The 60,948-nt window shown below is 42.5% G+C and overlaps 1 protein-coding gene and 1 long non-coding RNA gene across 3 annotated transcripts; one reads left to right on the forward strand and one right to left on the reverse strand.

Annotated features, from left to right (window-relative positions):
• The first annotated feature begins 27,669 nt into the window (after positions 1 to 27,669).
• On the forward strand, positions 27,670 to 34,574 carry LOC122114887 (procathepsin L-like). Of its 2 annotated transcripts, none has more exons than XM_042688149.1 (8): positions 27,670 to 27,776; positions 29,087 to 29,223; positions 29,469 to 29,591; positions 29,692 to 29,838; positions 31,208 to 31,432; positions 32,682 to 32,844; positions 33,346 to 33,460; positions 34,158 to 34,574. In XM_042688149.1, the coding sequence occupies exons 2-8, from the start codon at positions 29,098 to 29,100 to the stop codon at positions 34,255 to 34,257; spliced, it is 999 nt and encodes a 332-aa protein (XP_042544083.1). In that variant the 5' UTR covers positions 27,670 to 27,776; positions 29,087 to 29,097; the 3' UTR covers positions 34,258 to 34,574. The 2 variants fall into 2 exon arrangements, with proteins under 2 accessions (XP_042544083.1, XP_042544084.1); XM_042688150.1 differs by having other exon boundaries at positions 27,711 to 27,814.
• A 15,421-nt stretch (positions 34,575 to 49,995) lies between these two features.
• On the reverse strand, positions 49,996 to 58,734 carry LOC122114813. The gene is made up of 3 exons (XR_006148652.1): positions 58,724 to 58,734; positions 53,890 to 53,899; positions 49,996 to 50,079 (listed from the first exon to the last, which is right to left on the reverse strand). It is a non-coding gene; the product is annotated as an uncharacterized LOC122114813 (long non-coding RNA).
• Positions 58,735 to 60,948: the final 2,214 nt, after the last annotated feature.

The raw sequence follows: 60,948 nt of genomic DNA on the forward strand, positions 1-60,948 counted from the left end.
AGCTGAAGAGCTGAGGGACAGTTCCCAGGCCCAGAGTTCAGGCCCCACGACCAGATCCCCCCCCCCAAAAAAGTTCTTGGACTTGTCTGCCAGGATTGGCTTCAAACCTTGACCCTCAGATCTCAATCTCCTGAGTAGCTAGGACTGTGTACACAAGCCACCAGCATACATCTTTGTTTTTTTTCTGTTATTACGAAAATCAATGTGTCTTCAAAAGTATAACTTAAAATTTAAAAAAAGCCAGTTGCTAATGGCTCATGCCTGTAACCCTGGTTACTCAGGAGGCTAATATCTGATCATCACAGTTTGAAGCCAGCATAGCCAGGAAAGTCCACGAGACTCTTTTCTTCCATTAACCAAACAAAAAGGCAGAAGTATAGCTGTGGCTCAAGTGGTAGAGCACAAGCCTTGAGCTCAAAAGCTCAGGGACAACACCCAGGCCTTGAGTTCAAGCCTCAGGACCAACACACACACATACACACACACACTCATTCCTCTATACTTATCTGCATATTCCATCAGGAAGGGTCTGCTACAAGAACACTGAAAACATTGTTGTGGGAAAACATTTTTTTTCTTTTTCAACACAACTGAACTGAAAAAAGACACACTATATTCAGAAACTGTTCAAACAAAAGCCCAAGTTTTATAAATTGCAAAAAAAAAAAAAAAAGCCCTTTTACAAAATGTCCTTATATAACCTTCCACTCTTTCACCTCATTGATTCACCCAATAAGCAGACTACAAAAGCTTAATTCATTTCATAGACTTTAATAGTAACCAACTTGCTTTTCACTAAAGTATGTGTCGCCAGAGAAAAAGAGGAGGAAAGTTTCATTTAACAATCCGTTGTTGCAAATGAAACAATCCAGAAATCTCAAGGTAATAAACAACAGACGATAAGTGAGACAATCCCTTCCCCCCACCCCAAATAAGGTCAAGAGTCCAAACTACCCAGGAATGGGCAGGAAGCTCACAATCCTGTGACTTGCCTGCCTGAACTTGTACATTTGGGCCAAAATCACAAGGCTATGCAATTAGCGTTCCTTCTGCCAGAAGCCCTGAGGTGAATCAGAAGACTGAAGATGGCTGCATTAGAGAGCAAGCCCTTTCTTGTGGACGTCTCTGTGTAATCCTTACCAGCAAGCCACGCTGTTCTTTTACATCTGTCTGCCCTGAGAGATGTCTGAGTTCTGTTTGCAAAAGCACTCACTGCCTGCTTTAAGCCCCATACTGTTTTGTGCTGATGTTGAAATAGCCAGCCATCTGTCCACGGTGTCCGATTCCAAGGGTGGATTCAAAGCAGGTCTAAGGTCTAAGTGAGGAGTCCCCAGCCAAGCCAAAGGCCAGCATACACCAAGCAGCTGCGTTGAACAATCAAGTGACAGGCAAGACTTGCCCAAGCTCTGGTTAGCTTGCTTTTCCTAGAATTCAAATGAACCAAGTGAAAATATGCCCAGAGGCCAGGAAAATGATTAGATTTGACACCTGATTTTTCTTCAGCTCATTAACAACTAAAAACTTTTCCAAATCCTCAAAGTTCAACTCCAAGTAGATAGGGCCTCTCTTTGTGTGTGCACTTGATGCTTCCATTTTTTCCCCTCCCGGGGCTCCAAGAAACAAATAGCATACCAAGAAAGTGATTTTTGTTGTTGTTTTTCTGTGTGTGTGTGTGTGTGTGTGTGTGTGTGTGTGTGTGTGTGTGTGTGTGTGTGTGTGTGTGTGTGTGTGTGTGTGTGTGTGTGTGTGTGTGTGTGTGTACGTTTGCCAGTCCTGGAGCTTGAACTCAGAGCCTGATGTTGTTTCTGACCTTCTTTGGCTCAAAGCTAGCATTCTACCTCTTGAGCCACAGTGCCACTTCCACTCATTTTCTGAATAGTTTATTGCAAGATAAGAGTCTCAAGAACTTTCCTGCCAGGGCTAGCTTCAAAATGCGATCCTTAGATCTCAGCCTTCTGAGTAGCTAGAATTACTGGCATGAGCCACCAGTGCTCAGCTTCTGTTGTTATTTTGAACACTCAAAGTCTTTAAACTTTTTGTTCTTCTGAATTTTTTTTTATTTGCTTGCCAACAGCAAAACACAAAGGAGCTATGTGCCATTTGGCATTTTGTGTTACTCTGTTCTGCTTGTTTGGCTGCTTACTTAATAGAGATGATACCTCTGACAGTATGAAATTATAAAAAGAATATTTTAGTTTTAAATTATTTATCTAGAGGAATAACCACTAAATACAAAGCTACTTTTTAATTCCTTTCCATTGCAATTTTTATTATTATTTTTTGTGTGTATACATATACGTGCATGAATCTTGATTTCAGGGTCTAGGTGCTGTCCCTAAGCTTTTTCACTCAAGGTTGTTACTCTATATCACTTGAGCCACAACTCTACCACTTCTGGCTTTTTTGATGATTAACTGGAGATAAGAGTCTCCTGGACTTTTCCTGCCTGGGCTGGCTTTGAACATCGATCCTCCGATCCCAGCTTTCTGAGTAGCTTAGATTAGATGCATAAGCCGCCTGTGCCCAACTGATTTTAATTTGGGAGGAGGGGAGGGAAAGCTGCTAGTGGGTCTTCAACTTAGCTTTTTTGTTCAAGGCTGACAGACGACCACTTACTTGAGGCCAAGCCTCCACTCCTAGCTTTTGGCTGGTTGACATTAGAAGTATCTTGGATTTTTGCTAGTTGGCTTAACCTGGTTCTGGATTTTTTTTTTTTTTTTTTTTGGTCAGTCATGGGGCCTGAACTCTGGGCCTGGGCACTATCTCTCAGTTCTTCAACTCAAGGCTAGTACTTTACCATTTGAGCTACAGTACCATTTCTGGCTTTTTCTGCTTATGTGGTACTGAGGAATGGAACCCAGGCCCTCACGCATGCAAGGCAAGCACTCTACCACTGAGCCACCTTCCCAGCCCTGGTTCTGGAAATTTAACCCAGGGCCTTACACATGCTAGTTAAGTGCTCTACTACTGAGCTACAACCCTACCCACTACCCTGTATCTAACTATACTGTAATATATAACAGTAGGTAATATACATGTATGTATAAAATAAAATTTGGCATCATAACTTTTTCCTTTTGGAGACAGGCCTTGTTATTTACCTCAGTCTTCCCTTGAATTCTCAATCTTCCTGTCTTGGCCTCCCGAGAGCTGGGAATATAGATGTGTGCCACCACGTCGAGTCATGCCATTGCTAATAAGCTTTATTTTTCAGTACCAGGGATTAAACTCAGGGCCTCGTGCTTGCTGTGATCAGCCACTGTAACTTTTTTGAAGCGGAGGGGTAGTACTTCTTAAACGCAGGGCATTTTGTGTTGCTAAGTAGATGCTCTACCACTTCAGCTAGACCCTCAGCCTTTTCAATTTTAGTTATTTTTGAGGTAAGGTCTTGCATATATGTGCCTACCGGCTTAAACCATGATCCTCCTGCTCATGAATCCTGAGTAGCTGGGAAGACAGAAGTAAATCACCACATCAAACTTGTTTTTTGATTGAAATAGGACAATCTTGCCTGCTCTGGCTTCAAATTGCAATCTTCCCAAGCTCCACTGTAAGATTACACTGCATTCTGTTTTTTATAACTATTTTTAAATAAGCATTCAATTCAAGGATGTTAATTAACTACACCCACATTCATAATTTCTTCATCACCCTGTACGACATCTATTGAGTAATAATTTTTATTCATTCTCTCCTCCAAGCCCCTAATAATTTCTATTTTAACTTCCTACATCTCTAAAAAAATTTCTATCGTGCATATGTTATGTCTCGCTTATTTCACTTACCATAATACTTTCAGGTTTATCTGTATTGTCATCTTTGAGAACTTCATTCCTTTTCCTGGCTGAAAATATTCCATTGTGTGACTGTACCCCATTATGTTTATTCATTCATCTGGCAATGGGATACTCAGATTATTTCCACCTTTTAGCCATTGTGACTAATGCTGCCATGAAAATTTGTGTAAAAGTATCTGAGTCAGTGCTTTCAATTCTTCAGGGTATATATCTCAGAGTGGAATTTCTGGCTCTTCAAGACTGCTCTCAGCCTCTCTGATTCACTTAGAAGGGTTCACTGGACATAGAAATTGTTACAATCTCATTTACATGGGTGGCTTTTTGTGGGGGAGAGGGACTGAGTATACGCTCACATGATGTTATTTTTTGCTATTTATTGCTATTTGTTGCGATTTATCATTTGCTAGTTGTTCGTTTGCGATTTATTATAGCAGAGAAAAATCAGCAGCAAAGGGAAGCTGTACCAACAAGAAGAGGATGGAGTTAGGTTAGAAGAGTCTCAAGAAAATAAGTCGCCTATTTCTAAGAGTCCTGTCCTGTTGTGATGAGATATAGCCAATTCTGAATTCCCCAAACATTTTGTTGATTTCACTTAGATGGGTTTTATTGGTGGTGGTGGTGATGGGTTTTTTTTATTGTTACTGCTGCTATTTTTTGAGTTTTTGTTTTGTTTTTATTTTATTTATTTTTTGTGTTGGTACTGAGTCTTGAACTCAGAAAATCATTCACTCACTTGCCTTTTGATACTCTACCACTTGAGCCACAGCTCCATATTTGCTTTCTTTCTGGTTAATGGGAGATAAGAATCTCACAGAGTTTTCCACCTGGCCTGGCTTTGAACCATAAACCTCAGATTTCAGCCTGAGTAGCTAGGATTATAGGCATGAACCGCCAGTATTGCCAATGACTTGAGAGTGTTTATTCTTTGTTACTCTTCTATGGGACCAAGTCACATCTTAGGCCTGGCCCCAGTTCTCTCCTCTGTAAAATGCTAATAATTATTATTAGCCATAGTCCTTTGAAAGGATGTTTTTAAAGACGTTTATGTTGGTCACTTCACACAATGCCTGGCACAGAGTAAGCAACCATAACCTTAAACAATGATCACCACTAGCTATCTTATTTTCACTATTAAATATCAACAAGGGTTCCTTAAAAAGAGCTTGGAGCCAGGTCATTATCCTGGAAGGGAGAATAAATAAATCAAAGCTAAAGGAAACTTACCTGGGGTGTGAGGAACACGTGGAGGGCCTCTCACCATCTTTGTCTGATGGTGACACTGAAGGGTTTTGTGTGCGTGCATGTGCTTCTATCAACTGACTCAAATGACTCACCTCAAATTACTTACAAAATACCCAATTCCAGGAAACTGATTATTTTTTTCTGCAGAGTTAGTAGAAGCATAGCGCTTCCATGTCAGTGAGGAAGCTTGGGGAACGCAAAGCAATCCCAGCGACTTCAGCCTGCGTCCTCGATTACGGGTCAGGAGAATGGCTATGATCTCAGAGTGTTTAGAAAGAAAACAGATGGAAGGATGTCACATTGTGTCACAGACATACAGCACACAGCCTGAAGGCCCCAGCTCATACTGGAAGTGATTTTTATTTGTTTCCTGTAGTTTTAATACGTTTTATTTGATTCCTTAACCCAGAAATGATGTTCCAGGTTCTCCTGGTCAGTGGAATGTCATGATAGTACCTTCCAGCACAAGGACTAGTCAATGACTCAGCAGCTGCTTCGGTTCTGAGTCACACTGTCAAATGCTGCTGTTACATTTCACAACTGTATTAGTTTTCTACTGCTGTAAAAAAAAAAAATAATAAAGCAGACCACAAACTTAGTAGCTCTCAACAACAACACACATTTCCTATCTCATGGTTTTATGGGAAAGGCGTGCAGAGCACTATCCGGCAAGTCCGCTGCTCAAGGCCATCAGGAGGGAGTAATCTTGGCATCTCCTGGACTGGGCCAGAAGGGAAGAAATTACCGTCAAGCTCACGTGTTGGTTGGCAGCATTCCAGTCCCACAAAGGCTGAGGGACGGAAGACCAGACAGACACATGAGCAGATAACAATGCAGTGATTTATAGAGACCTTCACAGATAAAGACACATTGACGTCTAAGATATTGAAAGATCTTTCTAAATACAGCAAAAGAGGGTGCATTCCACTGGATGATAAAAGATAAAACAATATGCTAGGACATGATCAATTATAGAGGACTCTAGACATTCACACAGTGAGACCAAAGGAAGATATGCTCAGGAGAGGATTACAAAGCTTCAATAGCTATGGGCAAATTTTATGTTATTTTGCTTCCCCCGCCCCTTTTCTTTTCTCCTTTGTTGCTGTTTTTGATTTCTGTACCTTTTGTCTGGTATGTAAGTTTATCTGTTTGGGGGAGGGGAAGGGGAAGCTCAGAAATGGTGGGACAAAGGGTGAACAAACCTAGCAGAGATACTCACTAGACACTTAGTTGAAAATGACTATACAACTTGTGGGAGAGGGGGGCCAGGAGGGAAAAACAGAAAGAAAATGAGGGGAGAGGTGACACTGCTCACTGCCTGACTTATGTAACTATAACCTCTCTGTACATAACCTTTACAATAACTGGGGCTGGGAAGGGGGCTCAGTGGTAGAGCGCTTGCCTTGCATGCATGAGGCCCTGGGTTCAAGCTCCAGTACCAATATACACATAAAAATTATATGTATTTAAGCCGGCCATGAGTAGCTTACACCTATAATCCCAGCTACTCAGGAAACTGAGAGTTAAGTATCATGGTTCAAAGCTAGACCAGGCAGACTCATGAGACTCTTATTTCCAATTTGCCAGCAAGACACCAGACATGAAGGTGTGGCTCAAGTGGTAGAGCACCAGCCTTGAGTGAAAAAGCTTAACAAGAGCACAAAGCCCTGAGTTTAAGCCCTAGTACTGGCAAAAAGGGTGAGAGGGGTGGAAAGGGGGGTACGTGTATTTCAAATGTACAAATTTTTGTTTTGTTTTTGTTTTATCATAAAGTAAAAAAAAAAACTGCAGTTCAAAGAATTATTTTATTTCCCTTAAATGTTCTTGGGGTTTTTTTTTTTGAGGTTTAATATTTTATTTATTTTCTCACTTAGCTGCAAACCTGTTGCTTCACTGTATAAAAATAGCACCAGCAAATGCAGTGCATTCTAAAATGGAGCTAGAATTCTTCATCTGAGGCTGTCCAACAAGCACTTTCTTCCACTCCCAGTTATTTCAAATGGCAAGATCATTAGGTTAATCCAAATCCAGAGGTGGATATAAAATTACAACAGGATGTACGATCACAGTATTATCCTTGATACATTAATACATAATCTCTAGATTTTACCCCGGGCAATGAATTCTGAATACCAAATCCTAGAGTTTAGTCTAAAATTCATTAATGTATGGCAAAAAAAGAACATAAGGTGTTTGTCTGCAATCACTGGAAAATGAAGGGTATTTTCTCTCATAGTAGTGTTGAGTCCGTTGCTTTTCTACCAGAAAGTGTTGCATCATTGCAAAATGTTAAGTTTTTCATCCACCACTAATTTAGACAATTATGCTGCAATAAGTTACTTCACTCTAATTTTTTCAGGTTGCCATTTTCACTCCTCAATAGATTTTACATATTTCTCATATGCTTCTTCACTCATTAGTTCATCTAGTTCTGAAGGGTTACTCAGTGTCATCTTTATCAGCCAACCATCTTCATAACAAGATTTGTTGACAAGCCCTGGATTTTCTGCAAGTGCTTCATTAACTGCAGTTACTTCTCCTGACAGCGGAGAATAGAGTTCACTGGCAGCTTGCACACTTTCCAAAGCACCAAACTCATCTTGTTTTTTTTCAATTTTGTCCCAGTTTCAGGCAGACTACAGTAAACAACATCTCCCAGAGCTTCCTGTGCAAAATTGCTGATTCCAACAGTTCCAATCCCATTTTCTGTCATTATCCATTCATGGTTCTCTGTGATTTTAGCCACCAAGAACAGCGCGGTCCCATGCCAGCCGCCAGGCCTGCAGCGGGCAGGGCGCAGCGGGCGCCAGGGCCGGGCGCCAGGGCCGTGCGTGCAGGCTGCAGGCCGTGGACCCCAAGCTCCTAGCCACTCGGAGAGCCATGATAGACCGCAAGGCCTTCTTATAAATTTCATGACAAAGCCATCAGATTCTGGGATTTTTGTCTTTGATTTCCTTTGATTTATTTAGTTTTATGTATTTTTTGTTGGTTGTGGGGCTTGAATTCAGGGCTTAGGCACTAGCCTCTTGGTGCTCAAAGCTAGCTTTCTACCATTTGAGCCACAGCACCACTTCCAGTTTTTGAGTAGTTAATTGGAGATGAGAGTCTCATGGGGACTTTTCTGCCCAGGCTGGCTTCGAACTGAGATTGATGGAAGAACTTTTCAATGCTGGTCAATCTCCTCATCTTTATTAGTCTGTCCAGACTTTCTATTTTTTCATGGTTCATTTTCAGCAGAATACACATTCCTAATTTATGCATTTTTTAAAAATTGTGTTGCTATACATTGGTTTACAGGAATCTCTTAATATCTTTTCATGGTACCAGTTACAATATTACAATGTTTCTACTTTGATTTCTGATTTTTTTCATTTCCCTGTTCTCTTTTTATTAGGCTAACTGAAAGCTGGTCAACTTTCAAAATTTTTTTAATCTTGTCTCTCTCTATTTTTTTCAGTCTATATTTCATATTTTTTTGCTGATATTATTTCCTTCCATTACCTCTGAGTGTAGGTTGGTCTTTGTTTTGTACTTTCTAGAGATAGGAGGGTAACATCAAGTTGCTTATTGGATATCTTTCTTCTTTTTCTAGCTGTGTGTGCAAATTTTTGTTTGATTTTAGGGCTAGAGATCCAACCCAGGGCCTCGGGGCTTTGTCTGGTGCTCTGGAGCATGCTAGGAAAGTGCACCGTCAGTTTATTACAGCCGCAACCTTTATTTCAGCTACAGCTTTATCTTTTTATTTTATTTTATTTTTTACTTTTGAGGGGAAGAGGAAGCTTTCTCTTGCCAGGCAGGTACTCCACTACTTGAGCCATAACCCCATTTCTTTTTTTGGTCTGGTTATTCTTGAAATAGTGTCTCACTTTGCCCCCAGGCCTCTCTGGACCACTAACTAGTCTGCCATTTATACTTCATAACACAACTGACAAATGTGTACCACTGAGTCCGGCCATTGGTTGAATGAGGTCTCGAAAACTGTTTGCCTGAACTGACTTCAAGTAACGATCCTCTTGATCTCTGCCTCCCCAATAACTAGTATGGTAGTTATGAGCCACCAGCGCCAAGCTCATTCTTTGTTTTCTCTTTCTTTCTTTCCTTCTTTCTTTCCTTCTTTCTTTCCTTCTTTCTTTCTTTCTTTCTTTCTTTCTTTCTTTCTTTCTTTCTTTCTTTCTTTCTTTCTTTCTTTCTTTTCTCTTCCTTCCTTCCTTCCTTCCTCCCTTCCTTCCTTCCTTTCCCTTCCTCCCTTCCTTCCTCCCTCCGTCCCTCCCTCTCTCCTTCCCTCCCTCCCTCCCTCCCTCCCTTCCTTCCTTCCTTCCTTCCTTCCTTCCTTCCTTCCTTCCTTCCTTCCTTCCTTGCTTGCTTGCTTGCTTCCCTCCATCCTTCCTTGCTTTCTTCTGGTACAAGGGTATTTCACCAGGCCTACCTCTCATATTTTGTTATTTGATGGGATCATTTTTTAAAAGATAGGATCATTTTAATGGATTATGTTTAGTAGTTTGAGCTTTGATTTTCATATAAGAGTTATATTCTAAGCCGGGCACTGGTGGCTCACGCCTGTAATCCTAGCTACTCAGGAGGCTGAGATCTGAGGATCGCGGTTCAAAGCCAGCCCGGGCAGGAGAGACCGTGAGACTCCTATCTCCAATAAACCACCAGAAAACCGGAAGTGGCGCTGTAGCTCAAGTGGTAGAGTGCTCGCCTTGAGCTGAAGAGCTGAGGGACAGCGCCCAGGCCCAGAGTTCAAGCCCCCACGACCGACAAAAAAAAAAAATAAAGAGTTATATTCTGCAAGCCTTTCCAGTATACAGAAATACAATTAAACACACAGATACACTCAATTCTTTTTAACTATTACATGTAAGCCTATAAATATTTACCTGTGGGTAAACATACCCACAGGTAAATATATTTTGAGGTTTCTCCTACTAAATTAGGTGCTATAAGAAAAACATTGACTAAAAAGAAAAAAGAAAAAAAGAAAAACATTAACTACATGAGGTATGTAATCTCCAAACTTAGGGGAGTATATTTGTAGGGTACAAGTTGATTTCTTGAAGCAAATTGTGTGTGTGTGTGAGAGAGAGAGAGAGAGAGAGAGAGAGAGAGAGAGACTATATGCTCCAGTAGGTACTCCAGACTAGCTACGAATTCATAATTCTGACTCAGCCTTACAAATGCATGTTTCACCACATCAAATTGCATTTTTTTTGTCGGTTGTAGGGCTTGAACTCTGGGCCTGGACACTGTCCCTCAGCTCTTCAGCTTAAAGCTAGCTCTACCACTTGAATCACAGCGCCACTTCCGGCTTTTCTGCTTATGTGGTGCTGAGGAATTGAACCCAGGGCCTCATGCATGAAGGCAAGCACTCTACCACTGAGCCACCTTCCCAGCCCCCGTGAGACTCTTATATCCAATTAACCAGCTAAAAGTTGGAAGTAGAGAAATAGCTCAAGTACTAGAGTGCCAGCCTTGAACAGAAAAGACTAAGCAAAAGACTGAGAGCCTGGATTCAAAACCCAGTATTAATACATACACACACACACACACACACACACACACACACGCACGCACATAGACAAACATACACACACACACACACATACACATACACACACATGCACATGCATACACATGCACATACACAAACATACACACACATGCACATACACAAACATACACACACACACACACACACACACCCCTTGCAATTTTCTGGTGAAAAAATATTACATCAGTTATTGGCAAATGAGAGGACCCATTTCTGCACCCTCTGATCAATGCTAGACATCATCAAGATTTGTACTTTTGCAAAGGAGAAGTTGATTTTTGTGATATTTTCCTTTATATCTTCAGATCTGAGAAGATCTGAGCATTGTTTCCTGTGGGGTTTTTTTTCCCCTTCTGAGAGCAAGACATGAATATAAGAGGAAATCTATGGAGGGATCCTAACTTTCCCTCTGATTCTCTGACCCAGGAAAGGAACCATAAGGCAGCAGTATCCTGGTAGACAGAGGTTGCAAACTGACCTATTTTAGAGACCCTGAGGAAGACTTGTGGATCAATGATGAGACATGTGTAGAGAGTTGGGAGGGGCTCTGGCAACTAAAAAGTGCACATCTTACCTAAAAAATAACAAATATAAGCTTAAAAACTACCTTTTTAGAAGGGTTCATTATGGTGAGAATTGACTACCCAGGGGGCTAAGGCATCTAGCTATGAATTTACTCCTGCTATGAAGTAAAAATAATAAATAACTAGAGCCAGGTGCTAGTGGCTCACTGTAATCCCAGCTACTCAGGAAGCTAGTATTCTGAGGATCATGGTTCAAAGCCCGCCCGGTGGAGGAAAGGCCATGAGATTCTTATTCCCAATTAATGTGAAAAAAATCTGGAAGAGGAGGTGTGGCTTAAGTGGTAGAGTGCCAGCCTTGAGTAAAAATGTTAAAGGAAAGGTGAGGTCTTGAGTTCAAGCCCCAGTAACAGAATGAATAAATATACAAACAGATAATATTATTTCCCATCTTATTTTTTTTACTGGAAATACCTATAAAAATATATCTAAATTCAGGGCTGGGAAGGTGGCTCAGTGGTAGAGCGCTTGCCTTGCATGCATGAGGCCCTGGGTTCGATTCCTCAGCACCACATAAGCAAAAATAAAAAAAGCCAGAAGTGGCGCTGTGGCTCAAGTGGTAGAGCGCTAGCCTTGAGCTGAAGAGCTGAGGGACAGTGCCCAGGCCCAGAGTTCAGGCCCCACGACTGGACCCCCCCCCCAAAAAAATATATATCTAAATTCAAAATTGTAATTATCAATATAGAATTGTATTCATGTATGTGGGGGGGGGGTGAGTTTTATTGCTGCTATTGTTAGAGATCAAATCCAGGGTCTCATATAAGCTCATGAAAGGTTCAACTAGCCTTCCATTAAAAAAAAAATTTTTTTTGCCTTTAACATCTAGAAAACAGCCAGGTGCTGATAGCTCACACCTGTAATCCTAGCTACTCAGAAGGCTGAGATCAGAGGACCATAGTTCAAAGCCAGCCTGGGCATAAAAGTCAATGAGACTCTTACCTCCAATTAACCACAGAAAACCAGAAGTAGTGCAGTGGCTCAAAGTGGTAGAGCACAGGCCTTGAGCAAGAGCTTAGGGACTGTACCCAAGCCCTGAATTCAAACTCTAGGACTGACAAAAAAGTCTAAAAATTATATAAAGTATGGTTTTCCTTATATGTAAGTACAAGAACAAATAACAACATGCATAAATTTTCCATAAAGTGAGTATTCAAATTTTTACTTATCTTTAAATTACCATAGAGCTGTATTTAAGTATCCATATTATGAATAAAAGAATTCTTAAATCTTTTGATAGATTGACAATATACAATTGCTACTTTGAAGGTTAAAAAAAGTCAACGTAGCCAGGCGCTGGTGGCTCATGCCTGTAATCCTAGCTACCCAGGAGGCTGAGATCTGAGGATCACGGTTCAAAGCCAGCCCGAGCAGGAAAGTCTGTGAAACTCTTATCTCCAATAAACCACTAGAAAACTGGAAGTGGTGCTGTAGCTCAAGCGGTAGAGCACTCACCTTGAGCTGAAGAGATCAGGGACAGCGCCCAAGTCCAGAGTTCAAGCCTCACAACCAGCCCAAAAGAAAAAAAAATCATTTGACAACACAACAAATTTCCTGTAAAGTGATCTATTCTATAGTGTTGGTTCCAGATCTTTCCACAGGAGTGTGGCAACAATACCATTGAAGATTTAGCATCATGTTAACTCTATTGTTCTGACTGTCTGATTCAGGCCATCTTGCTTCACCTTCTTCATTATTTGATTGCCAACCACTGTGGGAGTTTAGGGAGAAGTTTTGGTGGCAGCAGAGCCAAAGGAAACAGCTGTGTCCCTTACATAGGAAGGGTCTGCCTTTCAGAAAGTATCTCTTCAGAAAAACCTTTTGAGCTCTGACTGGAATGAGTGACTAAGCACTGACAGGCAGAATGCTCTGTATTGCTCTGAGGTATGAAACATTACCTGTTTGGTAAAAACAACATTACATAACTGCTATACTTGGGCCTCTTCAACAAAATGATTCATCAGTTTCATGGGGCCATATATCAACATCATTATCCTGGTCACCATCAATTAGTGTTTGTAGAGCACCCACACGGAGATGACACTGTACTCGATGCCTGACAGAATATAAGGAAGACAAAGTCTACAACTGATAAAGTAAACTCTTGAAGCTGTCCATCTGAATATGAAGCATAGAACAAACATACCTGTAAATCCAAGCCTACCTGGGTCACAGCACAGTAGAATACACTCACTGAAACTCACCATGAAACCTTGCAATGGCTGTTAGTGTTGAAATATAGGATTAGGCAGATGGTCTTCCCACACAAAGGATCTTGAGAAAGGTTCCAAGACTCTTTGGGGACCCCAGCATCACAGTGAAGATTTTTGAAAGGGCCTTTGTTAACCACTGAGACAAACTCTCCAGAATTGTGTGTGTGTGTGTGTGTGTATGTGTGTGTGTAACTACAACTCCACTTCCAGTTTTATGCTGGATAGTTGGAGATAAAAATTTTCTCAAATTTGTCTGCTTGGGCTGGCTTTGAACTACGGTCTTCAAATCTCAGTAGCCAGAAGCTCGTGCATGAGCCATCAGCTCCCAAATCAAAATTGTGGATTTTGTTGTATGTTAACTACCCCTGAATAAAGCTATCAATCATATGTTCTGAAACCTAATAAACTAACTTATCATTTAAGACTAGTTAGCCCTGAAAAGGTCCTTACAAGAACAATTTAGATACTAACAAAACACTGTAATGTGCTGGTCTAACAACTGCACTATTAAGTGTACTGTATTGTCAGCTGCCTTAATTCTCAGCTGACCACCAGAACTCCCTGTGAAGGTATCTACAGTTCATTAGGCAGTGATTCAACTTCTTAGAAACTGAACCAGGCACCAGGTCATGGAGGTTGAGCCCTCATTGTTAGACCAGAAATTTCTCAATCTGGCAAGTCTCTTTCTGGCCACAATGAGGGGGAATGTCTTTGGGGACAATGAGTTCTACAGTGAGCTTTTTACAATGTTCTTCAGGACACTCTCTTTCTTCCCAGGAAATGTGTAAAAATAGAGAGTCCTTCCACACTACATGGTTTGCATAGAATTTGTTCCTCCAAAGATTCATGAGTGGGAATTTTGGTCTCTGGCCTGATAGTATTGAGAGGTAGTAAAATATGTGTGTGTGTATGTGTGTGTGTGTGTGTGTGTGTGTGTGTGTGAGAGAGAGAGAGAGAGAGAGAGAGAGAGAGAGAGAGAGAGGGTAGGGGGAGAGTAGTGGAGTTTGAATTCAGGACCTCACATTCACTTGGCTTATTCACTCAAAGCTGTCAGCCTATCAGTTGAACCATACTTCCACTCTACTTTAGGCTTTTTACTGGTTAATTGAAGGGTAAGAGTCTCAGTCTGGCTTTGAACCAAGGTTCTTCAGCTCTCAGCCTCCTGAGTAACTGATTCTTCAGTTACTTAAGTTCTTCAGTTCAGTTCAGTTCAGTTCAGTTCAGTTACTTCAGTTCTTCAGGTGAGCCACTAGTGTCCAGCTTTGAACTGTTTCTCTTTGTCCTCAGTGTCTCTCTGGGACTCTGTGAGGAGAGGGTCTCACATCCCTGTACTCACAACTGAGTGTAAACTGGTAAGATCAAAAAGCCGTGGGAACAGGGCTGGGAAGGTGGCTCAGTGGTAGAGTGCTTGCCTTGCATGCATGAGGTCCTGGGTTTGATTCCTCAGCACCACATTCGCAGAAAAAACTGGAAGTGGTGCTGTTGCTCAAGTAGTAGAGCACTCGCCATGAGCTGAAGAACTGAGGGACAGTGCCCATGCCCAGAGTTCAGGCCCCACGACCGACAAGAAGAAGAAGGAGAAGAAGGAGAAGAAGGAGGAGGAGGAGGAGGAGGAAGAGAAGGAGAAGAAGAAGAAGAAGAGGAGGAGGAAGAAGAAGAAGAAGAAGAAATCCATGGGAACAGCTTGGCTTGCCATTTTGAGGGGTCACTCACAGAAACCTCCTTGTAGCAACAGAACTGTAGAAACCACCAGGGCCCCAAGGAGAAGGGAGTGAAATGTTAGAGGACCCTTGCTGAGGGCCCTGGCTAGTACTGGACATGGAGGAAATCTCTCGGGGACAAGGAAGCTATAAGATCCCTTTTCAAACATCTTAAGGACAAGAGGAAAGTCTTAAGATTTGTGTGTCCTGAGTGCAGGAGAAATTCCCCACCTAAGACCCACTGAATCCTGAGTCCTGTATCGAGGCCTCCGGCAGATGTTGGCTATAATTCCTCTCTTAGTCTAGTAGCTGTCATTCTGCAATGTCATTTATTGATATCTGCCATACACTGAGACTACCCCCATCCCCAGCCCCTGTCCTCCCCCACCCTCTCCTGGCAGCATAAAGGAGTCTGTACCCTCAACATGCATTGGATAGGGAGATGGAATATCTAACATTGTTTTGCTTGTCTTCTGTGATAACTACACAACTTTTCCTAAGTCATTCTCATTATCGTTTACTTCTATTTCATTCTTTGAACACAAAATTCCTCTTATGATGTTCCAAATAAACTTGATGAAGTTGTATTTATTCTCCACAGACCTCGGCAGCCATCCCTGGACACTGCCCCTGAGAGGTGAGGCAGGTTCTGTGTGGAGATGAGAAGGTGGTTCTGGGGACACACAGGCCATATCCCACTGTAGATGCCGGTGAGTCTGAGAATGGCCATCTTGTGTGGTCCTTGCTTCCAGACTCAGACAGAACAAGCAACCTCTGTAAGTCAGTATGTAGTGGGGCTACAAAACCAGAGGACTTTGTACTTCCTGACATCATCTGATTCCTCCTCATTGCTACAGTAGGAAGACAGACAGAATTGGACAGAGGACCCTATGAAAAGGAAATGGATCTGAGAGGCATTTGTTATTTCCTTGGGTCAATGATGTATGTTCTATAGTGAATTCTTACCCAGCATTTCTCCTGGCATGAGTGTGTGTGTGTGTGTGTGTGTGTGTGTGTGTGTGTGTGTTGATACAGGAGATTAACCTCGGGATCTTGTGCTCTTGCTTGACTTATTTGCTTAAGGCTAGTGCCCTAAACCACTAAGCTGCAATTACATTTCTGCTTTTTGCTGGTTAAGTGGAGATAAGAGTCTGCTTGGGCTGGCATAGAAGTGCCATCCTCAGATCTCAGCCTCCAGAATAGCTAGGATTACAGGCCTTGGCCACAATGCTCTGCTCCACTGGCATCTTACCAATGACCTTAAAGAAAGAACAGATTGGGGCTGACACAGTGGCTCAGAGGTAGAGTGCTTGTCTTGTATGCATAAGGCCCTGGGTTCGATTCCTCTGTGCAGGTCAAGTGGTAGAGCACTCGCCTTGAGCTGAAGAGCTGAGGGACAGCACCCAGGCCTCTACAGAGTTCAGACCCCACCACCGACAAAAAAAAAAAAAAAAAGATCAGATTCCTTATTTGGAGAAAGGATTGTACATTTCCAAAGAAGAACAATAAGGATAACAATAAAGTACTTGAAGCCAGATCTAAATAAGGATGGTAAAGTCCCAAAGCAGGGAGGGACTGACCTGCAGGGTGGGGAAAAATGAGGGAGGAAGCTGGACATCCCTAGAGAAGCCAGTAAACTTAGCAAAACTGCCTACGCTTATTTTTACAGTTATTTTTAGATTTCCCTGTTTTGTTTGGTTTCTTTTTTTTTTTTTTTTTTGAGGCTATCATAGAAAAAAAATGCTTGATTATGTGGTTCTAGCTCCTTTTTAGCAATTTCAAAGTTTTTCGAAGACAGCTCAGGGAGCTGGTGGCTCCTGACTATTATTCTAGCTATTCATTTAGAAGGCTGAGATCTGAGGGCTGAGGTTCAAAGTTAGGCCAGGGAAGAAAAATCCACAATATTCTTGTCTTCAATTAACCAGAAAAAAAGGCAGAAATGGAGATGTGGCTCCAGAGGTAGAGTGCCAGCCTTGAGCAAAGAAAGTTAAGCAAGAATAAGCCCCAGTATTGATGCGAAAGAAAAAGAAATTAAAAGCCAGGTGCCAGTGGCTCACGCAGGTAATCTTGGGAGGCTGAGGATCGTCATTCAAACCTAGCCCAGACAGGAAACATCAATGAGACTCTTAATCTCCAATTAACCACCAAAAGAACAAAGTGCAGGCCGGGTGCCAGTGGCTCACACCTGTAATCCTAGCTACTCAGGAGGCTGAGATCTGTTGATTACAGTTCAAAGCCAGCCAAGGCAGGAAACTCTTATCTCCAATAAACCACTAGAAAACTGGAAGTGGCGCTGAGGCTCAAGCACTAGAGTGCTCGCCTTGAGCTGAAGAGGGCAGGGACAGTGCCCAAGCCCAGAGTTCAAGCCCCAAGACTGACAAAAAGAAAAAAAAAGAGCTAGCCTTCAGCCAAAAAGCTCAGGGACAGCACTCAAGCCCTGCGTTCAAGCCCTAAGACCAGCACCAAAAGAAAAAGAAAGAAAGAAAAAAAATTAATGTTATTTTGTGCATTTGTTTTTGTAAGTGGGAAATGAATGAACCTTACTTTTTGAATACCTAAGATTATCACTGAAGCACCGTACATAATTAGTGTCCTAATTACACCTTAAAAAAAAACTGACAATGAATGGATCCCAGAGAAGGTGCAATGATTACGTCTCCTAGAAATGATCAAGGGAGGAGTCATGCCCTGATGGCACAGAGTAAAGTGCCCTGCTGGATGCTAGCTGGGCAGGAAGACTCAGATCCCCAACCCAATCCAGGCAGCATACCTTCTGCATAGTTCATCTCCCTTTTCCTCCTTTCATGGTGACACCAGGTGAGCTGGCATCCGAATCAAAGTCAAGAGACTGGCCTTGGGGAGCCATGAGGCTTTACTTCCTATGGCTTCCGTGATCACATTCCACTTTGCTGGGTGCCCTTGGGCTCTCTGAGCTGAGTCTGCCAGGCAAGTGACGGGGGTCAGGGATAGGTAGAGAAAAAAGACCAAAAGTTCAGCTTCCTTTCCTAAAGCCTGCTGGCTTGCTTGCACTGAAGTTATTTTCTTGCATTGAAGTTATTATAGGAAGGGATCTGACACTCATTATTCTTCCTTCTGCTTCCCTCACTACCACAACTACTCTCACCTGTAAAATGGGATGTAGACGTGCACCCACACCAAAACAGGGTCTCCAGCCATTGGCATCTGCATTTCGTGGAACCTTTATGTTATAAAAACAAGTTCTGGTTGGGAGAAATGCGAGGAAATGACAGAAGGGGTGGCATTGATCAAGATGTAGTATACTCACAAACGGATATGTTGAATTGAAACTCCCTTGAACAGCTACTTAACAGTAATAAAAAAATTATGTAAATAAAAATCAATAATAACATTCATTTTAAAAATGAAAACATAAAGTCTGAAGCCAGCTACCAATGTTTTATGCCTGTAATCCTAGCTACTCAAAAGGCTGTGATCTGCCAGGTGCTGGTAGCTCACACCTATAATCCTAGCTACTCAGGAGGCTGAGATCTGAGGATCGTGTTTCAAAGCCAGCCCAGGCGGGAAAGTCCGTGAGACTCTGATCTCCAATTAACCACCAAAAAAACAAAGGTGGTGTTGTGGCTTAAGTGGTAGAGTGCTGGCTTTGAGCTGTAGAGCTCAGGGTCAGCGCCCAGGCCCAGAGTTCAAGCCCCATGACTGACAAGAAAGAAAGAAAGAGAGAGAGAAAGAGAAAGAAAAGAAAGAGAGAGAGAGAGAGAGAGAAAGAAAGAAAGAAAGAAAGAAAGAAAGAAAGAAAGAAAGAAAGAAAGAAAGAAAGAAAGAAAGAAAGAAAGAAAGAAAGAAAGAAAGAAAATGTCTGTGATCTGAGGATTGAAGTTTTGAGCAAACATGGTCAGAAAAGTCCCTGAGACTCTTATCTTCAATTAATCACCCAAAACCACAAGTAGAGTTTTGGTTTAATTGATAAAACAGCATTCTTGAGCAAAAAAAAAAAAATAAATAAAAGGTAAGGAATAGTACTCAGGCCCTTATTTTAAGCTCTTGGGCACACACACACACAAACACACACACACAAAACCCTTTGTACTCATAAACCCTCATGTTTAAAGGTTAATTGGCATTTCTTTATACAACTATTTAAAGGTAGTTTTTAAAATTACACAAATACAAAAAAATAAAAACAAATTTTGGAGCTAGACATCAGTGGCTCTCTCCTGTAATCCTACCTAATCTGGAAGATGAGATCCAAAGATGGAGATTCAAAATCATTTTCTGCAGACATCTGAGAGATACTTACCTCCAATTAAACTACAAAAAACAGAAGTGGAAGTGTGGTTCAATGGTAAAGCTCCAACTTTGAGCAAAAAGGCTAAGCAAGAGCATGAAGCCCTGAGCACTGGTACACACACACACACTGGCACACACACACAAACACACATCTTACATTCAGTACATTCAGTAGGTGTCAGACCCACTGAAACTGAGCCATGGGGGATGAAATACAGCCATCTGATCTATCTGGACCCTCGGAGTGGGTCTGAGGAACACTGGAGCTTGAGAGCTATTGTCACTGGGATATCCTAAAGATTAAGAAGCAGGTTGGAATGCTCAAAAGGGTGCCTGGCACTGCAGTCTTCTTCGATTGGACATACCATCCCCATCATGGGCATCATGGCTAAAATCTTTTCTAACAATGCTTTAATTTCCCACAGTACCAGCTGCTCACTGATGGAGACGCCCTTCCTTTGAAACAACCTCGAATGGCAGGTGGAGTACACCTGAGCCTCTTAGCACAAAGGTCTTGTCTGTCTTTACCACTGAACGTAATGAGGCACAGGAAATCAAGAGGAAAAATAAATGCAAGGCCTACCTTAGTCAGGGAAGAATTGATTAATGGAACCTATTATAACAGAATGATGCTAAAGTCTGAACCGGAAATAACTCCTGAAATGAATGAGTGAGCAATGCATTAACATGCAAAGGTAGTAGAAACTGCTGGGGTTGGGAGGCTTCTCAAAATTAAAAAACAAACTGCATCAACATGGTACTGATAGGTCACACTTATAATACTAGCTACTCAGGAGGCTGAGATCTGAGGATCTCAATTTGAAGCCAGCCTGGAAAGACAAATCCAAGAGATTCTTATGTACAATTAAACCTGCAGAAAGATACACGTAGAGATATGGCTTAAGTGGTAGAGCACTAGCTTTGAGCAAAAAAGTTCAGCAAAAGAGTGAGGCCCCTAGTTCAAGCCTTAGTAGCAGCAAACATGTGCTCGCACACACACACACACACACACACACACAAACAAACAAAAACTGGATCAAACACAGCAAGAAAAAGCTGGGGCAGAGAATGCTGGCATAACTACTCAGGTACATGAGGAACAGAGCTGGGCTTGAGATGGAGCACTAAGTGACTGTGTGAGACATTCTCATGGAGTTAGCCCCCCCCATTACCCTCCCTGCCCCGCTGGCCTCCAGTTACTGTAAGAAATTTCCATCCAATTTATCTTGAAACAAACTTCTACATAAGCCAGGTGTGATAGCACCCTTAAGGATATCGGATCTTTATTCCTGGAAACCATAACTGTCATACAATACTTTCCAACTGTGTTTAGAGATATTCAGGTGATAATATTATCCCATATTATCTGAATAAGTCCAAAGTGAAATAAATGTCTTTTGAAGAGGGAGGCCGAGGGAGACTTGACACAGACAGAGAAAGGCAATAGGATCTCAGAGATTGGAGTGGTGTGGCCATAAATCAATCAAGGATGTCAGGAAGCCACTAGAAGTGGATAGAAAGCAAGAACAGAGCCAGGCTCTGGTGGCTCACGCCTGTGATTCTAGCTACTCAGGAGGCTGAGATCTGAAGATCATGGTTCAAAGCCTGCCGGGGCAGGAAAGTCCATGAGACTCTTTTTTTTTTTTTTTGCCAGTCGTGGGGCCTGAACTCTGGGCCTGGGCACTGTCCCTCAGCTCTTTAGCTCAAGGCTAGCACTCTACCACTTGAGCCATAGTACCACTTCTGGCTTTTTCTGCTTATGTGGTACTGAGGAATCGAATCCAAGGCCTCATGCATGCGAGGCAAGCGCTCTACCACTGAGCCACCTTCCCAGCCAATGAGACTCTTATCTTCAATAAACCACTCAGAAAACCATAAGTGGCGCTGCAGCTGGAGTGGTAGAGCCCTCATCTTGAGCTGTAGAGCTGAGAGACAGCGATTAGGCCCAGAGTTCAAGCTCACAACCAACAAAAACAACAACAACAACCACACACACACACACACACACACACACACACACACACACACAGAGTTCCAGTATAAAAGTCTATGTGCCCCTCTGTACAGCATCTTTATAAGAAAATACATTTTTTAAAAAGTCTATGGTTAAGCTTCAAAGTTGTGGGGCGATTTGTTGCAGCAGCCATAGGAAAGTGGTTTTATTTTATTTTATATTTTATTGTTTTTGGTGTGGGTATTGGGGCTTGAATTCAAGGATTTGTGCTTTTGTTTAGCTTTTCCCCTCCAGTCTGATACTGTATCATTTGAGCCACACTGCTACTGTTGGCTTCTTACTGGTTAGTTGGAGATAGGAATCTCTCAGATTTGACTGCCTGGACTGGCTCTGAACCTTAATTCTTATAACTCAGCCTCCTGAGTCACTAAGATTTATAAGCATGAGCCACTGGCTCCTGACTCTTCATGTCTTGAAAAGATTTATTTTCAAATTGAGGGAGAGATCTTGTAGCACCCATTGAGAGTTGTAGCACTGTTAGAAAAGTTTTATAGGGTCACAGTCCTCTTGTCACAAAGCCATTTAAATACATCTGCCAAGTTTGTGTCCATCTGTTGTCAAGCCAAGAGTACACTGTAATTAATCTCATTTGCACTTGGAAAGGTTAAGCCTCTGAAAAGAAGTTGGAAGGCTGGGCGGAGCACCATTGGCTGAGCTTAGTTCAAAGCCAGCCCAGGCAGAAAAGTCTCCAGGACATTCTTATCTCCAATTAACCACTCAAAAACAGGAAGTGGTGCTGTGGCTCACAGTGAGAGAACCTTAGCTTTGAGCAGAAGAGCTCAGGGACAGCACTCACGCCCTGAGTTCAAGCCCCACAACGGACAGAAAAGAAAGAAAGAAAAAGAAAAGATACTGGAAAATGTACTTCTAGACTGTGTAAGGAAATATTTGAACTACACCAGAAAGTAACAATGAGCATAAAGGAAGAGCTTATTAATTCATTCTTGTTGTTTCACTTACATATTTGAGAAATTGGCTGATGGCCTATCCCCAGAGGGAAGACAAAGCTACAGTAACTCAAAGCATTAGGTAATTAGGTAAATGGGTTTCATATGAACATTAAAGAATAATTGGGCTAGCCAGGTATGGTTGTGCACACCTGCAATGCCAGCTGCTCGAGGCAGAGCAAGGACAATCTTGAGTTCAAGACCAACCCCGGCAACCCAAATTAGCAAGACTGTATCTTAGAAAACAAATATAAATAAAAAATGGGTGCTGGGTGCCAGTGGCTCATGCCTATAACCCTAGCTACTCAGGAGGCTGAAATCTAAGGATCATGATTCAAAGCCAGTTCATGAGTCTTACCTCCAAATAACTACTAAAAAAAAGCCAACCTGAAGTTGTGGTTCAAATAGTAGAGTGCTATCCTTGAGCAAAAATAAAAGGTCAGGGACAGTGCCCAGTGCCCAAGCCCTGAATTCAAACCTCAGAAGCAGCGTGCGCGCACACACACATACACTGACCAGCCTAGCAATGTGAGACCCTAACTTCAAACCCTAAAGAAAAAAAAAATGTTTTTCACAAATGTAAAGTTTGATCAATGTTTTTAAAAAGTAATCCCTTCTTTTTTCTCTTTCCTTCTTTCATCATAGCTTGCTTTACTAGTGAGCAAAGTAAGTCTACATGAGACTCACTTAAGTAAGTTTACATGAGACTTATACATGAGTATTCTATCACAGATATGGTATTTTAAATAGTAATCAAGACTTTCTGCCACCTGCATCTTATCAAAAGTGGAGGTAAAAATTGACCACTTAGCTACAATGTAACTATTTTTGTTGTTGTTTTTGTTGGTCGTGGGGCTTGAACTCTGGGCCTGGGCGCTGTCCCTCTGCTCTTCAGCTCAAGGCTAGAGCTCTACCACTTGAGCCACAGTACCACTTCTGGCTTTTTCTGTTTATGTGGTGCTGAGGAATCGAACCCAGGGCCTCATGTATGGGAGGCAAGCATTCTACCAACTGACCCACCTCCTAGCCCCTACAATGTAACTATTTTTGTAAAATATTTTTTTTCTTTTTGTGCCAGTTCTGAGAATTGAACTCAGGACCTACATGTTGTCCCTGAATGTTTTTGCTCTAGGTTAGCACTTTATCATTTAAGCTATACCTCTACTTCCAATTTTTTCAGTGGTTAATTAGAGATAAAAAGCTCTTAGATTGGGGCTGGGAAGGTGGCTCCGTGGTAGAGTGTTTGCCTTGCATGCATGAGGCCCTGGGTTCCATTCCTCAGCACCACATAAGCAAAAAGAAAAAAGCCAGAAGTAGCACTGCGGCTCAAGTGGTAGAGCGCTAGCCTTGAGCAGAAGAACTGAGGGACAGCGCCCAGGCCCAGAGTTCAGGCCCCATGACTGGACACCCCCCCCCCAAAAAAAAGCTCGTAGATTGGAAGTGGTGCTGTGGCCCAAGTGGGAGAGTGCTTACCTTGAGCTGAAGAGTTGAAGGGCAGTGCTCAGGCCCAAGTTCAAGTCCCATGACCAACAACAACTACAAAAATCTCCTAGACTTTCCTCCTTGGGCTAGCTTCAAAGCAAGATCCTCAAATGTCAGTCTCCTAAATAGCTAAGATTATAGGCCTGAGCCACTGGTGCTGAGTATAAACTTTTTATTATTGTTGTTGTTATCTTTAAGTAGCTGTACAAAGGGGTTTCAATTCAAAAAGTCAGTTTGATTACAATGCATCTTGGACAATGTCACTTGGAAGGGAGCCAATTGTTCCATGTGACCATTTGAATAATTAGCATCTAATGAAATTATTTCACAACAAAGTAAAAACTGAAAAGATACAAGAGAAACAAAATGACTAGTAATATAGTAATACTTTTTTGTATACACAAATGTCATTAGATATTATGTTAGGTGAGCATCTCCAATATTTGTGTACATGTAGGTATTTCTTGGTTTAATTTTATACTTTGGATCTGTAAAGGGAGTACAAGTTTTTGCCAATGCATTCAAATCACATTTCAAGAATCACAGAGCTGGTACCACTGGCTCACTCTTGTAGTCCTACCTACATATGAGGCTGATTTGAGGACTGAAGTTCTAAGCTAGCCCAGACAGGAAAGTCTGTGAGACTCTTAGCTCCAATTAACTAACAAAACTCAGGAAGTGGAGCTGTGGCTCAAATGGAAGTGCTAGCTTTAAGAAAAAAAAACCAAAAAGCTAAGGGATAGCACCCAGGCCTTGAGTTCAAGCCTCAGGATTGATATACACATAAGCAAAAAAGGGGATGCCCTTCTTTTGAGCAGCAATTGGCACACAGCCTGCTGCCCAGCTCTTGCTCAAGGCTCAGATCTTGATGCAGTGACAGGTTTTTCCACCCTGTACAATCATAGGGAGCTGTGGCCCAAGGGCAACTCTAAAACCCACGTGTTAGAATAACTAAGATTGCTTGTGATACATTGTATAAACAAACATACAATAGCTCAACTATACAGCAATCTATCTCTGGCCCACCAGGGGAAAAAAACAGCACATAATCCTCATAGCGAACAGCTCAGATTCTTCAGGACTTGCTCAATGATGACAATGTCTTTATTTTTCCCTCTACCTCTCCACTCTGGGCAAACCAAAACAACTGTATAAAATGATCCATTTCTAATAGTTAAATCTTCCAATCAAATTTAGCACATTTAAGTTAATTCCTAAGAATTACTCCTCCAGGGTGGACCCAAGTGGTTCACTCCTGTAATACTAACTACTTTAGCAGGCTGAGATCTGAGGGTCATGGTTTGAAACCCTGCCAGGCAGACAAATCCTTGAGACTCTTATTTCTAATTAACCAACAAAAAGCCAGAACTGGATGGGTATCGGTAGCTTATGCCTGTAATCCTAGCTACTCAAAAGGCTAAGCTCTGAAGATTGAGGTTCAAAGTCAGTCTGGGCATGAAAGTCTAAGACACACTTAACTTCAATTAATCACCCTCCCACCCCTCCCCCCAAAAAAGAGCAGAAAGTAGAAATGGAGCTAAACTGGTAGAACACCATCCTTGAGTAAGACAAAGAAAGCTAAGGGACATTGTGCAGGCTCCTGAGTTCAAGCCCCCATACCAGCGTGTGTTTTTTAAAAATCTAATTTTTGTCAGCCCTCTTATGATAAGTCTCCAAACTTGGCACATGCAGTCTCCCTTTTTTTCCTCCACTACAGTTTTTCCTGTGCTCTATCGTTGTTATATCAAGTTCTAAATACGTAGCTTTTTTGTTCTCATATGGTGGTTTTCGCTTATTCCCATGTATGAACGATGACTATGTTGAATAAATTTAGACAAAGGAAAAAAGCAAGACTCCAGCCACTTACAGTATAGTTTTGTAAGCACCTGAGAGCATCCTAACCTAGTTGTAATTGGGAGGGAAAGACTCCTTCTTCATAGGACATAAATAAACCTTGGTCTGTCTGTGTGCACACATGCATACCTGTGCATGCATGTGCACATGTGTGTGTGTGTGCCAGAACTAGACCTTAAACTTGGGGCCTAGGCACTGTCCCTAGGCTTTTTTACTTAAGGATGGTGCTGTTACCACTTAAGCCACAGATCTTTGTGGTTTTTTTGTTAGTTAACTGAAGATGACAGTCTCACAGACTTTTCTGCCTAGGCTGGTTTTGAACTGTGATCCTTAGATCTCAGCCTTCAGGGTCCCGAGGATTACAGGTGTGATCTATAGCTCAAATAAAACATTTGAGGTAAGTATGCTAGTACATACTTGTAATTCCAGCACTGAGAAGGCTGAGGCAGCCTAGACTGCATAGTAAGACCCTCTCAAAGGAAAAAGTAAAATGGCCTTTTGGTTTTTTTGCCTTGAATTGACATGAATTATTGTCTGGTACTCATGGATCACACCTCTAACTGTAGCTACTCAGGAGGCAGAGATCTGTGGATTGCAGTTAGAAGCCAATCTAAGGGAGACATTGATTGCCATTTAAACCCAAAACTCCAATTAGGGACACAGCTGTGATGGAAAGCTAGCTGTGGGCAAAAAGTAAGAGGCCCTAAGTTCAAGACCCGGACCTTGTACACACACACACTTACACACACCTCAATTTTTCTGTAAAAGTTTATAAATTGATATGTACTGTAATATTTTTGTAGTTAAAGAAAGATGAGAATAGAATTATAGGGAAGGTCAAAGAATGTTTATTTCCTAAAATATATTTCGTCTTTTTAATTTTTTTTTTGGAGGGTGATGTACTGAGACTTGAATTCAGGGCGTCAAATGTCCTACCCCATGAAGTAAACCCCAGTCCTGTTTTCTAAAATATATTTCCTTTAGTGAAATGGTTGAAAATTTAGAAATGTTTCTGAATTCATTTCTTTAAATCCTTACCTATAGGTTTTCCTGTAAAAGTTTTTCTCCCAACTATACAACCTCAACCCTGAAATTAACTATTACTAAAGTAAATGTACTGAATTCCACGAGAAGCATTTGCAAGGTGAAGAAGACATCATTTGTAATGCAGAGTTGACAATAGTCTCCATCCGTCTCTACTGTCTCTATCTTTCTGTTTTGTGCCAGTGTTGGGGCTTGAACCCAGGTTCAGGGCACTGTGCCTTACCTTTTCCATCCAAGGCTGGAGCTCTATCATTTGAACCACAGCCACACTTCCAGCTTTTCACTGCTTAATTGGGGATAACAGTCTCACAGACTTTCCTTCCCGGGCTGCTTGGCACCGCGATCCTCAGATCTCAGCCTCCTGAGTAGCTGGGATTGTTGGTGTGAGGCGCTTGCGCTTAGTAACCGCATTTTCTGTGAATGATTTTGGACTGGAGAATGGGGTGAGCCCTTTTGCTAAGCGGATCCAGGCCAGGACGCACTGCAAAATGCGATTCTTTTCCCCTGGGTCAGTATCTTGGGGGAATTACCCTGAAATGAGAGCTACCCTTCCCGGCTCCACCTGTGCTGTGGATCAAACAGCAACCACTAGATTACACCGGCTCTCCATCTTAGAGGACATTTCCAATCCACGCTCAGGGATCCCCTGAAAACTCACACCGAGCTTGCTGCTGCACGCTCTTTCTTTCTTCTTCCCCCACCCCTCGCCCCCCACACCGCCAGCCCAGCGCTTCCAGTCCGAGTAGTTCTTCAGACCCCAGCCCTCCAACAAAGGAATCCTACAATTCCCCTCTCTGCCCGGAAGGGACCGCGAATCCACTCGGATCCGCTCGCCCCACCCACAGACGAGTCCAGACCCTGCGGCATCACGTGCTGGGAGTCAAAAAGCGCGCAGGCCCCGCCCCGCTCGGGGAGGAACCAATCGTCAAGCGGGGAGGTGTCGGGGGCGTGGCCAGGCAAGCGCCCGACTTGGGGCTTTAAAGCTTGAGTCAGGCGCAGCTGGGCCAGATTCTTGGACCCCGGGCGACCTGAGAGAGAAGCTGCGCCTGCGGAGTGCGCCTGCGCCGCGGCCGCCGCTCCAGGTGAGCGCGCCCCTCCTGCCGCGCCGTGGCGGCGCGGGGTGAGCTGGGACTTGAGGTGGGGTCGGGGGTGGGAACGCAACCCCTGCCGGGGCACGGGGGATGAGGCGGGCGCCGCTCGTGGGAACCAGGGCATCCGTCCGGAGCTCTGCCGGCGTTCAGGTCCGGGAGCGATGGGAGGGCGGTGGGAAAACTCCGGAGGGCCTTGGGGATCGGGGTGTGGGGCGGGCCGGGGGGGGGCGTGGGGTACCTGCGGTCTGTGGGCCTCGGGGCCGCCCCCCGCCCTAGGCCGCGCAGTGTCCGGGCCTGGAAGAGCCAGGCATGGGGAGCCGGGTCCGCGCAGCCGAGTCCCGATGCCCAGCGCTCCCTGCGCCGCCATCATATCCTTGGGAGTGGTTGGGCTGTGCTTGGGCCGGGCAGTATTGCCCCCCTCCACCCCTCCCCGGGAGTGCCCCTTGTGGGGAAGGGGTGCTCTACCGGGACCCTCCCCCCCCCCCCCCCCCACTCCCAGCCCCGATCTCCTGGGAAGGCACTTCTGAGAGATTTCAGTTCCAAGGCAGATTGCAATACATCTCAAGTATGCAATAGCATACTAATTCTCGGGGATCCCTCTTTCCTTACTTGATTCCAGCTGTTCTCATAGTAAGACTCCACCTGGGAGACCTCAGTACGGTCGGGTAAACAACCTGGATGAACCACTTCCTTGTTGCCAAGTTGTTGCCTAAAGGTACCATTAAGGTACCGTGTGGGACCTTGTAAGCCCAGATTATTGCACTTCTCGGAAGTCACATTTTGACCATTTATTTTACTTATAGCATTTGTCAGGGTGCTTGTCATTTCAGTAGCTTAATCAAATAACTTAAATATTTAGTCCCTTGCCCTCTTGTGGTTCCCCCCCTCCTCCTTTTCCCCATCTTTATGTTAATAATTAGGAAGATAACTAAGATGTTTCTACTCCGTTATGGTAGCTTTAACTTTTACCGGGCTCTGGTGGCTCACGCCTGTAATCCTAGCTACTCAGGATGCTGAGGTCTGAAGACTGAGGCTGGAAACCAGCTCAGGCTCTTATCTCCAATTTACTAAAAAGCTGGAAGCAGAGCTGTCCACTCAAGTGATAGAGCACCAATCTTGAAAGGAAAAAGCTAAAGGACAGCACACACACCCAGTTCAAGCCCCAGTAACAACTCCCCTTTGTCCCCCCCAAATTGATTTCATCAGATAGTCAAGTAGAAAAGCCTAAGGGACAGATCTCTGGCCCTGAGTTCAAGCCCTAGTAAATAGCACATGCATACTTATTTCTTTTCTTTTCCTAGGTTTTTGAACCATGAATCTTTCACTCTTCCTCGCTGCCTTTTGTTTGGGAATAGCCTCAGCTACTCCAAAACATGACCAGAACTTGGACACAAAGTGGTACCAGTGGAAGTCAATGCACAGGAGACTATATGGCTCGGTTGGTATCTTTGAAATTACCTGGCAGGAATGGCTCTTAGAGTTCATGGGCTGGGAGTAGCCTGCTCTTACCCACCCAGTCAGTAATCTTACTACACCCATTGGTGAGCACATTATGGCTCTTTGGATCTAAGAGAACCACCTTCCAGAGATGTAATGCCATCCTTGGCCATGGATTTTATCTTTGCCTGAAAAAGCCTCATGGTGAACACAGGTTTTAAGTAAAAATTAACATTTTGCTTCTAGAATGAAGAAGGATGGAGGAGAGCAGTCTGGGAAAAGAACATGAAAATGATTGAAATGCATAATGGGGAATACAGCCTAGGCAGACATGGTTTCACCATGAAAATGAATGCCTTTGGGGACATGGTGAGTGTCACACATGCATTGCTTAACTCTAGGCTGCTTGTCTTCACTTCTTCACAAAATGATTCCTCTTGCCATTTCATCTTATTTGTTTCTTTTGAAGACCAATGAAGAATTCAGACAGGTGATGAATGGCTTTCAGAGTTCAAAGCACAAGAAGGGGAAAATGTTTCAGGAACTTCTATTTTCTAAGCCCCCTGCATCTGTGAATTGGACAGAAAAAGGCTATGTGACCCCTGTGAAGAATCAGGTATGAAAAGTGTCAGGTACACACTCTGCGCTGCCAGGAAAATCTGAGTAAACTGGCATAGTTGCTTTGGAGTATTGTGGAGCTACATATAATTTGCTATTTCAGATAGGAAATAGTGTTGGGATTTGAACTCAGGACTTTGTGTGATTTCTGAGCAAGCACTTTACTACTTGAACCAGCTCTTGTAGCTTTAGTTGTTGTTTTCAGATAGAGTCTATGCCTTTTTCCAGGATCAGCTGTAAAATATAATTCTACTGTTAGTAGCTGAGATTACAGATACATACCACTAGACCTGGATTGTTGTTTTTTTAAATGTCAGTGTGGGGCTTGAACTTAGGGCCTGGGTGCTCTCCCTGAGCTCTTTTTTTTTTTTTTTTGTTGGTCGTGGGCTTGAACTCTACCACTTGAACCACAGGGCTACTTCCAGTTTTTGGGTGGTTTATTGGAGATAAGAGTCTCACAGACTTTCCTGCCCGGGCTGGCTTTGAACCACGATCCTCAGATCTCAGCCTCCTGAGTAGCTAGGATTATAGGCATGAGCCAGTGGCACCTGGCTTCCTGGAGCTCTTTTGCTCAAGGCTAGTGCTCTACCACTTTAAGCCACAGCTCCACTTCTAGCTTTTTTGTTAGTTAAAGATAAGAGTCCCACAAACTTTCTCACCTGGCTTTGAACCATGATCCTCAGATCTCCTGAGTAGCTAGGGATTACAAGTATGATCCACCAGCTCCTGGCCCTGGCTTGTTCTTTGAGATATTGGTCTCACTAACTTTTTATCCAGGCTGGCCTCAAATTTGAGATCACCTTATCTCTGCCTTCTCAGTAACTGAGATTAACAAGTACAAGCTGATATATCCAGCCTTTTAATTAAAAAAAACAAAAACAACATTGTGGTTATGATTACTCACCCACATGCTACTGTTAACTACTTGAAAATGTAACAGCTGTAATCCTAGCTATTCAGGACACTGAGATCTGTTGTGATCTGGGTATTGCAGTTCAAAGCTAGCCATAGCAGGAAATTCTGTGAGATTTTTAATCTCCAATAAAGTGCTCAGAAAAAGCCAGAAGTGAAGCCAGGTGCCAGTGGTTCACTCCTGTAATCTAAGCTACTTGGGAGGCTGAGATCTGAGGATCACGGTTCAAAGCCAACCTAGGCAGGAAAGTCTGCAAGACTCTCATCTCCAGTTAACCACCAGAAAACTGAGCTGTAGAGCTCAGGGACAGAGCAGAGGCCCAAATTTCAAGTCCCACAACCAACCAAAAAAGGACTAGCACGCACAAAAAATAAATATATAAAAATAAGGTGATATGTAAACTGTTGTTGATCTTTGTCTAGAAACTTTCAGCTTTTTAAATTTCCTTTTTCAGGGTCAATGTGGTTCTTGTTGGGCTTTCAGTGCGACTGGAGCCCTGGAAGGGCAGATGTTCAAGAAGACTGGCAAACTGATTGCCCTCAGTGAGCAGAACCTAGTGGACTGCTCTCATCCTCAAGGCAATCAGGGCTGCAATGGTGGCTTAATGGACTTTGCCTTCCAGTATGTCAAGGAAAACAAAGGCTTGGACTCTGAGAAATCCTATCCATATGAAGGCCAGGTAAAATGGAAGTGCTTTAGTTTGCTATTGTCTGAGCTCTGAGTGGAATGAAACAATCAGAGATAACATCATTTCCAGAAGCCACAATTCTAGATGGTAGAATTGAATCACCAAACTTTTTAGTACTCTTGCTGGGCTTGTGCTGATGGCTCACACCTATAATCCTTGGTAACCCTGGAGGCTGAGATCTGAGGATCTCAGTTTGAAGCCAGTTCTGACTGGAGAGTCCTCCAGACTCTTATCTCTAGTTAACCAGTAAAAAGCCAGAAATGGAGCTGTGGCTAAGGTCATAGTACCAGTCTTGAGTGAAGAAGCTAAGGCACAGAGCCCAAGCCCTGAGTTTAAGGTCCAGTACCACACACACACACAATTTTTTTTTGCCTTCTCTGATTTGATAGTTCACATATAGCTGTTTAAGCTTCTTTGTAACAGAATATCCAAACCACCCTACAGATAATAGGAATTTCTGCACTGTAAAAATAATTCCTAGCCTAGCGCTGGTGGCTCACACCTGTAATCCTAGTTACTCAGGAGGCTGAGATCTGAGGATTGTGGTTCAAAGCCAGCTTGGCAAGAAAGTGCATGAGACTCTTATCTCCAATAAATCACTAGAAAACCAGAAGTGGCCCTGTGGCTCAAGCAATAGAGTGCTTGCCTTGAGCTGAAGAGCATAGGGATGGTGCCCAAGCCCAGAGTTCAAGTCCCACAACTGACCAAAAAAGAAAATCCTTTTTGGCCAGGCACTAATCTCTCATACCTGTAATACAGCTACTTTAATACTCACTATTCAGGCTGAGATCTAAGGATTGTGGCTTAAAGTCAGTCAGGGCAGAAAAGTCCCTGGAGACTCTTATCTCCAATTAATCACTCAAAAAATTGGAAGTGGAGCTACAGAACAAAGTGGTACTAGCCTTGAGCAAAAGAACTCAGGGACAGTATCCAGTCCCTGAGCTCAAGCCCCATGACTAACAAAATTATTTTTGTGTGTGTGTGTGTATATGCACTCATATGCAAGTCCTGGGGCTTGAACACAGGACCTTGTACTCTTGCTTGGTTTTTTCCCTCAATATTGACTTGTCATTTGACCCACAAGTCCACTTTTAGCTTTTTGTTAGTTAATTGGAGATAAGAGTCTCTTTAAGTTTCAAATCAACTAATGGTAAACTAATTTACTGAGTGCTTTGATTCTGGAACACTTCCTAAGCGGTAAAAGATAGTCATTAAATCTTTTCTTTTTTTACTTTGAAAGGATGGTAAGTGTAAGTACAATCCTGAATATGCTGTGGCAAATGACACTGGATTTGTGGACATCCCTCCGAGGGAGAAGACCCTGATGAAGGCAGTGGCCTCTGTGGGGCCCATTTCTGCAGCTATGGATGCAAGTCATACATCCTTCCAGTTCTATGAATCAGGTAAGTTGTCTTACATAGTGAGAGTCTTGTCTCCAATTAACCACCATAAAACCGGAAGTGGCCCTGTTGCTCAAAGTGGTAGAGCACTAGCCTTGAGCAAAAGAGCTCAGAGACAGTGCCCATACCCTGAGTTCAGACCCAATGACTGACCAAAAAAAGTCTCATGAACTTTCCTGCCTGGGCTCACTTGGAATTGTGATCTTTGAACTTTGCCTCCTGAGTAGCTAGGATTACAGGGATGAGCCACCAGTGCCCAACTTTGCCATAATTACTTTTGTTTTTTGGTCAGTTGTGGGGCTTGAACTCTGAGCCTGGGTGCTGTCCTAATTACTATTTTGGGGGGGAAAGGGGAAAAGTATTTAAGATCTTTTGAATGTTTGGAATCTGTTTAACATGTCACGAAATACAGACTTGGCACTCCCTGTAGGTGACAATAGGGAGATAGATCACTGTCCATGTAAATTGGGTTGTCTCACTCCGGTATTTATCTTACTTTCCCAGGCATTTATTATGAACCAAATTGTAGCAGCAAGGACCTGGATCACGGCATTCTGATTGTCGGCTACGGTACTGATGGAAATGGCCCAGATGATAAATATTGGCTTGTGAAGAACAGGTATAAAATTCTAAATATTTCATGTTGAAAAGAGGGTCTCTGCCTGGAAATGAGCATTATTGACAAGTTCACAAAAGTTCAAGTTTTATCTCATGAAGCTTTCTCTTCTTAAGAGTGAGCACAGAGATAATTAATGTATGAGCAAGAAATTATATACAACCTTGTATATAGCTGTAATATTGTATGTCTAAAGTCAGTTTTCTTAATTCTGAAACACATTTGGCCCTAAGGATTTTAAAACAAAGGGCATGGGACCTGACAGTTTGAGAACTGATTTATCAATTTATTTTGGGTCGTAGGTCCTGGGCACTGCCTTTGAACTTTGGGATTTTTTGCTAGGGCTGGCACTCTACCACTTAAGCCACAGAACCACTTCTGGTTTTCTGGTGGTTTATTGGAGATAAGAGTCTCAGGGACTTTCTTGCCTGGGCTGGCTTGGAATGTGATCCTCAAATCACAGCCTCCTGAGTAATTAGGTACCAGCACTTGCCTTTTCAATTTCCTATCTTGAAAATGAAGGACCCAGAGGGAATATAATTTATATAGGTGTTTATATAGTTGTGCTAGCATTAGAGTAGTGTCTTTTATATGTAAGTGTAAGGATACATATAAGTGTAAGTGCTGTTACTAATTAAGCTAATCTTTTCTTGGTTTTTGTTTGTTTTCTATGTGTGATGGAAAATGGAAAACATTTCAGCTGGGGTACTCAGTGGGGTGCAGAAGGCTTCGTCAAAATAGCCAGGGACAGAGACAACCACTGTGGACTTGCAACTGCAGCTAGCTACCCCATAGTATGAGCTGCTGCACGGACAAATGGAAGACTTACGGGCAGCATGTTTGGAGGAATTCTGTCTCAAAACTGTCCAAGCTCTTCTGTAAGGCAAAACAAACAAACAAAAACACTTGAATCATTGAAGATCCAAGTTATTATGATTTTGAATTCTTGTGACATTTTTACAAGAGTAAAATGTTAACCACTACTTTTAAACTCCTATTATAAATAGCTTTATGATATTGAAGACTTGTTTAATTCTAAGACTTGAATTTTCGTTTTATAAAAGGATGTATAAAGCTTTATCTTAAATAAAATTTAGTTCAGTATATAAAGATTGGACTTCTGTTTATAATGTGGTGACTTCTTATGTAGTTGGAGAAAGTAAAGAGAATACGGTGTAGTACATTAGGATAAAGGTAAAAGATGATGGTTGCCTTTGGGTTTTTTTAGATAGAAATACACATTTTATATTAGTTTATGTAACCCAACTATATTTCATAGTTTTGATATACATACAGTAATTGTATATATTTATAAGTACAATGTGATGTTTTCCTATCATTATGGTATTACATAATGATCAGTCTTTGATCATTATGGAATAATAGGCTTATTAATCACCTCAAGTATTAACATTTCTTTTGATGTATGTGCATGCACACACACTCATGGTAGCACATGCATGTGTATGCATACATGTCAGTACCAAACTTGTATTCTTTCTTGTCATTTTTGCTCAAAGCTCACACTCTACCACTTTACTGTTTTGTTTTGTTTTTTTGGGGAGGGGGTCCAGTCGTGGGCCTGAACTCTGGGCCTGGGCGCTGTCCCTCAGCTCTTCAGCTCAAGGCTAGCGCTCTACCACTTGAGCCACAGCGCCACTTCCAGCTTCTTTTTGCGTATGTGGTGCTGAGGAATCGAACCCAGGGCCTCAAGCATGTAAGGCAAGCGCTCTACCACTGAGCCACCTTCCCAGCCCTAACTCTACCACTTTAATTAACACACCTACTTGCTGCTTTTTGCTGGTTTTTGAAGGGAAGAGTCTAACAGACTTTCCTGCTCAGGATGGTTTTGAACAGTGATTCTCATATTTCAGCTTCCTTAGTAGGTAGCATTATAGGCATGAGCCACAAGTGCTGGGGTCTTCTGTTGGTTACTTAAGACAGGGTCTTTCTATGTAGTCCAGGCTGATCTCAAACTGTTTTTCCAACCTCAGCAAACAAGTGCTTGAATTACAGGTATATGCCACCACTCCTGCACCTGATTATTCTTTCATTTGTGTGTGTGTCTCTGTGTGTCTCTGTCTGTGTCTTGGTGGTTGGACTCAGGGTCTAGATGTTGTCCCTAAGCCTTTTTGCTCCAGGCTAGCACTACCACTTCTACCACTTGAACCACAGCTCCACTTCTGGCTTGTTGGTAATTGGAGATGAGTCTCATGGATTTTCCTACCTGAGCTGACTTTGAACTACAATCTTCAGATCTCAGCCTTCCAAGTAGCTAGAATTACAGGTGTGGGCCACCAGGCAACATTGTTTTTTCTTTATTGGAGAATATTTGGAACCTCTCTTCTAGCTACTTTGCAGTCTGAGGAAAGATGGATTGCCAAGGTTGTTCTTGTTTTGTTCTGTCAAATCGCCAACAACAAGTCTACATTGCTCTCCTAGGAAAAACGTGCTACCTAGAAATACTTAACAGTTTTGATCAACAAATCTCATGTAGTAATAGCTGGAGAAATGTGTTAAGATCCACAAGAAATTAGGTCAGGCTATGAAAGTAGACCTTTGGCCTTGGGAGATGGGTAAGAAATCACAAGTGAAGGACATGTCAAAAGTCATTAAGCCAAACAGCCTAAAAATAACACCAGAAGGGAAAAACAAGCCAGTAGTCACATGGGATAGTCAATGCAAATAAAATGGTATACAATGAAGATAGAGGAGCTATTGCCAAACTCTGTGAATTAAATTGTTCTACAGAAAATGCTATTACCAGGAAAAAATATTTTATCACATTATATATATCATACCTGCAAGCTAGACAAGCACATGTGTAGATAAAATCTAAAACCTATGAATCTGTATATATTCCTCAAAATAAGGACATCCAAGTGGTAGGTAGATATATGGGTTTTTTTTGTTGTTTTGTTAATTCACAGGGCCCAGAAAAAGCATCTTTTAAGTTGCCTCTTATAATAGTAACAAAATGTGTGTTTTAGGGAACTGGTTCAGGAATTAGAAGGGCTAGTCAGCAAGCTAGCAGGTCAGGTAGAAGTCTTCCTCCAGGAAATTTCAGTTCTTACTCCTAAAGGGCTTTAGTATAGTGTGGGGTACAGCCATACTATGTGATTTATTATCCCCAACTGATTGTGGATGTTAATCACATCTATACAATACCTTCATAGTAACATCTACATTAATTAGTGTTTGGCCAAAACAGAGTAGACCAATTTGACACACAAAAATCTTACCATCATCGCCAGGCACCACTGCCTCACACCTGTAATCCTAGATGTTTAGGTGGATAAGATCTGAGGATTGCAGTTCAAACCTAGCCTAGACAGGAAAGTCTAGGAGATGTATTGCTAATCAGCAAAATGGTAGAGCACCAACCAGCCTTGAGCAAACATGCTAAATCCCAGTTTGAAGTCCAGGGTTCAAGCCCTAGTACTGGCACAAACAAACCATCAGAGGAGCATTCTCATAAGAGCATTTGCTGTGATGCACCCCAACCTATACATAGTCTCTTCTTTACCTCTCACTGGCTTTCTCCTTTGCCATCATCATCACCTTATACCCCTCAATCTCAGTCACACACACACACACACACACACACACACACACAGTCCCAGTAAATACTAGTTGTCTAATTTGGGGTTGGGGATTTTTTTCCCCCTAAATTCATTTTTTTTTATGAAATGAAGTTCTGTCCACTCTGTATTTTTTTCTTTTATTTCTGTGTGTGTGTGTGTGTGTGTGTGTGTGTGTGTGTGTGTGTGTGTGTGCGCGCGCGCGCACATGCTTCCTAGGGCTTGAACTTAGTACCTGGGCATTGTCCAAAAGCTATTTTTGCTAAAGGCTAGCACTACCACTTGAACCACAGCTTCACTTCTGTCTTTTTAGTGGTTAATTGGAGATGGAGTCTCACTACCCTCTTAGCACCAGGCTGGCTTTGAACCTTGGTTCTCAGATCTCAGTCCTATGTAGCTATGATTACCAATAAGAGCCATCAGTGCTCAGCTTGATCTTTTAAAAAAGAAAAAAAAAAAGAAAGGAATGTCTTCGGGAATTTGAGCTTCAGAAATGAGGCCACCTAGTCAGTCATCAAGTGCTCTGTGATCCAGCATTTATTTCTCCAATCAAAAACTTTCCCAGGGCTGGGAAGGTGGCTTAGTGGTAGAGCACTTGCCTTGCACACATGAGGCCCTGGGTTCTGTTCCCCAGCGCCACATAAGCAGGGAAAAAAAGCCAGAAGTGGTGCTGTGGCTCAAGTGGTAGAGTGCTAGCCTTGAGGTGAAGAACTGAGGGACAGTGCCCAGGCCCAGAGTTCAGGCCCACGATCGGACCCCCCCCCCCCCAAAAAAAAAGTAATAACTTAGAGTAACATCATAGCTAGCAGTCACAGAGGATTATAAAAACCTTCGTGTTGTACATTTCATTTGATCAAACAGACTAAGAAGATTAAGAATTTAGGACCTGAGGTTCTTCTAATTTTTAACTGTGTGCTGGAATTTATGGCTTCTGTTGCAATAAGAAAGTATAAAATTTCTCTTTGTTTTGTGTGTGTGTGTGTGTGTGGATTATCCTACACATGTTCAAAAATTACCTAATGGAAAATCAAGCAGGTAAGTTGTTTGTCTTGGTCAACCATATTATTTTTAAAAACAATCTTTTTTATGTCACACTAAAATAAACCTACATGATTTTGAAAAGAATAAAACTTTAAGAAGAATACCAAGAGAGCTAATAAAGTAATTTACTTGAAGCCAATTCATCTTAATTTAGCAGGATAAACACATAATCTTGCTTGTGAAATATAGTTCCTTCATTTTCTTACTTGTTTTGTAGATAATGAGACTTGAACTTAGGGCCTCTGGCACTCATTGGGCTATTTTTTTTAACTCAAGGCTAGTGCTCGAAAACTTAAACCACACCTTCACTTCAGGCTTTTTGCTTGTTAGAGATAAGAGTCTCAGGAACTTTTTTGCTAAGTCTGGCTTCCAACCACCACCCTCCAATTCTCAACCATCTTTGTAGCTAGAATTTTTATAAGGGTGAACCACCAGAATCTAGCTTTGTTGCTTAGCTTTGTCACTCTTTGCTGGTTAATTGGAGATATGAAACTCATGGATTTGTCTGCACAGGTGGATTTTCAACTTCCTTTCTCAGATCTCAGCCTCCTTGAAATATAGTTTTCAAATGAACAAAATGCAGTTGTGGAGCAGTGTATAATTTTAAAAGCCATACACATTCCTGTATACACATTTAAATATTCATATAGGATGAAAACAAACATGCTTCTTGGAGGTGATAAAATAAGGTACTTTCTCTAATTTGTCAGATTATTTCAATTAAAAAACATCAACAGTGGTTTATGCCTTTAGTCTAAACTATTTGAGGGGCTAAGGGTGGGAAGATCACCTGAACTCAACAAGGCAAAATAATCAATATACCACTCCTCCATATGAAGCCACCCCATGAAATATAACACACATGAAATTAAACTAAAAAACTACCTTTGCTGGGTGTTAGGGAAATGAGCTCTCTTGCCAGAGTTAAGTCCACTTCTTCCCTTCTCCACAGCTTAGCATGCTCCCTTCCTAGGCAACATTAGGCCCATATAGTAAAGGCAGTAAATAATCAACTTCCGACCCCCTTTACCTTGGGATGGCACTTCTCTGGGGCAGCTACCACCATAGAAGGCAGCAAGAGCCCCTTAGAGTGACCTTCAGGTCTGGGCAGTTGCAGGACCCCTTATCTACTATTTGGGCAGCAGCCATCAATCCTAATCAGACATGATGAAGCCCCTGGCCCACAGGTCTACACCACGGTCTCTGCCTCCTAGCCCCTTCTAGCCCCTCTTAAACCTCCTAGGTTATATAGGTCACCTCAGACACTAGCTGGTGCTTCTTCTCACTTCTCCCTTGTAAGGAGGAATCTTGCTGGCCCCCTTTCCCAGCAATAAACCTTTCTTTGTTCTCTGTACCTGGATGTCTGCGTGGTTCTCTGGCAAACTCTAATACTCTTTCATTTAATCTTTCACTGGGGAAATACAAAATAGATACCCTGGGCTTCTTAACATTACCAGCCTATCTATTTAGCAAAACTACAGTGACAGAATTGGAGAAATTTTAACCTGAATTAGGCAAGGCTTCAGACGTGGCTGGACCAGGACTCCCGCAGGACATCCTAATCAGGACAACTTTTAGGGACTCTAAAGCTTTCTTTTTCCATGTCAGACACACTGCCAGGCAGCCTCATCCTTTGGCTAAAGTAGGTTTTCCCTCATATCTGGTGCTGATTGCTCCATCCGGAGTCACGTTAATTATGTCAGGAAGAAGGCGGAGATCAATTCAGCTACACCCTGGGTTATTGAATAGAGGAAACCAAGTCATCTTCACCAGGGAGGCAAGAATGAATAGAGTATACATGTTCTGAATAAAAGAATCAAGTTTCAAAACAGCAAAACAAGACTTAAATGAAGAGGCAAAAAGAAAAAGGAAAGACAAAAAAAAGCACAAAGATTTAAAAAGGACTAAGCAGGTACTGGTTTCTCATGCCTGTAATCCTGGCTACTTGGGCGGCTGAGGTCTCAAGCAATCTAAGAGACTTTTATCTCCAATTAACCAGAAAAATGCCAGAAGTAGAAGTGTGGCTCAAGTGGTAGAGCACCAGCCTTTAGCAGAAAAGCTAAGCAAGAGAATGAGGCTGAGAGTTCAAGCCCCAGTATCAGCACACACACACACACACACACACACACACACACACACACACACACACACACACACACACACACGAATAAAATACAAGTAAATGAAAAGGACAAACTCTAGTAAGACAAAAGTTCATAAAATGTACATAAAGATAAAGTTTTGTGTAAGTATTTAATATCTTTATGTGTGTTAAATTTTATTTTAAGTTTCAAAGCCAGCATAGGAACAAACAAATCCATGAGACTCTTTAGCAAAAAGCTGGAAGTGGAGGTATTGCTTATATGACAGAGCACCAGCTTTGGGTGAAAAAGCTAAAGGAAACTATGAGGCCTGATTTCAAGCATAAAAAAATAAATAAGGGGCTGGGAAGGTGGCTCAGTGGTAGAGCACTTGCCTTGCATGCTTGAAGCCCTGGGTTCGATTCCTCAGCACCACATAAGCAGAAAAAAAAAAAAAGCTGGAAGTGGCGCTGTGGCTCAAGTGGTAGAGTGCTAGCCTTGAGCTGAAGAGCTGAGAGACAGCGCCCAGGCCCCAGAGTTCAGGCCCCACAACCGGACCCCCCCCAAAAAAAAATAATAATTTTTTAAAGTATATGTACAGGGCTGGGAATTCAGCTTAATAGTAGAGTGCTTGCCTAGCACACATGAAGCCCTGGGTTTGATTCCTTAGTACCACATACTAAAAGCCAGAGGTGACACTATGGCTCAAGTGGTAAAGTGCAGCCTTGAACAAAAAGTAGCTCAGGGACAGTGCCCAGGCCCTGAGATCAAGCCCCATGACGGACTTAAAAAAAAAGTATATGTACATATAAGGCAAGTACATGATGAAGAGAAATGCTTGATATTACTGAGAAAAATAATTTTAGTTTTTGGCAATCAATAATCAATTTAGGCTGGGTTCTGGTGGCTCATGCCTGTAATCCTAGCTACTTAGGAGTCAGATGTGAGGATATCTGTTCAAAGCCAGCTTGGGCAAAACAGTCCACGAGGCACTAATCTCCAATTAACTATCAAAAAGCAGGAAGTAGGGCTGTGGCTCCGTGTGCTAGAGTGTGCCTTGAACAAAACAGCTCAGGGACAATACCCATGTCCTGAGTTCAAGTCCTAAGACTGAACAAAAACAAAAACAAAATAATAATTTCAATATAATTATCATGATTTGGGCATCCAGAAGTTTGCAGTAATGTGATTGGAGGGCAGAACAGAGAAGCCAATGGTAACTTTCATGCCTTTTTTTTTGTCAATAGTGGGGCTGGAACTCTGGGCCTGGGCGCTGTCCCTCAGCTCTTCAGCTCAAGGCAAGTACTCTACCACTTAAGCTACAGCACCACTTCTGGTTTTCTTCTGGTTTATTGGAGATAAGAGTCTCATGCACTTTCTTGCCTGAACTGGCTTTGAACCTCGATCCTCAGATCTCAGCCTCCTGAGTAGCTAGGATTACAGGCATGAGCCACCAGTGCCCAGCTCTTTCATACCTTTTTTTGACATCAAATCTGGACTGTTGTATTGGGCTTGAAATGTGCATTTTAGAAATAATGCTGCTGGCATCTAGAAAAGAATCAGTATAGAGCTAGAAATGGTGTTGCTGGTGAATGGAAGTGCAATTCAGAAAGCAGGAAGGATCTGCTGTGGCTTATTACTGAAGAGAGAATTCCTACTTTGCACAGATATGTTATTGTCTTCAGTCAGATGGACCAAGTAGGCCCTGTAAGCTTCCTGCCAAGCTGGCATGACCCCGCCCTTGAAGCACTAGACTAGCTGCACTTTTTCAGTCCAGTCTTGGAATGGGCTTTTGAGCATTATAAGCTCCTAGGGTGCTGGTTGCATCCCTAGATCTAGGGTCTGCAGATCTTGGGAAACCAGAGGATACTAGAAATCCCAGGAACATGTGTGTATGGGCACTGGGGCTTGAACTCAGGCAGGGCCTATGTGCTGTTTCTTAGCTCTGTTTTGTTCAAAGCTAGCACTCTACCACTTGAACCACAACCCTACTTCCAGCTTTTTTAGTAGTTAATTGGAGATAGAAGTCTAACAGACTTTCTTGCCCAGGCTGGCTTTGAACCATAATCCTCAGATCTCAGCCTCCTGAGTAGCAAGGATTACAAATGTGAACCACCTGCACCCAACACTCCAGTCTTCTTTTCTGATTAGTACCAAGGGCCAGGGCGGCCTCAGTACCTGAAGGAGAGCAAAGTGGCTGTAGCCACCAACACAAGAATATATTGACCTGATCTCTGCCTTATATCAGGTGTCAGTTGCCTTAAACTAGAGCACTTCATACTTGCTCAATAGATGTGTGTCAAAAGAAGTGCTTGAATGACATTTCCAGTCAATACTCTGGTATTTTGCTTTCATGTTATTCATTCTACTTGTTTCCTTCAGAAAAATATGAATATATATTTTGGAGGTTTTGTTTTGAGACAGCGTCATACTCTGGAACCCCTGAACTCTACTCTCCTGAGTACTAAGATTTATAGGCCTGTGATACTACTCCTGGCTTCTTATTTATGTTTTGAAGTCACTCTACTTTTTCTTTTTCCTTCTCCCAGTACTGGGGTCTGAACTCAGAGCATCAAGCTCTGACTTGGTTCCTCCCTGCCCCTCCAAGGCTGGTACTCTTGCCACTTGAACCATACCTCCACCTCCTGCTTTTCGCTGGTTAAGCGGAGGTAAAAGTCTTCTGGATTTCTCTGCCTAGGCTTGCTTTGAACTTTGATCCTCAGCCTCCTGAGAGTTAAGATATTAAGAATGAAAACCTGGCTTACCCTTTATTCTTTTACTTAAATTAATTTTTAATTTATTTATTTTATTGTTATAAAGGTGAAGTACAGATGGGTTACAGTTTCGTAATTACCCTTTTAATTGTTGTTGTTGTGGTGGGGTTTGAACTCAGGGCCTGGGTGCTGTCCCTGAGCTCTTTGCTCAAGGTTAGTGCCCTACCACTTTGAACCACAGTGTCACTTCCAGCTATCTGGTGGTTAATTGGAGATAAGACTCTCATGGGATTTCCTGCCTTGGGTGGCTTTGAATTGTGATCCTCAAATTCTCAGCCTCCTGACTAGCTAGGATTACAGGTGTGAGGCATCAGCTCCTGGCTCTTTTTTCATAAATGGTATTTTTACTTAATCTTTCAGTCACTAAAACTATTTTTCTTTCTTTCTTTTTTTTCTGAGGGGGTCCGGTCATGGGGTCTGAACTCTGGGCCTGGGCGCTGTCCCTCAGTTCTTCAGCTCAAGGCTAGCACTCTACCACTTGAGCCACAGTGCCACTTCTGGCTTTTTTCTTTTTGCTTATGTGGTGCTGAGGAATCGAACCCAGGGCCTCATGCATCCAAGGCAAGTGCTCTACCACTGAGCCACCTTCCCAGCCCTAGAAACTATTTTTCACTTTCTTCTCATCCCAGGGTTACAGGTAAGAAATGAACTGTTATTTGAAGGTTAGGGGTTTATCTCAAGGATAGAGACTTGCAGTACAAGATGCTGAGTACCCTGCTTGGTAGAGGCCGGAAGTTAGTTTCTTTTCTCTTGGTCTTGAAGAAATTTAATTATATGTCTTGACATAGATGCCTTTGGGTCTGTGATGCTGGGGGTTCATTCAACTTCTTGACTCTATAGGTTTCTTCCCCCTCCCCCAATTTGAAATGTTCCAAACATTATTTTTTCAAGTATCTTTCCTGAGTCTCTGATGACAGAAAAGTTAACCCTCTAGTTAACATCTCTGTGATGTTGTCATTTTTTTTTTTTCATTATTTTTCCTTTATCCTTTTCCAGTGCTTCAGAACAGGGAAATTCTGTTTCTGTCTTTAGGTTCATCTCAGGTTTTCTATTATATCTACTACATTATATAACTGAGATTACCTATCAGAATTTATAATTTATTTATCTGTTTACTTATTTATTTATGACAGTGCTAAGGATTGTCTCCTGCTCTCAACTTAGCTTTTTCAGCCAAGGCTGGTGCTCTACCACTTGAGCCTTACCTCCACTTTTAGCATTTTCCTGGTTAATTGGAAATTAAAAAAAAATCTCCCAGATTTGTCTGCCTGGGATGTTTTCATCCTTCAGTACTCAGATTTCAGCTTTCTGATTAGCTAGGATCATTGGCATGAGCCACTGGTGACCAGCTGTATGTCTTGAGAGTTTTGTTTTTCAAAACAAGTATAGTACAAGGGCCCAGGTGGATGTGTTGTTGAGCTTCCTGTTGGGCTTCTCCAAACCATGGTGGTCAAAAAGAGAAAAATAGGGCACTGACTCACATTGCATGGTTGTAAAGGGGCGGGGTGAAAGTCCCTTTTCTTCATTCCACAGCCATCTTCCGCTGAAGTATGACAGTGACTCATCCCACCTTATTGACACTGAGGAGGTTGCATGATTGGCTCCCAAGTCTCCAGTGTGAGGAGGAGGGGGCAGAGCAGAGAGCTGACTCGCTTTATTTTGTTGCTATAGATAGAAGAGATCCTGTGGTCATCCTGGACCACAGGAAAGGGGCAAAGCAGAAAATCAGCTACCCCTCCTTACATCAATTCATTCTGCCTCCTTGGGATGCTAGGTGGAGGTCGATCTTAGCTTCCCAATAAGCCTCCTGGATTAGTGCTGGAGAGATGAAGCTTAAATGGAACTAGCTCTGCTTTTTATTGCCTGGCTGAGTTGTATTAAGGCTGGGTAGAGACAGAAGCTCAGCTCACCACTTAACCCCATTGACACTACCCTGAGGAGAGCCAGATCTCTGCTTGCTTTAGGCAAAGAGTGGAGGACTCTCAGCTCACACGTTACTGTTCTTAGTTGTCATCTGTCTGTGGTATGAGGAATGGAAGACAAGTTCTATGCCCAGTCCAGCCAATTCTACCTGACCTGGGACTCACAGTGTTACTGCTTACATCTGCATGGGTAAGAGGCACTGAGGGTTTTCTGCTTTGGGGCTGGAAAGAGGCTGTTATTGCTAAAAGGTTTTCTATCAGATCATCTGTTCTCAAACCTATGCTTAAGAACAGAATTTTCTTTATTTTTCTTTTTGGTGCTGGGGCTGGAGCTGGAACTCAGGCCCTGGGCAATGTCCTTGAGCTTTTGTGCTCAAGGCTAGCACTCTATCATGTGAGCCACAGATCCACCTTTAGCCTTTTTAGGGGTTAATTGGGGGTAAGAGTCTCACAGACTCTTGCCCAATCTGGCTTTGAACCTCAGTCTTCTGAGTATCTAGAATTACAGGTGAGAGCCACCAGCACCTGGTTAGGAATGTTTTTTAGAGCTATGTTTACTCTGCATCTGTTGTCAGTTCTAGGATAGAGGCTTTATAGAGAGATATACAAAAACTCAGGGAGCTCATCAATAACCCCATAGAGCTAATGCTCTACCACTTGAACCATGCCTCCACTTCTGGCTTTTTGATGGTTAATTGGAGACAAAAGCCACTTGGATTTGTTTGCTGGCTTCAAACCACAATCTTCAAAGCTCAGCCTCCTGAGTTGCTAGGATTGTAGACATAAGCCACTGGCATAATTATATGTATGTATATATATATATGTATATGTATGTACATATATATATATATATATATATATATATATATATATATATATATAGAACTTTCCCACTTGAGCCATAGCACTACTTCTGGCTTTTTCTGTTTATGTGGTTCTGAGAAATTGAACCCAGGTCTTCATGCATGTGAGGCAAACACTCTACCACTAAGCCACATTCCCAGCCTGAGATATATAGTTTTTAAGTTAAAAAATGTCAATGCCTCCCCCAAGTTATTTGAGTTGATCTGGAACTTTGGCAAAGTATGAAGGTATACAATCAACCCACAAAAACCAGTAGCTTTTCTGTATGCCAACAAAGAGAAGAACAAAACTGAAATGAGGAAAGCAACTTCATTTGTAATAGACACAAACAAACAAACGAACCCTAGGAATTAATCAAAGATGTGAAGGACCTTTATTTTGAAAACATGAAAATAAACTGCAAAAAAGAAATTGAAGCAAATTTAAGGAAATGGAAAAATCTCCCTTATTCCTGGATGGGAAGAATTAATATTGTAAAAATGGCAGTACTGTTCAGAGCAATTTACAAATTTAATGCAAAATCCCAAAAACCTTCTTCAAAGAAATAGAGAGGGCTAGGAATGTGGCTTAGTGGTAGAGTGCTTGCCTAGCATTCATGAAGCTCTGGGTTCATTTCCTCAGTACCGCATAAACAGAAAAAGCTGGAAGTGGTGCTGTGGCTCAAGTGGTAGAGTTGTAGCCTTGAACAAAAGAAGCTCAGGGACAGGGCCCAGGCCCTGAGTTCAAGCCCCAGGACTGGCCAAAAACAAGAAAAAAAAATAGGGAAAGCAATCCAAAAATTCAAATTGCATAACAAAAGACCCCAAATAGCAAAAACAATCCTTACCAGAAAGAACAGTGCTGGAGGAATATCAATACCAAACTTCAAACTCTGTTACAAAACTATACTAATAAAAACAGATTGGCATTGGCACAAGAATAGGCCTGAGGACCAATGAACTAGAAGAGAAGACCCAGAAATGAAGTCAGAGACATATAGCCACCTAATATTTGATAAGGAAGCCAAAAGCTCAGGTTGGGAGAAAGACAACCTCTTCAACAAACGATGCTTGCAGGGCTGGGAAGATGGCTCAGTGGTAGAGCGCTTGCCTTGCATGCCGGAGGCCCTGGGTTCGATTCCTCAGCACCACATAAGCAAAAAGAAAAAAGCTGGAAGTGGTGCTGTGGCTCAAGTGGTAGAGCGCTAGCCTTGAGCTGAAGAGCTGAGGGACAGCACCTAGGACCAGAGTTCAGGCCCCACGACTAGACCTAAAAAAACAAACAAACAAACAAACAAAACGGTGCTTGCAAAATTGGCTATCCACAGGCAGAAAACTGAAGCTAGAACCGTATATATTACCTGGCACTAGAATAATTTCTATTGGATCAAAGACCTCAATGTAAGGCCATATATCATGGAAATATTACAGGAAGGGGTAGGAAATATTACAGGAAGGGGTAGGGGAAACAGTAGAGAAACCCTAGACATGGGTCAAAACTTCCTAAGTAAAGATCCAGATTCAGAACAAATCAAAGAAAGACTACATAAATGGGATTACATCAAATTAAAGAGTTTCTGCATAGCAAAGGACATAGCTAACAAGATAAAACCCACAGAGGGAAAAGATGCTTACCAACTATGCATCAGACAAGGGCTTCATAGCTAAAACATACTTAGAGCTCATAAAAACCCCACACCAAATAAACCCTCAATGAATCAACAACTCAATTAATAAATGAGCTAAAGACTTAGAGAGACTTCTCAGAAGTCAGAGTGGCCAATAGACACACGAAGAAATGTTCAACATCTCTGGCCATAAAAGAAATGAAAACAAAAAAAATTGAGTTTCCAGTCAGGCATTGGTGGCTCACACCTGCAATTCTAGCCACTCAGGAGGCTGAGATCTAAGGATCATGGCAAGAAAGTGTGTGAGACTCTTTAACCACCAAAGAAGCTGGAAGTAGAGCTGTGACTCAAGTGGTAGAGTACTATCATTGAGCAAAAAAGCTCAGGGACAGTACCCAGGCCCTGAGTTCAAGCCCCAGAACCTATACAGAAAACAATGTAACTAGCAATTGTGAACATTTTTTTAAACCATGAGAAAATAGAAGTTGTCAGCCAAAAAAAATAGGGTGTTTAAAGAAGGATCAAGTAACTAAAATTTCAGTAATTGAAATAATTCACTGAAGTCATTAGCAGAATGAGGAGGACATGGAAAAGTGTAAATCAGCTGAGTGGTCATGGCTTAGGCCTATAATCCTAACTATTTAAGCGGCTGAGATCTGAGGAATGTGGTTTGAAGCTATCCCAGCTTTAAAATTAATTCCACAGGACTCTTATCTCCAATAAACTAATCAATAAAAGCTAGAAGTACGGAGCGCTGGTGGCTCACGCCTGTAATCCTAGCTACTCAGGAGGCTGAGATCTGAGGATCACGGTTCAAAGCCAGACCAGGCAGGAAAGTTCATGAGACTCTTATCTCCAATAAACCACCCAGAAAACTGGAAGTGGTACTGTGGCTCAAGAGGTAGAGTGCTAGCCTTGAGCTGAAGAGCTGAGGGACAGCCCAGGCCCAGAGTTCAAGCCGGACGACAGACAAAAGAAAAAAAAAAAAGCTAGAAATGCTGCTGTGGCTTGAGTGGTGGAGCACTAGCCTTGAGCGGTGGAGCACTAGCCTTGAGCAGAAAAGCTCAGGGACAGTATTCAGGCCCTGAGTTCAAGCCCCAGAACCTATACAGAAAACAATGTAACTAGCAATTGTGAACATTTTTTTAAACCATGAGAAAATAGAAGTTGTCAGCCAAAAAAAATAGGGTGTTTAAAGAAGGATCAAGTAACTAAAATTTCAGTAATTGAAATAATTCACTGAAGTCATTAGCAGAATGAGGAGGACATGGAAAAGTGTAAATCAGCTGAGTGGTCATGGCTTAGGCCTATAATCCTAACTATTTAAGCGGCTGAGATCTGAGGAATGTGGTTTGAAGCTATCCCAGCTTTAAAATTAATTCCACAGGACTCTTATCTCCAATAAACTAATCAATAAAAGCTAGAAGTACGGAGCGCTGGTGGCTCACGCCTGTAATCCTAGCTACTCAGGAGGCTGAGATCTGAGGATCACGGTTCAAAGCCAGACCAGGCAGGAAAGTTCATGAGACTCTTATCTCCAATAAACCACCCAGAAAACTGGAAGTGGTACTGTGGCTCAAGAGGTAGAGTGCTAGCCTTGAGCTGAAGAGCTGAGGGACAGCCCAGGCCCAGAGTTCAAGCCGGACGACAGACAAAAGAAAAAAAAAAAGCTAGAAATGCTGCTGTGGCTTGAGTGGTGGAGCACTAGCCTTGAGCAGAAAAGCTCAGGGACAGTATTCAGGCCCAGAGTTCTAGCCCCAGAACAAGAAACACATGAGAGAGAGAGTGGTGGGGGAAGAGAGAGGGAGAAAGAGGGAGAGAAAGAGAGAGAAAGAGAGGGAGGGATGGAGGGGGGGAGGGAGGGCGGGAAGGACAGAGGGAAGGAGAGGGAGAGGGAGGTGAATTTGAAGAAATACCAATGAAGATTATCCAATCTGAATGTCTTAGAGAAAATAGCTGCTGGGTCTAGTAAATCAGAAAGGTCTCAGATAGTTGCTATTTAAATCTCATTAATTCTCATTTCCCACAAGTCATCATTCTCTCCCTTCCTTCTTTAATTCTGTTTCACCAGGTGTTAGTCATTCACGCCTGTAATACTAGCTACTCAGGAGGCTGAGATCTGAAGATCATCAGTTGAAGCTTGCCTTGGCAGGAAAGACCATGAAATATGGATACTGGGCCTAAGCAGTACCATCTTGTCTCCACTGTTATCTTAATGCCTTAATAGGCAACAGGAGATGTCACTCAATTTTAAAAACTATAAATGGGGCATAGGTCATTTGGAGAACTCCAGCTATGTCATGGATTATAATGAGTCAGAATAGCCTAGGGCAAATGAGACACAGTAACTGACTGCCAGGAATTAAAACACTCAAGCTTAAAGCTTGTCCATTTACTTCCCTAAAGATTAAGAGAACAAAATCATGTAGGGGAAAATGAAGCAGGATAGGCTAGTGAGGTATGGTAAGCTTACGGCACATACAGGAGCTATTCATTCATCTACTTACTTTAAGATTAAGGGACCAAAGTCATTTAGGGGAAAATGAGGCAGGATAAATTGAGGAAAATGAGGCCTGTGGAAGCCAACTCAGAAATAGAAGTACCATCTGTGTTCCAAAGAAAAGCAATAGGATGCATTCCTTCCTGAGAGACGCATGTCTCACCCTAATAATTAACATTGGTTTGGCAGGATGTATGCCTTCCTGAGAGAAATGCTCCCCAAAATGTAAGCAACCTCCTACCCAACAGGTCGCCTTCCTTATCTCAAGGATAAGGATCTGTCTCGTGGCAGGATGCACTCTTAACTGGAAAGAATGCTCCCAAAACATCCAGAAACTGAGAAAGCAGCACCAGGAGCGATTAGAGAGAGGAAAAATAAAACTACACCTATCTTTGCATAACCTTTAAGCCAGAACCCCCCCCCCATATAAATATAAATATCCCCAATAGCCAACGAGCTGTTTGTGTCTCTCTCTTCTTCCTTAAGAGCACCCTCATTCAGAGTGCACCTCTGTTCTTCTGCTTGTATATATATCTGCTTTTGTCTGCTTGCCTGCTTGCCTACTTGCTTACTTACTAAATAAAGTTCTGCCGAGTGTTCCTACCATTGTGACTTGTCCAATGTGATCCAAGTCAAGGACCCTAAGTGAAGAGTCCCTACTTCCAAAGGGAAACTTCACAAACCCTCACCTGTGTCCAGTGACAGACTCCAAGAAATCCCTATCCTTTATTCCTAATTGATACGATTGTGGATTCCAGTAAATCTAAACCACTGATTGTCCCAATTAGTTAACTTATAACAAACCCTAACTGCTGCCCTTAGTTAACTCTTCACTGGCTTGTTTAGCTTCTGTAAACATGCTTTGCTAATCCCCACACAAAACAGCATTTGCCTTGATGTGTTTTTTGCTTTTATAAGCCTCATGTTAACAACATTGAGCACTGCAGGTTCTTTGATGCTAGTAGGCTTGCAGTGGCTGGCTTTCTAATAAGGGTCTTAAAGTGCAGCTTCTCTGATTCTCGCTGATCAAGTTCCCATATAACATCTGAGACTGTTGTCTTCTTTAAAAACTACCAGGAAGCCAGAAGTGTAGCTGTGGCTCAAGTGGTAAAGTGGTAAAGAAGCTCAGAGATAGTGTCTAGGCCCTGAGTTCAAGTCCTAGGACTGGTACACGAACACACTTTTTCCCAAAACTTAAAAACAAAAATTCCAGGAGAGGGCTGGGAAGGTGGCTCAGTGGTAGAGCACTTGCCTTGCATGAATGAGGCCCTGGGTTTGATTCCTCAGCACCACATAAGCAAAAAGGAAAAAGCCAGAAGTGGCACTGTGGCTCAAGTGGTAGAGCGCTAGCCTTGAGCTAAAGAGCTGAGGGACAGTGCCCACGTCCAGAGTTCAGGCCCCACAACCGGACCCAAAAAAAAAAAAAAAATTCCAAGAGATTGGGAAGAATGTGTGACTGAATACATATTTGAAGAAATAATGACTCATGGGGCTGGGAAGGTGGCTCAGTGGTAGAGTGCTTGTCTTGCATGCATGAGGCCTTGGGTTCGATTCCTCAGCACCACATAAGCAGAAAAAATAAAAAAGCCAGAAGTGGCACTGTGGCTCAAGTGGTAGAGTGCTAGCCTTGAGCTGAAGAGCGCAGGGACAGTGCCCAGTGCCCAGGCCCAGAGTTCAGGCCCCACGACCGGACCAAAAAAAAAAAAACAAACAAAAAAAAGAAATAATGACTCAGAGTTTCTAATATTTTGCAAAAAGCAAATAAATGTACAGATTCAACAAGATCAGCAAATCTTGAACAGGATAAATGAAAATACACCTGTGCCATAGCACATCATTGTAAAAATTTTTAAAAATTGAACAGGACTAAAAAATATCCTGCCAACCCAGATTAATTTTTGTTTGCTTGTTTTTGCTTTTGTTTTAAGACAAGGAGCCTCAGATTCACTATGTGGCCCATGCTGGTATTTAATTTTAAACCTCCTGAGTGCTCAGAACACAGATATATACCACCATACCCAGCTTATCTGGACTGTAAGACTAAACACAGAAGGAAGAAAACTTATCAACAGCCCCATATCTCCAATGAATGGATAAAGAAAGCTCTTCAGATTGAATAAAATATAATGAGAAAACTTAGGACCTCACTTCTTGCTGGGGGACTGTGGCTGGAGTTAAGAATTGTTAAACATTGTTAAATATTCTTAAGTACTGTTAAACACTATTAAAACTGTTAGTTCTATGTTGAGCTTCAAGTTCAGTCTTTACATAAATATCCTGTTAATGTTTTCTGTGAATGATTAAAAGTGTCAAGAATAGGCCATTTGATAGGTCTTCCCCTTATTCCTGGGAGCCTGGAGAAAGAAACTGTCAGCCAGCAGTAACTTTTCTGGCAGTCAGTTGGACTGCACTCCTGGTAGCCTGGCTTCTTGGGTAGATTACATTCACTCTTAAGGATATTTGAACAGCTGCAAAGGACTATTATAAACCACACTTGAAGGTGTATCCCAGACAGCCAGCACCAGGCTGGCAAAAGCAGCACTCAAAGCAAATCAAGAGTTGGTTAATGGTAGATAACCTGGCAGCCATCCTTACACAGGACAGAGGGGATTACTTCCTTTGGTGGCCCAGTGGAAGGCAGGTGATTGGTTCAAAAACAGTCCTTCATTTGCATGATGGCTTTGTAAGCAGGCTGATCCGTTCACTTTTGAGTCAGTAAAGTAGGGAGGTCAGGTTCTGGCAGGTGCCACATTGGACACATGGTGAATGGTAGGGTCTGGCATCTTGTCTTTATGCTGGAGGAAGGGGAAGCCCCCATCTCCCAGGTGATGGGCTTGCCTGAATCAGGGGCGGAAACTTGGCTAGTAGGTTACTAAACCTGTCAGTCCAGTGCCTGGGACTGGGAGTTTCCTGTGACCCTTCCCCTGACCTGATCTTATTTAAGACTGGACCAGCTCAGGTGCCCTTATCCCATGCCACACGTCTCCATGTTTGTCTCCTGTCTCCGGTCCTCTGGTTCCTGGCTGTTCTCTGGTCATCATGACATCCCAAATCAGCTCTCCATTGGAGCTGAGTTGGTTTGTTGGTATTGTTTTTGTTCATTCTTTCTTCTCTGGCCTGTTTCTTAACTGTGTTAAGTGTATTTGCAGGCTGCTGGTCTTTGAGACAGAATCCACCATGCAGTTGCCAGCTTTTTAATAAAGACTCCCAAGATTCAACCTCTCAAAATGTGGCTTCTCTGATTTCCTACCTTACAACATCAGTGGGAAGATACTGCCTTGTACGTACCCTAGGTATTGGAATGTCAGACCCTATTAAAAGCTTCTTAGATTTTAGTTACCTACTGTTGGTCCTTATCATTAATAAAGCAAGCTGAGCTGGTTAAGTGCTGAGAGAAGTTGGTAGAGGAGGCAGCAGTAGCAAAGGCAGTAGCAGTGGCAGCAGGATGTCACCATAGAGATGATATCGATAGTGATACAAAGACAGCTAAACAGTTCCAGCGAGTATCCAAGGCAGAAATAATGCGAGTAGAGGTGGCAGAGATGAGGGCCACCAGAAGTAGAAAAAAGGCAAGAGAGGGTGGAAAGTTGAAGCTAAAGATAGAAGGCTGTGAAGAGCCAGAGGAGAGAAGCTGTAGCCTTGGTTGCTGGATATTTGCTCTCAAAAGCCAATATTCTAGGCCTAAAAGCTATCACATTAGCCACTGTTGAGGAATGAGGGTCACAAGACTCTAAGCTCAAGAACTGAAACACTGGCCATCTGAACACTAGCTATAAATGCTGACAGGTGCTACCTGCGGCTGCCACTACACACTGTAGTTGGGATCTGAGGATTGAGTATCTGCCAAGTGCAGGAGTCACTGGTGATTAAAGACCAATGTAGTAAGCAAGCCTCTGATCCAAAGTCATAAGTCTCAGGTTTCTAAAGCCAAGAGTAATAGGCCACGCCAGGTACCAGTGGCTCACACCTGTAATCCTAGCTACTAAAGAGGCTGAGCTCTGAGAATCATGGTTCAAAGTCAGTCTAGGCAGGAAAGTCCGTAAGACTTTCCTCTCCAATTAACCACCAGAAAACTGGAAGTGGCGCTGTGGCTCAAGTGGTAAAGAGCTCTCTTTGAGCTGAAGAACTCAGGGACAACACCCAGGCTCAGAGTTCAAGCCCCATGACTGACAAAAAAAAAAAAAAGACTAATAGGCCACTAGCTTTGGGGTCACGCAGTCCAACCTCTAGACCTTGGCCACTCAATGGCCCTGGACCTCCAGCACCAAAGGAACTTCTTTTCACCTGGATAGCAGAAAAGAACCCCAACCAGCTGATTGGAAACCTCAACAACGAATATATTATATACATAACACGTTACATGTTATTCTTCATGTCTTATGTATTTCGATTATTTTGATGGTTAAAATAAAAATAACACTATCTGATATGAATCTTAATATATGAAGTAATATTCAAAACAACTACATTATAAAAGGGAGTTAAGGAACCAAAAAGTTCATCAACCATCTACATTCTATTTATTGTAGCAAAAAGCTGATAGCAGTAGATTCTGATATGTTGCAGAATAAAGGAGTAAAAAAGAAAAACAACCCCAAACAATATGCTATATCCAAAACAAACTATTTGAAACACAAGTTAATCCCAGCTACTTGTGAAATAAGGAGACTGAGTCTAAGTAACATCGCTGGTTCTCATAGCCATCCTGGTGCCTTGCTGGGTGGAGGGGCTTTCCACTCAGCTCTGAAAAGCTTAATGGTGAGAGAGGCCATTTATTGAATCCCAGATGCCATGCTCTTTAGCCTCAGGAGAGCTTTCTCCACAGAGAATACTTGTCCTTGATTATCTCTCTAAGTTTGAGGCATATCTCCTTCCCCACTCCCCCAATATAGAAAGTTTAGCTCACCCCGGAGCTACTTCCCTAGATGGGAAGTTCTGTTGTTACCTGAGCATTTCCCTATATGTTCTGTTTCTGTTGGATTTGGATCTCCACCCCAAACATGTAGTTACGGCTTTAAAAGCAATTTCTGAACTGGGCTGTGGGTCTTTGAGACAGGAGTCCACCTGCAGCGGCCAGCTTTCTAATAAAGACGCCCAATTCGACCTCTCAAAATGTGGCTTCTCTGTTTTCTCATGACTGGATTCCTGTACAACACTTGGGTGGCAGAGATCAGGAGGAATTCAGTCCAAGGCTAGTCCAAGCAGAAAACGTAAGACCCTTTCTCAAAATAACCAAAGCAAAAAGAAAAAGAAAAAAGGCTGAGAGTATGGTTTAAGAGGTAGAGCATTAGACTAACAAGTAGGAGGCCCTGAATTCAAACCCTAGTACTACATTCAGGTGTTGGTGGCTCATGCCTTGTAATCTTTAACTACTCAGGAGTCTGGATGTGAGGATCAAGGTTCAAAGCCGGCTCAGGGAAAAAGTACATAGTACACACACACACACACACACACACACACACACGAAAAAATAAAATGAGCTCCCTTCTTATATCCTGTTCTTGTTTTGGAAGAACATAAACTTTTAATTTTAGCAAAAAAAATTTCAAGTAAATGAACAAGATAATTTCAGTTTTATATCCATTGCCCATGCCTTCACAAGAATATACATAAATATAATATATATTTCAGTATAATTCTGCTGAACAGTTGAGAATAAATGTAATATTCTTTAGTTTTCTAATTGTCAGTCTACATTTACATTTCCCAAATTGTTCCCAACATCTGTTGCTTTTCCAATCAGGATTTGGTAGAGGGGCCACAACTTTGTGGTTGACAATGAACTTTAGGCTTTAGCCTAACAATTTGGTCTTAGGCTTTGAGAGGATCTGGGCAAAGGGAGATTGACAGTCAAGAATGGCTCCCAGTCATCTACCTGAGTGGGGAAAAAATTGCAAAATAAACTGAAGGTAAGGAGATTTTTGAAAAATGTAGCATGGAATCTGCTGGACCCTTACCTGGATACATATTCCTGGAACTGGTGTTCTGGGTCACCTCTGTGCAAGAGCAGGCTTTTCTCTCCTTCCTTCTCCTCCTCCCCTCCACACTTCTGCCTAGCAGGATCCTATGGGAAGGTGATCACAGCTCCTATATGCACCTGGTGTGTGTGTGTGTGTGTGCGTGTGTGTGTGTGTGTGTGTGTGTGAGAGAGAGAGAGAGAGAGAGAGAGAGAGAGAGAGAGTATTTTCTTTTGCAGCCTGGAAATTTATAGATAGGAATAGATTTGTGATCCCAAAAAGTGAGAACAGGAAGCTTGGGAACACCAGACACAACCAGCCTAGGTTTAAACCACCACTGTGATCAGGTTGTGCTGGCCAGATATGTGGGACCCTGACCCCAGCCTGGCCTAAGGAAAGCCTTTGTAGGTGGCCGAAGGAAAAGGTTGTGTGTGTGTGTGTGTGTGTGTGTGTGTGTGTGTGTGTGTGTGTGTTTTGCCAGTCCTGGGCTTGAACTCAAGGCCTGGGCATTGTCCCTGAGCTTCTTTTGCTCTAGGCTAGCACTCTACCCTTTGAGCCACAGCGCCACTTCTGGCTTTTTCTATTTATGTGGTACTGAGGAATCAAACCCAGGGCTTCGTGCATGCTAGGCAAGCACTCTACCACTGAACCATATTCCCAGCCCCAGAAAAAGCTTTTGTATGACATTGATCACTAATTTCCCAGAACCCATGGGCAGAGTTTGTGCTGAGACCCTCTAGCTCTGGGGCTAGAAAGACCTGGACAAATTCCAGCTTTGTCCTGATTAAGTGTCAAATTTCTCATATGAATCTACAAGGGTTTAACGATGACCTCATGGTAGTATTTTGAAATTAGGTGCCATCACTAGTAAAGCAAACAGCCAATGATAGGTTAGTAAGCTCTGATTGAATGATAACTGCTCTTATGTTTAGAACACACTTTGTTTTCCTTGGATGACTTACGTAAACCTCACGTCGCTTTAGGAGACCTGCATAACCATCTGTGTTAAACACAACAAACCAAGGGTCACAATAATGGAGCCATGCTCTCAGGTCACAAACTGGGGAGGAAGTGAGCTATGATTCAAGGGCAGGTGTGATTTGCTTCCAGGTTCAGGCTTTGTCTAATTAATACCACACCTGCCTTCACCACACTGAACAATGAATGACCTGTCTCCAAACATGTAAGAGACATATGGGCTGTGAATCGAAATGGGCTTTTACCAGGGGTCAAATATTTTCTTGCAAATTTGTGGTGTCTTTTCAGATCCCCTGGGTTAAACAGATGCTCCTAGCCTCTCGTGTACTACTTAGCAATCTGTGTTTCCAGTCTGACATAGCGAATTTCAGAGGGTCAAGTTCATGGTCCTAAAGTGAAGTTCAAAAGGCCCAGTTTGGAAAATGAATTTACTTTAAAGCATTCAGCTCCAGTAAGAAAGAAGCAGATGGGCTGGGAATGTGGCTTAGTGGTAGAGTGCTTGCCTAGCATTCATGAAGCCCTGGGTTTGATTCCTCAGTACCACATACACAGAAAAAGCTAGAAGTGGTTCAAGTGGTTCAAGTGGTAGAGTGCCAGTCTTGAGCAAAAGAAGCTCAGGGACAGTGTGCAGGCCCTGAGTTCAAGCTCTACGACTGGCAAAAGAAAGAAAGAGAGAGAGAAAGAGAGAGAGGAAGGAAGGAAGAAAGAAAGGAAAGAAAGAAAGAAAGGAAGGAAGGAAGAGAAAGAAAGAAAGAAAGATGGAGAGCGAGCAAGCAAGCAAGCGGCTGCCCCTGGAGACAGAAATCTTACATGAAAAGAGACCTTCTCTGACTCTAGACCTTTGGAGCAGAGGCAGAAAATCCCAGGTAAAGCTAGACCTGATGATTCATACTGCTCAATATGGCCAGTATGAGACTAGAACCTGGGTTACAAAGCAAGATTGAGGCCAACTTGGGCTATAAATGTCAAAAGGGGAAGAGGAGAAGCTGACTTGCTAGAGTGCATGCCTCATAAGCACAAGGCCCCTGAGTTCAAGTCCTAGTACCACAAACAACGATAACCACAATACCAGGTAGGAGCAGGTATTCATAGCAGTTCTTGATCTTTTCCAGAATAAGCCTGAATTAGCAATGCTATTACTTGTAGAAGGCAACAAAGATTCTGACAGGGAATATCTGTTCTAGCTTTAAAAAGATGTAGAATTTGTGAGGGGCAGGTATCAGTGGAAGGAATCCTCAGGCAGGTGGGGGAAATTGTGTCTACCTGGAGGCAGTGCTCAGTTTCTTGATTCTCTGCTTGCTTGCTTTCTTTCTTTCCTTCTTTCTTTCCTTCCTTTCCTTCCTTCCTCACCCCCTCTCTTTTTTCTTTCTTTCCTTCTTTCTTTCTAGTACTAAACTTGAACTCAAGGCCTTGGTAGTGTCTCTAGGTTTTGTTTATTGTTTTTTGTTTTTGTTTTTTGGCCGATACTGGGGCTTGAACTCAAGCCCTGAGCTCTGTCCCTGAGCCTTTCTGTGCTCAAGGCTAGTGCTCTATACCACTTCCAGCTTTTTCTGTTTTTGAGATACTTAGAAATCAAACCCAGGGCTTCATGCATGCTAGGCAAGCACTCAACCACTAAGCCACATTCCCAGCCCCTTTTTAGCTTTTTTTTTTTTTTTTTTTTGGGGTCTGGTCGTGGGGCCTGAACTCTGGGACTGGGCGCTGTCCCTCAGCTCTTCAGCTCAAGGCTAGCGCTCTACCACTTGAGCTACAGCGCAACTTCCGGCTTTTTTCTTTTTGCTTATGTGGTGCTGAGGAATCGAACCCAGGGCCTTGAGCATGCAAGGCAAGCGCTCTACCACTGAGCCACCTTCCCAGCCCCTCCTTTTTAGCTTTTTGACTCAAGGCTCATCCTCTATCACATGAGTCATATCTCAACTTCCAGTTTTTTTTGTTTTTGCTGGTTCATTGGATGAGAATCACACAGAGTCCCTGCCCAGGCTGGCAGATTCTCTGATGTCAGCTTCCTGAGTAGCTAGGATTATAGACATGTGCCACTGGTATCTGGTGGTGCTTCTCTACTCTTTACAAATGCTGCTGTGTTTTTACACATGCCCATTGCCCCATGTGATACTAGTTATGTGCTCATTATCCTGACCTCACAGGATCTCCCAGAGATGGTTTTTAGGAAGGGTACATGTCTGTTCAGCTACCTTATGGCTTCATTTAATCATAATTACTTCCATAAAGGCCTTCTTTCCACACAGTGGATTAGAGTTGGAAGTCATAACCATTATTTCTGACTCATTGAATGCTTTTAAGAATTTGTACTTAAGAGTGTAAGAGAATTGCCCAGAGCTACATAGTTTGTGAGAGATTTAGGAACCATAGAGTGTCATTCAGTTTGATACTTGCAGGGTTGTTGGTGTGTGTGTGTGTGTGTCTGTGCTTGTACTGGTGCCTGGCAGCTGTCCCTTAGCTTTTTGTTCAAGGCTAGATAGATCTACCACTTGAGCCACAGATCCCCTTCTGGCTTTTTGGTGGTCACTGGGAGTAAGAGCCTCATAGACTGGTTATGGAACCATGATCCTCAGATCTCAGCCTCCTGAATAGCTAGGATTCCAGATGTGAGATACTGGTACATGACTTTATCTATCTTCCTATCTATCTGCCTATCTGCCTATCTATCTATCTATCTATCTATCTATCTATCTATCTATCTATCTATCTAGGATGAATAGTGATACAGCTTATTATTATCTTCTTTACTTATCTTTTCTGGTGGGTGTGGATAATTCCCATTAATTATTCATCTTCATGTTTATTGGTGGGGGATGTATGTCTTCATTTTCTTGGATTAATACCACAGAATAAGTAGAATCCCTGAGTCTCACAAAAACGTATATCATGAGAAACTGCCAAATTGACTTTCAAAGTGGCTGTGTCATTTTGCATTCACTCTACTGCTCTGTGCCTTTATTATTTATTGTACTTAGGGGGCATCAAGCCAGTGTAGGCCACCAGTACCTGGCTTAGTTTATATTCTTATAGTTTTGGAGAACAGAAGTCTTGGATTCAGATACAGCCTGAACTCATAGGGCCCAAGAGGCTATACTGTGATCTCATAAGCATGATTTCTTCCTGTGTGAGGCTGATCTTGCTTTTCTTGTAAATTATCAGAGAAGCCACATTTTGAAGGATCAAATCTTGGAGTCTTTATTACACAAGTAGCAGTCTGCAGGCAGCCAGTTGTTACAAAGGCCTGTAGCCCACAAATACACAACACAGCTAGCAAACAAGCCAGAGAGGAAAGAAAGGATAAAAAGCAATACCAACAAACCAATTCAGCTCCAATGGAGAGCTGAATAGGGACACCATGGTGACCAAAGACAAGCCAGGAGATAGGACACAGGACACAAACACAAAAACATGTGGCATGGTGTAATGGCCTCTATGCATCTTTGGGCCTAAATAAGGTCAGGGCAGGGGCAGGGTCACAGGACACTCTCAGTCTCAGGCTGGACTGACAGGTTCAGTAACTTATCAGCCAAGTACCTGCCCCTGTCTCCAAGGACCTGGGCAGGCCCATCACCTGCGAGGCAGGGGCATCACCTTCCCCCAGCATGAAGATGAGATGCCAGACTCAACCATTCACCATATGGCCAATATGGTGCTTGACAGACCTGACCTCCCTACTTCCGTTTGTTGATACTCAATGAAAGGAGAAATCTCAAAGTCTTTATCCTAAGTGAAGAAGAATCCAGACACATATGATTTTTCATACGAAACTCTAGATAAAACTAAAAGACTACTCAATATAATACAGGCATTGTTGTACATACCTGTAATTCCAACAACTTTGGAGACTGTAGCAAGAGGATCATGAGTTCAAGGCCAGTGTGGACCACATCTTTGATAAGTCAAGGATGCCCACTCTAAGTCCTGACCAGGAGAATAGCCAAGAAAAGAATGAAAATAGATACTGGTTAGAAAGAAATAGGTAAAATTGAGCTTGCTTGTAGATAACATGATCTAACATACAGAAAAGCCTGAAACTGTTAGTATTAATAAATAAATTAAATTCAGCAAAGTGCCATGATGTAAAAACATACTAAAACCAGATGCATTTGTATACACCAACCATAAACTATCTGAAAAGGAAGTGAGGGAAAAATTCTGTTTAAAATAATGTTAAAAAAGATAGGTGC

The sequence above is a fragment of the Dipodomys spectabilis genome, unplaced genomic scaffold (assembly GCF_019054845.1).
Source record: "Dipodomys spectabilis isolate Male_0828 unplaced genomic scaffold, ASM1905484v1 ptg000112l, whole genome shotgun sequence".
NCBI lineage: Eukaryota > Metazoa > Chordata > Mammalia > Rodentia > Heteromyidae > Dipodomys > Dipodomys spectabilis.

Bases quoted from the DNA above. Each gene is read 5' to 3' on its own strand.
- LOC122114887 (XM_042688149.1), top strand. From the start codon at position 29,098: ATGAATCTTTCACTCTTCCTCGCTGCCTTTTGTTTGGGAATAGCCTCA. The intron at 31,433-32,681 runs GTAAAATGGAAG...TTACTTTGAAAG, and splicing joins CCTATCCATATGAAGGCCAG to GATGGTAAGTGTAAGTACAA. The intron at 33,461-34,157 runs GTATAAAATTCT...AAAACATTTCAG, and splicing joins TATTGGCTTGTGAAGAACAG to CTGGGGTACTCAGTGGGGTG.